The sequence below is a fragment of the Apium graveolens genome, chromosome 11, assembly GCF_009905375.1.
Source record: "Apium graveolens cultivar Ventura chromosome 11, ASM990537v1, whole genome shotgun sequence".
Taxonomy (NCBI): domain Eukaryota; kingdom Viridiplantae; phylum Streptophyta; class Magnoliopsida; order Apiales; family Apiaceae; genus Apium; species Apium graveolens.
In genome coordinates, this window is record NC_133657.1 from 127293491 (window position 1) to 127365579 (window position 72089).

General features: G+C 37.8%; 3 protein-coding genes across 5 annotated transcripts; 1 reads left to right on the forward strand and 2 right to left on the reverse strand.

Moving 5' to 3' along the window:
* Window positions 1–33546: 33546 nt before the first annotated feature.
* Window positions 33547–33993, reverse strand: LOC141695875 (uncharacterized). The gene has a single exon (XM_074500084.1). The coding sequence runs from the start codon at window positions 33991–33993 to the stop codon at window positions 33547–33549; it is 447 nt and encodes a 148-aa protein (XP_074356185.1).
* Window positions 33994–42618: 8625 nt separating this feature from the next.
* Window positions 42619–46736, forward strand: LOC141695876 (putative beta-glucosidase 6). Its single transcript, XM_074500085.1, has 11 exons — window positions 42619–42849; window positions 42996–43056; window positions 43351–43406; window positions 43486–43561; window positions 43685–43742; window positions 44862–44963; window positions 45055–45307; window positions 45399–45510; window positions 45577–46108; window positions 46202–46271; window positions 46362–46736. Exons 1-11 carry the CDS (start codon window positions 42688–42690, stop codon window positions 46389–46391), a joined length of 1512 nt encoding a protein of 503 aa, XP_074356186.1. The 5' UTR covers window positions 42619–42687; the 3' UTR covers window positions 46392–46736.
* A 60-nt stretch (window positions 46737–46796) lies between these two features.
* LOC141698187 (E3 ubiquitin-protein ligase RFI2-like) lies at window positions 46797–53178 on the reverse strand. Of its 3 annotated transcripts, XM_074502833.1 has the most exons (6): window positions 49756–49780; window positions 48951–49161; window positions 47988–48013; window positions 47808–47918; window positions 47543–47717; window positions 46797–47434 (listed from the first exon to the last, which is right to left on the reverse strand). In XM_074502833.1, the coding sequence occupies exons 1-6, from the start codon at window positions 49763–49765 to the stop codon at window positions 47047–47049; spliced, it is 921 nt and encodes a 306-aa protein (XP_074358934.1). In that variant the 5' UTR covers window positions 49766–49780; the 3' UTR covers window positions 46797–47046. The 3 variants fall into 3 exon arrangements, with proteins under 3 accessions (XP_074358934.1, XP_074358933.1, XP_074358932.1); XM_074502832.1 differs by lacking the exon at window positions 49756–49780 and adding an exon at window positions 53046–53178 and having other exon boundaries at window positions 47543–47918; XM_074502831.1 differs by having other exon boundaries at window positions 47543–47918.
* Between the last annotated feature and the right edge of the window lie 18911 nt (window positions 53179–72089).

Genomic DNA, 72089 nt, shown 5'->3' on the forward strand with positions numbered 1-72089 from the left:
GGTAATTATCGGGACGTCGAGTGAATATATATATATATATATACTTATACTTTATACGAACTTGATTATATATTATGGTGAATGTTTTGTCAAAACCCAGTAACCCTAATTTCGTAAAATGACGAGTATACGTACTTTATGAAAATGAACACCAAATCGATTTCTCGAGAACGTGAATCCTGACTGTTGTGTGTGTTATTGTATTATAATGGTACATATAAGTACGAGTCGGGATTGTTATCGTTTGGGTAGGATTGGTATTGAGGATATGTCAAGCATACCTAGACGTCTAACATAGAGTGTTTCAACCCTGTAGACTCTAGTTGGGGAACTGAAAGTTGGCATTGGACTAAGAATAACCTAGTGGACATTCGACGAGCTCGGTAGGGTTTCAACTGAAGAACCCGAGTGTTGAAGATGAATCCAAGGTGATCTAGCGGTTAGACGTTAAAGCCTGAGCGTCCGAGTCGGCTCAGAGTTGATCAGTAGTAGTTGTAAAGCTCTGCAAGGCAAGTAACCCTGACCATTATTTTATGGTTCAGTACGTATGAATAGCTAATGTTTTATTCTCGTAATGGAACAGAAACATTTTAAGTTACGTATTTCCTGTAGTTATAAATCACTGTTTTAAACCTATTTTGGGAAAAAGTAACTTCGAAAGGTACCTATCTCGAATGAAATGATTTGCGAACTAGATTTCATATGTATGCTGTTAAAATGAATGGTTTTGAAATGAGATAGGTACAAGTGATTTTGAAAATTGGATAAAACGATCAGATATGGGTCACATAGGGGCCAGAGTAGGCCTATTGAGGTGGCGTAAGAGGCTAATTTGATTGCGCATAATTTATAACCGATTAGTCCAGCAGGTCAGAGACCTAGCTAGTCTCTGAGTTCCGGAACAGGTAAATGGGATGGCAGTTAGAGCCATCTGGTGTTGATAGCCTGATCAGCTGTCTTCATATATCCGTACGTATCTCATTTGGCTTTGTGGTTCTCATAACGGAACAACTGAGTTATATAGTGGATTTGGAAATGAAAAATGGCATGCTAGAATTAAACTATGGTATTTGTACACAGCACACTACTACGTTTAATTTGTTGAAAGCATGCTAGTTTTGAATATCCAGTTTATGAATGCTTATCAAGTTTTGCAAACTAGATATAATCTCTGTTCCTATCACTGTTTTATTATAAATTGCTTTACTTGTTATTGATATAATGGTACTGTTGAGCAATTGGTTGCTCACCCATGCAGAATGTTTTTATATATGTATTGCGGATGCCTAGGAGATTCTTCCGTGATAGTCGGGCAGAGTTCCAGTTCCCTCCGTCTCAGGCTCCTCGGAGTTGGTTGTGTTGGACCAAGGATGGTCTATTGAGTTGCTGTGTTAAGTTAGCTACGTCAGAATGGTTTGTTGTAAGTCGGTTTTGAAGTAGTTGTAACATAAATCATACTTAAACCAGGCAAAGGACTTGGTAAAGGGGTCGTGGTTCTATTTTATTAAGTATTTGGATTACGTTATGTATACTATTATTGTTGTCGGTGACGTCAACTTTAACGCCCTCCAGACCCGGGGTATAAGTTGGGGGGTAACTAGCTAATCACCAAACCTGTACAATCTGATTAATAATTAATAAAGAAATGAAATTAAACCCCTTTAACACTAACCAGGATCTTTTTAGGTTGAAGTATGAAAACAAGAACCACTAACTACTTTTATTACAACCCAACATTCAAAATCTCACAAACTCTTTTTATTACAAACCATTGTTTATTCATTTTAAACTAAGTTCAACTTTTATTCAAATACACACACTATCTATCAACACTCCACCTACTCGGGCAACTCAAAGCTTTCTTCCTGGATTGGGATCAACACCTTGGGTATGAGAGGATCCCGAGGCTTGACCCGCTTCTTTACCACTCGAGTCCTGATGGGTTTCATATTCCTTCTTAACTGAAAACAATAAGGTGAATAACAACAAAAGGGGTGAGCCAAAAATTGCTCAACAAGTCCCCAAAATATAAATAGTGTTAAAGCATTTTAAATGAATCCGTCATCCCGGGTATATCTGTAAAGATATAACCCCACGAGAATAGAAAGAAGGCCATTACTGGTGAGTACAAATGAGCTAAACTGGACACATTTTCGCATCTATATTCTGCTGATCAGTCAGAATATAATGCAGATCCATATCTCAATATATAGATCGAGTCGGGTACCCAGGCACTACGGCCCACGTCAAGGCACCAGTCATCCCGGTCCTCAGGATTAAGACACACTCAATCCCAAAATATCATTATCCAGTCCATAGCTTAGCAACCGGAACAATCGGTATGCTTTGACATATTCTAATCACCAGAATATATCAATCTCAATGTATCATCAATGGAATATGAACCAAGTATCCAAAGAAACGGAGAAATCAAGAATCGAAATGAAATATGAACAAAGGAATAGCAAATGTGTATCAATGATTAAGAACAATAATCAAAAGAGTGCATATGTGATAAGTATTGGAATCAATATCACTATTCTGAAAGTAGAATAGGGGAAAAACTTGCCTTCTACGCGACTCACTGCAATTAGATCACTTTCGTCTATCACCTTAGTCTAATACCGACTCAACTTACTTGGTTGGCTTAGCTTCTGTTGGCAAAACAGACTGGTTAAGTCACGTCGTACTTCATTTGCATCTTGAATCGACTTCACACCGTTCCTAACATCTACCCATGCGCTTATGACTGACTCATATATAACTTACTAGCAATTAAGACTCAATTAACCACGTAATACACATAAGCACATAGGCACATAATCATTTTTATAGTTAAAATAATTTTTGGAACCAAAATCGACTCGCTGATCGCTCAAATGATCGTTATCTGACTAATTTCCCATTTTTCCGGAACTTTTCGGACTCGTCTCGGCACGCATTACGACTGATAATCAAACAAGTAACAAAATCAACTAATTTTTAGAAGAAATTAAGCTTTGATATTATTTTTAATGAAGAGAATTCATTTTTCTGAGTCAACAGGCTTTCATTTCACTCGAATCGGACTAATGGTTGAATTATTATCAATTAAACACTGATAATTCTAATTATTATTCACTATAAATAATTATTCCTAATTTTTAAAACTCAAAAATAATTTTTAAATAATTATTTAAGAAAAATCAGAATTTAAAATGATTTTTCCATAATTTTTGGAATTAAAATGAATTTATTATGATTTATTGAAAATTATTTGATTAATTATCAAAATAATTAATCATTTTTAAATAATTAATAAATAAATAATAAATAATAAATAATTAAGAAAATAATGTAATCTGATTTTTAGAAAATAATTCAGAATTATTTATAATATAAATCAATTAATTAAACAATTAATTAATTAATTTATAAAATAAATAAAACTGATTTTATAATTAAAATAAAAATAAAAATAAAATAAATTACAGAAACATTTGTCAGAAACCAGAATCTGTCAGAAACGGATCAAAGGCGGGTTGAAATTGGGTCAGAAACCGGGTTGCCAAGAACAATCCTGGTCGGGATGAACACACCGGAAATTTTCCAGATTCCGGTGGGTTCCCCGGACTCCGGCAACCACGATTCAGGCCAAAATCAGTACCGTTTGTACTGAATTTTACAGGATTTCAACTCAAAACAACTTCCCCAATCTGACTCGGGCCAAAACAAACCACAAACATCACGGAATCACCATCTCCGGTCAAAACCGACTTCAACTCCGGCCAAAATATGAAATCATTCATTTGTACATGAAACTTAACGTTTAATAGTGCAAATTAAAGCTATGAATACATACAATCAAAGCCCTAAACTTTCAGGAACCAAAGATTCACAGAAATCATCGAGTTGTGTTTTGAAAATTCGGTATAAACCCTAGAAATCGTACTTTGCTATCTGAGTATCGTCTGATCAATTAAATACCATGAATCGAATGTAAATCATCTAACAAAGCTATATCAATCATCAAAACATCATAATAACCCCAGAATCAAAAAGTCCTAATTCGAGCATAAACCCTAGAAATCGAAAATCAAAAACGATGCATTAAAACATGAAATTGATGCTAAAAACAGAAAGAATAGATCAAAACCTTCAATTTGGATACTCGAATCACACGATTTGATGCAGAAATCAGCTGGAAATCACGGTTTGATTCTTCGACCCGACTTGGTTCTTCCCGACCCGATTTCAGAGAATTTTGTTAATTTTGCAGATTTTAATGATTAATTATAATTAATTAAATAAAAATTAGGCTATTTATAGTAGTAAAAATAATACTCCTAATTAAAATTAAGGCCCTAATTCTACACTTTTTAAAATTAATAGGCCCCTAATTTTATAATTTTTTAGTATTAAAATTTAATTTATAAATATTTTATATACACAATATATATGCCAAAATTTCCCAAAAATTATGAATAATGCAAAAATGCAAAGAAATAATATAAATGAAAGTCCTATAATTTTATAAAAATAAAAATATGATTTTTGTGGGGTTTTTGACACCCAATGGGGCCTGGAAAAGTCATTTTTCGTAAAACGAGAAAATTTATAAAATATCTAGATGTTCAGAATAATGCGATTGTAAAAGCCATTTGATGAAAAATAAGGCCCATTATTTTATTTGAAATACTGGCATTAAAATCATTGTTTGGGTCGTAAAACGTTTGAAATGAAAACGATGAATGCATAATAAAATATTTGAAAAATACCTTAAAAATACAGAAATGACACGAAATGCACGTAACACATAACAAACAGGGTTTAACAGATAATCACACATAAATGACACATTACCACACCTTATTTATTATGATTCTGATATAATATAAACGTAAATTTCCCAGTCGTTACATCCTTCCCCCCTTAATAGGATTCTGTCCTCAGAATCTTCTATGAAAACAAATGAGGGTATTTTTCTAACATCTCGCTCTCAAGTTCCCAGGTTGATTCTTCAACCATAGGATTTCTCCACAACACTCGCACTAAATATACAGACTTATTTCTCAATACTTTTTCTCGCCGATCTAAAATTCTTACCGGCTGCTCTACAAAAGACAAATCAAGTTGGATTTTTATCGGCTCATACTCTATTACATGCCTAGAATCAGGATTATATCGCTTAAGCATTAACACGTGAAACACCTTATGAATATGTTGCATATGAGGCGGTAAAGCTAATTCATACGTAAATTTTCCCACTTTCTTCAAAATTTCAAATGGTCCGACATATCGTGGTTTCAATTTACCCTTATTGCCAAATCTGGGCAATCCTTTCCATGGTGATATTTTAAGTAGTACATTTTCTCCTTCCTGATAGTCCATATCTTTCCTGGCTTGATCTGCATATTTGCGCTGCCTGTCTTGTGCTGCATTGAGTCGTTTCCGAAATGAGTTCAATCTTTTCTTTCGTCTATTGAATTAATTCTGGACTCAAAATTTTGCGTTATCCAACTTCATCCCAATGTACTGGTGATCTGCATTTTCTCCCGTTAGGTCGTCATCTTGACTCATTACTTCTTCCTGATAGCGGCGAATCTTCTCGAGCAACTCTGGTTGGAAAGTCATAGCATAGATAGCTTCTGCAAATTCATTGGGAATACGAATCTCGATTTCCAATTTGTCAAATTCCTTGGTTAATTCTTCACATAAAGTTAACCGATTCAATCTTTCTTTCCTCCTCAGCACATCTGCTACAACATTTGCTTTCCTTGGATGATAACTGATCGTGACATCATAATCCTTTATCAATTCCAGCCATCGACGTTGTCGCATGTTCAACTCCTTTTGCGTAAAGATATACTTCAGACTTTTATGATCTGTGTAGATTTCACATTTTTCACCGTAGAGATAATGTCTCCAAAGCTTCAACGTAAATACGACCGCTGCTAATTCCAGGTCATGAGTAGGATATTTCTGTTCATGAGGTTTAAGTTGTCTCGAAGCATATACGATGACGTTACCGTGTTGCATCAATACACATCCTAGCCCGCGATACGAAGCGTTATTGTAAATGATGAAATTTCCATATTTGTCTAGTAATACAAGCACCGGTGCGGTTACTAACCGATTCTTCAGCTCTTGAAAACTTTCCCCACATTTATCATTCCATTCAAACTTTTCACTTTTTCGAGTTAACTTGGTCAGCGGCGTTGCTATTCTCGCAAAATCTTTGACAAACCTTCGATAGTATCCTGCCAATCCCAAGAAACTTCAAACTTCTGTTGGCGTCCTTGGTCTTTCCCAATGTAACACAGCCTCAATCTTTGCTGGATCAACTTGGATGCCTTCTCTACTGATGATATGCCCTAGAAATTGTACTTCCCTTAACCAGAATTCACATTTTGAAAATTTTGCGTATAGTTGCTCTTTCCTCAGAATTTCCAAAGCTATCCTCAAGTGTTCTGCATGCTCTTCTTCCGTCTTGGAATAAATCAAGATGTCATCAATGAATACAATCACGAGTTTGTCCAAGTATTTCTTGAATACTCTGTTCATTAGATCCATGAATGCTGCTGGCACATTTGTCAATCCGAATGCCATTACCAAAAACTCGTAATGTCCATATCGCGTGCGAAACGCAGTCTTGGGAATATTTTCAGCTTTAATCTTCAATTGATGATAGCCTGATCGCAAATCTATCTTAAAAAACCATGCTGCTCCCTTTAGCTGATCGAACAAATCGTCAATTCTCGGTAAAGGATACTTGTTCTTAATAGTGAGTTTATTCAATTCCCGATAGTCGATGCACAATCGCATACTGCCATCCTTCTTCTTTACGAATAACACTGGTGCACCCCATGGGGATACACTAGGTCGTATGATGCCTCATTCTAGAAGATCTTGCAGTTGCGTTGACAATTCCTTCATTTTGACTGGAGCCATTTGATATGGAGCTTTCGAAACTGGTTCTGTGTCTGGTGCTAGATCAATCGTGAACTTGATTTCTTGATCTGGCGGTAACCCTGGAAGTTCATCTGGAAAGACGTCTGGAAACTCGCATACCACTGGAATGTCTTCTATTCTAGTACTTCCTTTTTCAGTATCTAACACGTAAGTTATGTATGCCTCACATCCTTGTCGAAGCAATCGTTTAATCTGCATCACAGTGAGAAATTTCTTCCGCTATTTTTCGCCTTTGAATATTACCGTTACATTTTCCGCAGTTCACAATTTGACTTTCTTATTCGGGCAATCTATCTGAGCATTATGACAAGCTAACCAATCCATTCCCAAAATGACATCAAATTCTCCTAACTTAAAAGGAATTAAATCTACCGAAAAATAATGTCCGGCTATTTCTATATCACACGCAGGACATACTCGATCCACTGGAACTTGGTCGTCATTCGCTAATTTTATAATTAACGTCTCGCCCAACCATTCGATTTCACAATGTAACTTATCAAGAAATTCTTCAGAAATAAATGAACGAGTAGCTCCAAAATCAATTAATACTTTTGAACTTACGGAATTCACCAAAAGCGTACCTGCAATCACACTTGGACTCTGCACTGCTTCTTTCATTGTCATGTTAAAAGTCCTTGCTTTGGGTTGATTAGACGGCGGCGGAGGTAATGCCAACACTCTTGGAATATTGGCTGCCATAGCTGGTCCTTTGCAATTTCTGTTGATGTGTCCTTTCTTTCTAAACTGGAAACAAGTTATTTCCGCTGTTCTACCGGTTGGACATTCATTAGAATAATGCACTTCCTGTTTACACCGATAACACGTTACATCCCTTTTTATACATACACCAGTATGCTTTCGATTACATGTCTTGCAGTACGGCACTGGAATTCTAACCATTCTCTGCTGACTGGAGGTTTAGAAATGATTACCTGCTTTCTGTGGACCTTGTCCTATCCTTTTAAATTTCAAATTTGCCCGGGCTTGGAATCCCGGCTTTCTGCTGGAGAGATCTTGGAAACTTCCCTGTCCTTTGTCTTGCTGAGATCTTTCACTTTCCCCTTCTATAATCAGAGCTTTCTGAACTACGGTGGTATACGTTATCAATTCGAAAACTGCAACTTGGCCACGAATCCATGGTCGTAACCCTTCTTGAAATCTTTGAACTAGCTTCTCTTCAGTGTCAACCTGTTCTGGAACAAACCTAGCCAACTCAGTAAATTTGGCTTCATATTCTGCCACGGACATATTTCCCTGCTTCAGTTCTAGAAACTTAATCTGCATTTGGTTCTTCACATAGCGAGGAAAATGCTTTTGTAAAAACAACTCTTTAAACCTATCCCACGCAATAACATCTTCACCCTCTAAAGCCTTTTTAGATTCCCACCAATAATTCGCCTCTCCTTTCAACAAGTAACTAGCAAAATCAGTCTTCTGGTCCACACCTATCTTCACTAGTGCAAACGCTTTCTCTATCTCTTTTAACCAGGTGGTAGCTTTAATAGGATCAGTAGACCCTTCAAATTTCGGAGGTTTAACTGACTGAAACTGCTTAAAAGTAACAACAGGTAATACTTGTAGTAATTGAGGCTCAGGACGAGGTGGCTGTTGTAACATTTGTTGTTGTATCTGCTGTTGTTGATGCTGCATCTACTGCTGCATCATTACCATCTGTTGTTGCATCAGATGGAATATTTGGTTCATGGTCTCATTAGTCTGGTCTTCGGAATTGCTGTAAGAGGTCTCAGCCCTACTCTTTCTCTTTGGTGCCATCTTCTTCTGATAATAAAATAGGTGATATTTTTTTAACAGTTTAATAAACAATTGACAATATGTAAGGAAAACGATTTATCCTGTATTAATAACATGATTTATATAAAGAAAACAGTTACTGAATGTAAAAACTGGAAATGTAAACAGTTAAATAAAATGATTGTTCTTCCTTTTTTTTCTTTTTTTTCAACATGAATTATAATATGAAAAGCTGTAAAACAATAATATGAAAGTAAATGCTGTAAAACTGTAAAGACTGAAATTTAAATAAAAGGAATTGAAAAAGTTCATCTTATATATATGTGACACCAGCTTCAGGTGTAAATGCTTGATACAAAAAGTCTCGGGCTACTGGTAATCACTACGGCTACAAGTCACACTATCGCTACAAGTTAAACTACTACTACAAGTTAAACTACTGATACACGCATACACACTACTCACTAGGTTATACTATGATGCCTCTATATACAAATGTACTCTGGAGTTACTGTCTCAAACTATCACTGCTTCAAAACCCAGGCGGAATACGCCTAAGCTCCTCTCTAAGTGCCTGGACCAAAGTCTGTGCCAATCGGAATATCCTGTAAAACTCTGCGAAAGAAGGTGGTCCATCATGGGTCAAATCATCAAGTTCCCAAGTAGCGTTCATCAACACTGACTGTAATCGCTGTCTCATATAATAATCCGGCTGTAGGGCCGCTAACGGTCCTCTGTCCCTCTGATCAAACAGATGCATGATCACTCGACACTGTGCCTGCCAATACTCCACATCATCCCTCATAACTCTATACTCATGGTATGGTACCATATACGGCTGAGCAACCTGACCTACTGACTCTTGTGAAGGAACCCTCGGTATACCTGCACCCTGCTGTGGTAAACCTAACTGTAGATCCACATTATGCTCTCCCATCCCCTCGACTGGAATCATCTGAACTATGTCCGGCTCTGGGGCATGCACTGGTATAGGAGGTAACAATGGTGGTGGTGGTAACTCCTGCTCAATACCCGGTATAAACTGATGCTCAACTGGTAAAGGAACCATCGGCTCAAGGAACTCAAATGGATTAAACATCTCTATGGGTCATGAACTATCCCCTATACTGGTGGTACCGGCTCTTGTGGCAATGGTGGTAGAGGTGGTAGAGGAGGAAACATATACTCAGATACTGGAGGTATAACTGGTGATGCTGGCCCAGTGAATGTCCTCTCGGAAGACGTAGAATAACCAGAAAATGCCATCTGATAATGTACCAAAGAAAAGAAAAGGTCACTAACAATCCTAAGATTTTATACTTCCCTATTCTAATCTGACCTAAATCCTAACACTATTCTTCCTAATTTGACCATCCCTATTTTATGTGATCTCCCTATCCTATCTTAATCCTAATGTTCTTGTTTTCAGGGACCAAACCTACAGCTCTGATGCCAAACCTGTAACGCCCTCCAGACCCAGGGTATAAGTCTGGGGGTTACTAGATAATCACCAAACATGTACAATCTGATTAATAATTAATAAAGAAATGAAATTAAACCCCTTTATCACTAACCAGGATCTTTTTAGGTTGAAGTATGAAAACAAGAACCACTAACTACTTTTATTACAACCCAACATTCAAAATCTCACAAACTCTCTTTATTACAAACCATTGTCTAATTCATTTTAGACTAAGTTCAACTTTTATTCAAACACACACACTATCTATCAACACTCCACCTGCTCGGGCAACTCAAAGCTTTCTTCCTGGATTGGGATCAACACCTTGGGTATCAGAGGATCCCGAGGCTTGACCCGCTTCTTTACCACTCGAGTCCTGATGGGTTTCATATTCCTTCTTAACTGAAAACAATAAGGTGAATAACAACAAAAGGGGTGAGCCAAAAATTGCTCAACAAGTCCACAAAATATAAACAGTGTTAAAGCATTATAAATGAATCCGTCATCCCGGGTATATCTGCAAAGATATAACCCCACGAGAATAGAAAGAAGGCCATTACTGGCGAGTACAAATGAGCTAAACTGGACACAAGTTCGCATCTATATTCTGCTGATCAGTCAGAATATAATGCAGATCCATATCTCAATATATAGATCCAGTCGGGTACCTAGGCACTACGGCCCATGTCGAGGCACTAGTCATCCCGGTCCTCAGGATTAAGACACACTCAATCCCAAAATATCATTATCCAGTCCATCGCTTAGCAACCGGAATAATCGGTATGCTTTGACATATTCTAATCACCAGAATATATCAATCTCAATGTATCATCAATGGAATATGAACCAAGTATCCAAAGAAATGGAGAAATCAAGAATCGAAATGAAATATGAACAAAGGAATAGCAAGTGTGTATCAGTGATTAAGAACAATAATCAAAAGAGTGCAAATGTGATAAGCATTGGAATCAATATCACTATTCTGAAAGTAGAATAGGGGAAAAACTTGCCTTCTGCGCGACTCACTGCAATTAGATCACTTTCGTCTATCACCTTGGACTAATACCGACTCAACTTGCCTGGCTGGCTTAGCTTCTGTTGGCAAAACAGACTGGTTAAGTCACATCGTACTTCATTTGTATCTTGAATCGACTTCACACTGTTCCTAACATCTACCCATGCGCTTATGACTGACTCATATATTATTTACTAGCAATTAAGACTCAATTAACCACGTAATACACATAAGCACATAGGCACATAATCGTTTTTATAGTTAAAATAATTTTTGGAACCAAAATCGACTCGCTGATCGCTCAACTGATCGTTATCTTACTCATTTTCCATTTTTCTGGAATTTTTCGGACTCGTCTCGGCACGCATTACGACTGATAATCAAACAAGTAACAAAATCAACTAATTTTTAGAAGAAATTAAGCTATGATATTATTTTTAATGAAGAGAATTCATTTTTCTGAGTCAACAGGCTTTCGTTTCACTCGAATCGGACTAACGGTTGAATTATTATCAATTAAACACTGATAATTCTAATTATTATTCACTATAAATAATTATTACTAATTTTTAAAACTCAAAAATAATTTTTAAATAATTATTTAAGAAAAATCAGAATTTAAAATGATTTTTCCATTATTTTTGGAATTAAAATGAATTTATTATAATTTATTGAAAATTATTTGATTAATTATCAAAATAATTAATCATTTTTAAATAATTAATAAATAATAAATAAATAATAAATAATTAAGAAAATAATGTAATCTGATTTTTAGAAAATAATTCAGAATTATTAATAATATAAATCAATTAATTAAACAATTAATTAATTTATTTATAAAATAAATAAAACTGATTTTATAATTAAAATAAAAATAAAAATAAAATAAATTAGAGAAACATTTGTCAGAAACCAGAATCTGTCAGAAACGGATCAAAGGCGGGTTGAAATTAGGTTAGAAACCGGGTTGCCAAGAACAATCCGGGTCAGGATGAACACACCGGAAATTTTCCAGATTCCGGTGGGTTTCCCGGACTCCGGCAACCACGATTCAGGCCAAAATCAGTACCGTTTGTACTGATTTTTACAGGGTTTCAACTCAAAACAACTTCCCCAATCTGACTCAGGCCAAAACAAACCACAAACATCACGGAATCACCATCTCCGGTCAAAACCGACTTCAACTCCGTCCAAAATATGAAATCATTCATTTGTACATGAAACTTAACGTTTAATAGTGCAAATTAAAGCTATGAATACATACAATCAAAGCCCTAAACTTTCAGGAACCAAAGATTCACAGAAATCATCGAGTTGTATTTTGAAAATTCGGTATAAACCCTAGAAATCGTACTTTGCTATCTGAGTATCGTCTGATCAATTAAATACCATGAATCGACTGTAAATCATCTAACAAAGCTATATCAATCATCAAAACATCATAATTGTAATAACCCCAAATTTTGGAAATTTTTAAAACCCTTATGAATAGTGTTTTTGTTGAATGAGAAAACTTTTCATGCCACACTATGTAGGGGTTCTGTTATGGATATTCTGAGATTTTATTAGTACTCTATATGGTATATAAGTGTATGTAAAGATCGTCAGGATCCAATTCCGAACACTTTGATTTTTCCCGAAAATCTACCAGATACAGAAAGAATTGAGTATAAGGTAACAGAATAAAAAGGATTTAAATTCAAGAATTATAAGAGAGGATCATGAAAGGAATATAATGTATTGAGAAAGGTTAAAGAAACCTAAGTAATAAGATCCCGGGTATGATCCCTCAAATGATAAACGAAAATGAAAGTTAAGCGAACCGTATAACAGATCAGCGGTCATTAGGCAAGCAATTAGGAGTTAATCAAGGAGGTTAGGGATGATGATGTCATCAAATCAACAAGGTGTGGACAAGTGGAAGCATTATGACATGTGCAAGATGACATAAGCATGACAAGGGGTTTTGTTTTGTTGGTTGATTTTGGACTTTACCATGGTAAAAAGCTAAAACATTTTCCAAGGCCAAAAAGGAGAAGCAACCAAGCAAATATCATAAAACACAAAAATTAGAAGTTGACTTTCCCATTTCAAGAAGAAAGCTCTCGGCTAAAACAAACCCAGCAACTTCAAACTGCTATATCTCCTTCAATACTCACTCAAATGTTGTGTTCTATAGCTCGTTGGAAAGGTATTGAGATGTCCTACAACTCTTGTTCACAAGTCTCTTCCAAATAAGCATGGTAAGACCCTCATTTTTACAGTTCTTTAAATCGGACTTTTAGAAACTTCAAAGCCTAACTTTGTGTTCTTAATTTCTTTGGAAAGATCAAGCTTGTAGGAGGCTCCCTAAGGCTTCCTAGCAACTTAACACCTCCCAAGTAAGGTATAAATCTTCACACCCTTTAGTAATAAGTTTGAATGTTGAAGTTTGGAGATGGTTTGGATGGATGAGTAGTAATTTGAATGATAAGCATGATTCGAGCTTAATTGTTAAGTAGTTTAGTTAAATTTGGAGATGTTATAATATATGATTGGATTGAGATCTTTGAGCTTATTATGACTGAAATCAGTAGCATTTATGTGTATCTTGAGTTGTTGTTGATTGGTAGTTGGATTGATATGATTTGGAATGGTAAAAATTTGGGAAATCGCGTAAACATAGCCGTCGTAATGTCCGATTTACTTTAGACTGCTTTTGTTCATAACATTAGGACCCGAGAACTCCCTGCTAGGTTTTGACCATTGCCATTTTTAGATAGTTCATGTTACGAGATTCGTTTTGATATGTAGTTGGTTTGATTCCGATGTACGGTTTAGGAGAAACGACTGTTTTAAGTAACGGCATTTCGCGACCGAACCATTACCCCTCGCCTTACTTTGAAACCTTGGTTAAGGACCTTAAATGACTAATTGAGGTAAGAAACAATTATGTAAAGTGGATTAGGCAGTTGGTAAGGTACTCGTGAAAGAATCGCCTTAAAACCCTTAATGGTTAATTTATTAAAAATGGTGGAGCCGAGGGTACTCAAGCGACTTAAGTAAATCGTTAAGCGCGAAAGCGAACGTTAGGACTCTAAATGGTTAAAGTCTAGTTTCTTAAGCGACCGGGGTTTAATTCCGACTTATGTTGTTGTTCATAGGTTATCGGACCCACTCTAAGCTTAAGTCTATCCGGGAGCACTCAGGCAAGTTTTCTACCCGTATAACTGTTGTTGTGATGTATATGTGTATATGCATGATCTTGCGATAAATGCATATTTATTATTAGCAAATTCTTGTGATATATTGGAGCATGCTGATATGGTATATATGGATGTCTGTTTCGTAATCTTGATATATATCTGTAGATTCAATTGCTTATAAGTTGCATAATACCTATGCTAGAGATAAGAGGTATTTGCATATACCCTTAGTATAGGGACCCAAAGGTGAAAACATTTTCTAAAACCGGGAGTCGAGGATCCTGAGTAGATTTTATATATATATATATATATTTATATATATATGATTATAGTTTTCAAAACTATTAATCGAATAAGGTTTATTCGATAACCTTATTTTATTAATGAATATTATTTTGAATATTCATTCGAGGGCTTATGACCCCGTTTATTTTATTATTGAATATTATTTTGAATATTCATTCAAGGGCTTATGACTCTGTTTATTTTATTAATGAATATTACTATTTGAATATTCATTCGAGGACTTATGACTCCGATTATTTACTAATTATTATTCTTAATTTTATTAAAGAATAATGTGTCGATAATCAAACTTACTTTTGATTATTCAAATAAAGATAGTACTTTCGTATAGGTATATCTTTGGTTATTTAATATTCATTTCAAGTATAAGTTTTAAAACTTCTACTTCAATTATTTTAATAAAGATTATTCTTTATGGAATATTATTTAAATAATAATATTCAGATATTTTCTAATATATTGGGACTGATTTATTTTGTTAAATCAGCATCACTCCAAACATTCTTAAAAATGTTTTGCGAGTCTTCAAAATGATTTTTTTTTTAAAAGTTAGAGCGGATCCCAAAACTCATTTTTATATTTAAGATCCTCCTTTCGAAGGGGATTTAAATACTCGCTCAAAACCTGAGGGATCCGGCTCTGTGGTGTGTTTTATATTCGCAACAAGGTTGCTGTTTTGATAAATGAATTGATTACTTACCCAACACTCGGGAAGTAAAATTCTTGGAACAAGTTAATCCATTAACAGGCATCGCCTGGGAAATATCGGTGAGTTCTCCTTTCCAACTAGATACGACTTCTTGGTGGAGCTGTATCAACAAGTTTCTACTTGGGGAAAGGGGGAACGAGCTTTACGTTTCAGAGTCATGGATTTCATCTGAACTAGGAGTGGCGTAAGTGGTCGAGTGGCGCCGGCCCAGCCTTATTATATTGGCCCAAATGGCCTGGAAGTTCCGCTAAGGCGGTCCATTCCTTAGGAGTTCAGTGTTCGGTTGACAAGTAAATCCGACAGGTTCTCCTCTACATGTAGAAAATGGTGGGGTTGCACTACTACGACTGATCATCGTAAGTGGTCTTCCTGGCGCGGCAAACTCCCGTAATGAGTTCATCAGCCAATTGGATATTTCTGCAACACTACCCAGAGCACTTCGATAGAAAGGCTACGGTTGGGCGATTGTTGAGTGTTGGCAGGGTCAAGTTTTCAAAATGATGTTTGCATCAAATGAAGTATCTCGTAACTTCATTTTATTTTGATGATATTTTAAAGATTTAATCTATTCAAATCTGGTCTTGTAGTCTCATCTATGTGATGAACTTTTGAAACTAATTATAACTTGAACGGTGGTAGCTCAAGTAGTATTTGGAAAAGATATAAGTATATTGGAGTATCTTGTAACTTCATCTCTTAAACTTATATCTAGTAAATGATTATCTTGTGCATGTCAAAGATTTTCAGAAAAACGTTGAGACAAGGTTAGACATATGAGATACCTTGCAACGATATTTTTATACAGTTATAAACTGGAACTCTGTGTATATTATGCATGGAAGAGGACTTCCAAGATTTTGAAAAGTATATATGTATATATACTGAATATTTTGCGACTTCATCGCATTAAGATATCAAACTTGGTTCATTTCTTTTGACCAAGACTTTCATGAGTACTATGAGAAGGCTCATATATTGTTAATCATTATACATATTATTTTGGTGGGCTTGCTGCTCACCCTTGCTTTCTTCTTTCATCACACAACAACAGATATAAAAGATGAACATGACCAAGCTCCCAATTCACGAGCGGATAGGAAACGTTCCGCAGTTTCCTATAGGCATTGATGTCGCTGTAGCAGAGGTAGGAACTATCAATAGGCTAGGCTCCAACTTTTGATGTACCAGATTTATGTATATTTATGAATTGTAATAATGGCAAATAAATATAAATTTATTCAGAAACCCTTTTAAGGTGTATTGGCATATAATTGTGGAATAAAACGACTTGTGATTATTTTTTTGATATTCATCTCTGAGACTATAACTTGTGGTGTGTGTGTTTATTGTGGGGTCGCAGTACAGAGTAATCGATTATTTATTAAGATTGGGTGTTATTAAGGGAAATGGAACTCGTGACAACCCGGATCCCCAACCCCGGATTTGGAGGTGTTACAATAATAACCCCAGAATCAAAAAGTCCTAATTCGAGCATAAACCCTAGAAATCGAAAATCAAAAACGATGCATTAAAACATGAAATTGATGCTAAAAATAGAAAGAACAGATCAAAACCTTCAATTTGGATACTCGAATCACACAATTTGATGCAGAAATCAGCTGGAAATCACGGTTTGATTCTTCGACCCGACTTGGTTCTTCCCGACCCGATTTCAGAGAATTTTGTTAATTTTGCAGATTTTAATGATTAATTATAATTAATTAAATAAAAATTAGGCTATTTATAGTAGTAAAAATAATACTTCTAATTAAAATTAAGGCCCTAATTCTACACTTTTTAAAATTAATAGGCCCCTAATTTTATAATTTTTGAGTATTAAAATTTAATTTATAAATATTTTATATATACAATATATATGCCAAAATTTCCCAAAAATCGTGAATAATGTAAAAATGCAAAGAAATAATATAAATGAAAGTCCTATAATTATATAAAAATAAAAATATGATTTTTGTGGGGTTTTTGACACCCAATGGGGCCTGGAAAAGTCATTTTTCGTAAAACGAGAAAATTTATAAAATATCTAGATGTTCAGAATAATGCGATTGTAAAAGCCATTTGATGAAAAATAAAGCCCATTATTTTATTTGAAATACTGGCTTTAAAATCATTGTTTGGGTCGTGAAACGTTTGAAATGAAAATGATGAATGCATAATAAAATATCTGAAAAATACCTGAAAAATACAGAAATGACACGAAATGCACGTAACACATAACAAACAGGGTTTAACAGATAATCACACATAAATGACACATTAACACACCTTATTTATTATGATTCTGATATAATATAAACGTAAATTTCCCAGTCGTTACATCAACTCCTGACCCCGGGGTTGAGGCCGTCACACTATTGACTTCAAAAATTGTATGGCGACCAAAACAAAAACACAACTCTTTTACGTTGCCAATTTGTTTACTTAATTGCAGAAATTTGTTTCCTGTGATAGGCTGATCAACAACAGAGCTGCCCAGATCTCGCGCGTGGGAAACCTGACGTTCATTTTAAATCCGCGAGATGAACAACACATAACAAATGCAGCCTTAAATCAAAAAATGTACACCAAAATTTAATTTATATTAATAATTTAATTTACTAAAATTTAAATAATAAATTTTATTTATGTAAATTTATAAAATAAATTTATTTAAATTGAGTTCAAAAGATAAACTTATTCAAGTTTAGATAATAAATTTATTTAAATTAAATTTATAAAATAAATTTACTAAATCAAATTTATAAAATAAATTTATGTAAAATCAAATTAATAAAATAAATCTATTTAAGGATCTTGATTTGTGTATCAATCAGTAGGCTCTGATACCAATTGTTAGGTCCTGAATTATCGTAGAAGGGGGGGTTGAATACGATAATCACTAAATTAAAAATTCTTTTGAATCTCTAGCGGATATAGATTTAGTGCTCGCTTAGTGGTTTCGTGTTCTTGAGAGGAATAGTATTTTGAACGATAAAAATAAGGAACACAAGATATTCGGGGAAATATATATTCGTATATAAATCCTCGAGGGGTGTTGCTACACTCCGGTAAATAAATTAACCAGCTACAATCTAAGAACAATAAAGTTCCTAGCTTCTACAAAGATTTACAAATCAAATCTTATACAATGATCTAGCTTTTGTTTGTACTAGGATTTAATTACCAGGTAACGATTATAATGCCCCTATGAATATACAAGAATTAAATCAGGCATTATAACGTTACTCCGGTGAGAAGTTTAATGGATATACAAAAATCTTGAGCTTCTCTGTAAATCTTTGCTTCCATTTTCACTACTCTCTTGGGAGAGAAGATGAACAGAAATTAATCCAAATGAATGGCTCTCTTTCTTCTGTTGCAAAGTGTAGTCTTTTATCCAATAAAATTGTGTGGATGAGGAGAGAAAACTCTGTGGCAATCAAGGAGATACTTTTCTGTGGCGATCATGATGTACTCTTTGTTCTGTTATTTACTTTGAATAGCAACTCAGAGCACAACTACTACTTAACCAAAAAACAAACAGCAGCTCTGTGGCGACAAGTGTGGCGCCCTCCAAACCCGGGTCAGAAGTTTGGGGTCCACACACACACCTTATTTATAACATGCTTATAACAATAATAAAGATAATAATAATATGCAGTGACCCTACTTACCAACTACCACGGACCGCAACAGGTTAAAGTATGCACACAAGCCGAACACGCACTTATATTACAAACCGTTCAAATCCCAACTATCCAAACTCAGAACTAAGTATTAAATATTATTACAAACTATTACAAACTTATATTATCCCAAAAGAAGCCTACTAGCTCAGCTCGATCAACCTGAACCCCTAGCTCTCGCGTTGGACTGTCGTTACCAACCTGTTCCTTCTTAACTGGAAAAGAACATAAACAATATCGCACAAATGAGCTAACTAGCTCAGCAAGTCACAATGACAAAACTGAGAATAATGATCATCAGGTGAAAATGGTTACGATATCAAGTGAACAATGAATTATGATTTAGAATTGAACATTATACTTTCATTTTAAAAACCAAGGTTAGGCGGCTGATCAGTCACGCACTAACCCCGAGCAAAGCACACAGCATTGCTCTAACTACTGGATCCAAGGCACACATTGGCCTAATTTGACCATCATATGGTCTGACCACGAATCTGGTCCATAATTTTTATAAAAACAATCCAATTCTAGCATAATAACAGAATAAGCAATAATAAACAATAAACAGAATCATTAACAACATTTGGATGTTTCATAATGAAATGGTTTCAGAGTTCATGAGGATCAATATGGCATTTTCAAAGCTTAGTTGTTGGGTAATGAAAGAATTGGATAACAAAGGAATCAATGTTTCAAGGTTTCAAGGATTTTGCCTTTCAAAGCGTAGGATACCATGGTTTGAGTGTGAAGATAATTTGATTCAGTGTTTGGTATATAGTTTGTATGTACTTGGAGAATGATATTGTATATTTGTGGTTCGGGTTTAGGTATACAACAATCAATGGTCTAGAAAGAATCAGGTTTACGGCTCAAGATCAAAACTGGAATCAGGGTTTGGGTTTTAGTGCTTCAAAGCACTTGCAATTTAGAACAGGAATATCAATCACTACAATATCTCGAGAAAGTTCAGAACACTTGCCTGGTGTTAGCTTACTACACTGTACTCGCTTCCAATCTCAACCGTCTTACTCCTCAACTACATGTTTCCTTTTCCTACATTTTGCCTCTTCTGCTCACATATCATAAGCATCTATCAATAATCAACTCATACGATTCTATTCAATACATACTTCTATCTACCCTTCGTTTAACCCAAATCCGATTAACGGATTGAAAGTTATGCAATAAACAAGTACACATCGAATATAGAGACCGACAGTCAACCAACAAATCACATATAACACATAATACATCACATAATCAATGACATATCATTTATAAAGAAGTTTTGGGTCATAAATAGGCTTTCTGGAATTTAAAATGATTTTTAAAACATTTTTCGGAATTAAAATGGGTCGTTGGATCAATTTCGGGTTAAGAAACAGGGTTCGGTTAGCCAATTCTGGCTTCGAAACAATTTTATAATAATTATCGAGCCTTGAAAATAATTTAGAATAATATTTTAAACCCCGAAACTATTTTTCAGAATTTTTAAATCATTTTTAAATAATTAAATCTAATTAAATAATTAATTAATAATTAATTAATAATTAATTAAATCAATTAATCATTAATTTTTGAATTAATTGACCAATTAATCAATTAAAAATTAACTGAAATTAATTAACTAAATAATTCAGATTTATTTTCGAATTAAAAATAATTTTCGGAATTAAAATAATAGTTTTTAGAATTTTCAGAAATTAAAAACGAATTTTTCTAATAAAAATAAATAGAAAATATGATTTTTAAACATTTTTAAAACAGGAATCCTAAATTTGCAAAGTCTGGAAACTTCAGGGACCTAACTGTATCGTCCCCAAAAGTTCAGGTACCAAACTGCAATTTTTACAGGGGGTCGCCGGAAAACACCCTGTCTCGCCGGAGAACACGATCCAGGGGTGCTCAGGCCACCACCACTTCCAGATCACAACTACACTTCACCAGGAACACACCCATGCCAACAAATCAACCTAACAGTCCCTGAGTTGGCCGGAATTTGGCCGTGAAGTTTGCCAGTTTCCGGCGAACTTCGGAAATATTCAAAACACAACTCGCTTCTCTACAGACCTCGTTGATTCATGAAACTTATACGACTGGATTGCAAATTTCACAGAGAACACAACCCACTATATCACAACATCAATCTATTCCAGAATAAGAAACCCCCAAATTTCAATTAAGAACATTCATACGGGTTATAAACCCTAATTTTAAAATTCGAAAATCAAACTCAAATTTGAACATGTTATTGAACTCCAAATCAGACGTATAATATATCAAAATCATCAGGAAAACAAGCTCTACAACATGCAATCATCAAATCATACAAACAATCATCTGAACAAAAATTCATATTTTTACTAAAATTAATTCGAAAATAAATAAATTTATAAAAAAATAACCTTGATTTCTGCAGGTGTATGGATTATAGAATCTGGTAGAGCTCTTCAAGACCTTCAGATTGGTTACTCGAGCTTTCCAAACCGAATTCAATAACACCTCCAAAAGCTTGTTTGATTCTTAGAACAGTTTATGAAATTAGGTGTTTTCTCTGAAAATTATATAATAATCTGTTTGCAAATGATTTTGGTATGAAATAAAATACGGGTAAAGGCTATCTATATTTACGGAAAATTAGTATCCCGTTGGATCATTCCGGATATAAAACGGTACGTTTATTTATAAAAACTGATCCAAACGGTATCGATTTTCGGGATAATTATCCAAATCAGTACAATTTGTACTGCGGTCTTGGTCTCAACGCCTGGTTACACGTACTACGAAGTGATAATTGTGATAGTTTAATAAAAAGCTCCCGTTTATCGAAAATACGAGTTTTATTGATTTACCGAAACGAATATTGTATCGAAAATGTTGCGCCGGGACCCGCGCAGGACAAACCGTACGCCAGATCGAAAAAGTCAAAAAATGGAAAATGCCCGGAATATTACAATTAGGTTAGGAATGAGTTCTCGGAAGAGTTTCGGGTTCCAAAAACGTAACAACGGGTGACGTCAGTTGGTTCCCGTTTTTATAAAATAGATTTTAAATACCCGGAAAAAGATTTTATAAATTTTATATGATTCTTATAAATTTATAAATCATCATAAAAATAATTAGGAAGATATGACAATTATCTAAATTTTATTTTGGTCATATAAAAATTAAAATACTCAATTAATATTATTTTTGAATATCCAAATACAGATAACATTTAACAATTAATTCACAGAATAGATAATGAACACATATAATAATTATTTAATAACAAAATAATTACATGATATATCTCGGATATTACATCCTTCCCCCTTAAAAGGATTCTGTCCTCAGAATCTCCTAAGAAAATAAATGAAGGTACTTTTCTCTCATATCACTTTCTAACTCCCATGTTAACTCTTCAACCTTTGGGTTTCTCCACAAAACTCTTACTAACTTTACCACTTTATTTCTTAATATTTTCTCTCTCTCCTCTAGAATCTCTATCGGACTTTCTACATATGACAAATCTGCCTGAAGCTCTATTGGCTCATATTTTATTACATGCCTGGAGTCTGGATTGTACTTCTTAAGCATTGATACGAGAAAAAAATTGTAAATGTGCTCCATGTGCGGTGGTAACGCCAACTCGTAAGCTACTTTGCCAACGCGCTTTAGGATCTCAAAAGGTCCGACATATCTTGGACTTAGCTTTCCTTTCTTCCAAACCTTGTTAGTCCTTTCCACGGTGATACTTTCAGTAATATCAAGCTTCCTTCTTCAAATTCCATGTCTTTCCTTGAATGGTCTGCGTATTTCCTCTGACGATCTTGTGCGGCTATCAATCTCTTTTGGATAATTTCAGCAACTTCCTTTGTCTGCTGTACCAGTTCAGGTCCAAGTATCTTGCGTTCTCCTACTTTATCCCAGTATACTGGAGATCTGCATTTGCGTCCATAAAGGGCTTCATAGGGTGGCATACCAATACTGGCGTGATAACTGTTGTTATAAGCAAACTCTATCAGGGGTAAATGCTCGTCCCAACTTCCTTTAAAATCAATAGCACAAACGCGTAACATGTCCTCGATTGTCTGGATCGTTCTTTCACTTTGGCCGTCCATCTGGGGGTGGTAGGCCGTACTCATATTCAGTCTTGTTCCCAAACATTCTTAAAAACTCTTCCAAAATCTCGAGTTAAATCTTGGATCTCAATCAGATACGATAGACACAGGAACTCCATGACGAACTACGATTTCCTTCAGGTACATATGGACTAACTTGTCGAGCGAAAATCTTTCATTTATAGGCAGAAAATGAGATGACTTGGTAAGTCTATCCACTATAACTCAAATGGCATCATGATTAGCCCTTGTCCTTGGTAATCCAACTATAAAATCCATGGCAATATGTTCCCACTTCCACTCTGGAATCTCCAATGGCTATAACAATCCACTTGGTCTCTGATGCTCTGCTTTAACTCTCTGACATGTATAACATTTGCTAACCCATTTCGCAATTTCCCTCTTCATGTTTGACCACCAATAATTCTTCTTTAAATCTCTGTACATTTTGGTACTCCCTGGATGGATGGAATATCTTGAACTATGTGCCTCTTGTAAAATTTCATTTTTCAGCTCCGTCACTGGTGGAATCCAAATTCTAGATGAAAACCTCAGAATACCTTGATCATCCTTTTGTCTGCATAACTCTTCACCTACTAAACGATTTATATCTTGATCCATTACATCTTTCTGACCTTTCTTTATTTTCTCCAGCAACTCCGGCTGGAAAGTCATACTGTACACTTTCGCTTCTTCAGGCTTGCAAACTCTAATCTCCAATTCCAATCTCTGAAATTCCTTATATATCTCTTCAGGTACTGATAACTCATTTAACCTTTCCTTTCGACTTAACGCGTCCACTACAACTTTCGCTTTACCGGGATGATAATTAATCGAGCAATCATAATCTTTGATCAATTCTAACCATCTCCTTTGCCTCATATTAAGTTCCTTCTGGGTGAATATATACTTCAAACTTTTGTGATCCGTATAAATCTCACACTTCTCTCCATAAAGGTAATGTCTTCAGATCTTTAAAGCAAACACTATGGCTGCTAGCTCCAAATCATGAGTAGGATACTTTTGTTCGTGTGGTTTCAATTGCCTTGACGCATACGTAATCACCTTGTCGTGCTGCATTAGAACACATCCTAATCCTTTGTGGGAAGCATCACTGTAAATTACAAAATTCCCTTGATCGTCTGGAAGTGATAAAACAGGTGCCGTGATTAATCTTCGCTTCAACTCCTGAAAACTTTCTTCGCACTTGTCGTTCCATATAAACTTTTCATTCTTTCGTGTAAGCTTTGTCAATGGTGTTGCAATTCTTGAGAAATTCTGGACGAATCATCGATAATATCCTGCCAATCCCAAGAAACTTCTTACCTCGGTGGGTGTTCTCGGTCTCTCCCAATTCGTAATTGCCTCGATCTTTGCCGGGTCCACTTTGATCCCTTCATTACTAACTATGTGTCCTAAGAACTGAACTTCTGGTAGCCAAAACTCACACTTTGAGAATTTAGCATATAACTTCTCTTTCCTTAAACTCTCCAAAGTTGTTCTTAAATGTTCCGCATGATCCTCTTCCGTCTTTGAATAGATCAAAATATCGTCTATAAATACAAAAATGAACTTGTCCAAATATTCCTTGAAAATTCTGTTCATCAGGTCCGTAAATGCTGCCGGGGCATTGGTCAATCCAAAAGACATTACTAAAAATTCATAATGTCTGTACCTTGTTCGGAAAGCTATCTTTGGTATATCTTCTGGCTTGATCTTCAGTTGATGATATCTCGATCTTAAATCAATCTTGGAGAAATACTTGGCTCCCTTCAATTGGTCAAACAAATCGTCGATTCTAGGTAACGGATACTTGTTCTTAATTGTAAGCTTATTGAGCTCCCTATAGTCAATGCACAGTCTCATGCTTCCATCTTTCTTCTTGATAAATAATACCGGTGCTCCCCACGGGGACACACTGGATCTGATTACTCCTTTCTCTAACGGCTCTTGCAATTGCTTTGCTAACTCTTTCATCTCAACGAGCGCCATTCTATACGGGGCCTTGGATACTGGTTCTGTTCCAGGTGCTAAGTCGATCACAAATTCAATTTCTCTATCTGGAGGAAGTCCTGGTAATTCGTCGGGAAACACATCTGGAAATTCATTTACTACTGGAATATCTTCAAGTTTTGCTGGTTCCTGACTTCTGTCGATCACATATGCTATGAAATGCTCGCATCCTTGCCGTAACAACTTCTTAGCTTGAATCATTGTTAAGAACTTCTTTACTTGCTTCTGTCCCTTGAAAGTTATAATCCCTTCATCTGGTGTCTTCACCATTACCTTCTTATTTTGACAATCTATCTGGGCATCATGCTTAGATAACCAATCCATCCCTAATATAACGTCAAATTCTCCTAACTTAAATGGTATCAAATCTACACAAAATTTACTACCAGATATCTCAATCTCATAATCCCCACAAACTTGATTAACAGATATACGTTCTTGATTTGCTAATTCCACAGTCATTATTTCATTTAAATACTCAACTGGACAATTTAACTTACTAAAAAAATCCTGTGAAACAAACGATCGAGTTGCTCCCGAATCTATTAACACTTTGGCACATAATGAATTCACATTAAGCGTACCTGCCACGACATCCGTATCCTGGATAGCATCCTTCACAGACATGTCAAAAACTCTAGCCCTTGGAGTCTCATTCACTGTTGGGGTAGATCCCATAATCCTCAATGCATTACTGACTGGGGCTGGTGTCTTGCAATCCCTGGCCATATGTCCTGGCTTTCCACATTTGAAGCACGTAAATCCAATGGTTGGAACCTTCGCTGCTGGATTCCGGATAGACTGATCCTTATTTACTGGCTCTCTTGCTGGCTAATTTCGGCACTCCCTCGAATAGTGCCCTTTCAGGTTGCATTTGAAACATACCACATTCAACTTATTACAAACTCCTCCATGCTTCTTTCCACAAACTTGACAATCTGGAAAAGTTAGTCTCAACTGATTTGGCTGATTCACATTAACTGGACGGTTGCCTTGGCCTCTATCGCCTGCATTCTGTCTCCTGAAATTAAAATTTCTCCCTGTCTGAAACTTTCCCTTAAAATTTGGAAACTTCCCCGGTTGTAACTGACCCTCACTTCCCTCAACTTTCCTTTTCTTACTTTCCTTCTCCTTCTGTGACATCTCACTCTCTGTCTCCGCGATCATGGCCTTCTATACCACTCCTGCATAGGTCTCCAATTCAAAAATAGCTACCTTCCCTCTGATCCATGGCTTCAAGCCTTGCTAGAATCTCTTAGCTTTCTTCCTGTCAGTATCCACATACGACGGCACATACCTTGAAAATTCTTCAAACTTACTTTCATAATCTGCCACCGACATAGTTTCTTGCTTCAACTCTAAAAAACTTCAGCTCCATCTGATCCTGGACAAACTGAGGAAAATACTTTTCTAGAAACAATTCCTTAAACCTCTCCCAAGTAATAGCATTTGTACCTTTCAATGTCTTCACCATCTCCCACCAATAGGTGGCCTCATTCTTCAAATAGTAACTTGCAAACTCAACCTTCTGCTCATCTTTCACTTTTACCAAGGCAAATGCCTTCTCTATTTCCTTTAACCACACATTTGCTTCAATCGGCTCTACGGAACCCTTGAATTCTGGTGGATTTATTGCTTGAAAAGTTTTGAAAGTTACCTAGAAATTGGTCTGTCTTTGTTGTTGTTGTGCCAGGTGAACTGTTTGTTGGGCCAAGCTTTGAAGAATCTGGGCTATTGCTGGGTCTATGGGTCCTGGGTTTACATTCGGGTTTGTATCGTCTTGGTTGTTATTGTTGTTGTTGTTGGTTTCTTCATTCTGGGTGTTGGTGCGGGTATTTCTTCTGGGAGGCATTTTCTGTAAAGAATTAAACAACTTATTTAGCTTTTGAATCAAATCTTTTGCATAAAAGAAAAGTTTTATAAAACAGAAATATCTCTTTTTGAAAACAGTTGTAACTAAGTAAATTGCATGCTTCTTTACAGAATATAAACAGTTATGGAAAACATGGTACATGGTATTACAGGGTATAACTGGTGCAATAAATAAGGTAAAGTAAAATAGGTGAAATAAAGGAAATGACAGTAATGGAAAGAAAAAGGTACTGATATATATAGATCAAAAGTTTTGGGTAGTACAAGCGTAAAGACGCTTCGAAAGTAAAAGAAAAAGGGTACAACAACCTACTCACTAATCAACATAGCTAGTCTGTAAATACAACTCAAAAGGTTACTGATACACACTACACACTACTGTACATACTATACAACCATACAACACTACCCAGTATCTCTATCTCTAAATCTCTGACTCAGCTCCAAGGAAACTCTGGTCCTGCCAGCCTCTCAAGGTCCTCCATCACCTCAGTAGCCCAGCCCATCAGGGCATCAGGGCCTCTGCCAGGTAGTGTAGCTCCATGTAGCCTAGCCTCAAGAACCCTCCGTGTCACATGAATCTCCTCTCGAAGCTCCCTCACAGCACGATCAACATCTGTAGTCCTGATGATATGTTGTAGCTCTCTAATCTGAGCCAACAAGGAATCACGCTCCAATAGAAGAGCCTCATACCGGTAATAAGGAACTGGGGGCAATGTGAACTGAAATGGGGCACTCGCAACTGAATGCCCAGTGGAATCTGAATCAGCTGGTGGGGGTCCTCTAATAGGTGGCCTCATGCCTGGGGGTGGAATAGTCTGCAGTGGTATGGGCTGCAACACAGGTGGAGGTAGAATAGCCAATGCTGGTGGAATAACAGGACGTGGATCCGATGATGGCGCTCCAACTGAAGGCTCTGAGTGATTAGCTGATACGGGAATAAAAGAGTCGGCCATCGCTGCTATCTGAAATCATATCGCAATATAAGAATCTCGAAGCATGACGCGAATTATACTAATACCGGTTATACCATAACACTCAACCTCTCGACATTCTATCATTCTATTCCTTACTCATAATCCTAACCCTCTACCCATTCCCGTCAACCTAGGCTTGTGTCAGTGACTTATAACCTGTAGCTCTGATACCAAACCTGTGGCGCCCTCCAAACCCGGGTCAGAAGTTTGGGGTCCATACACACACCTTATTTATAACCTGCTTATAACAATAATAAAGATAATAATAATATGCAGTGACCCTACTTACCAACTACCACAGACCGCAACAGGTTAAAGTATGCACACAAGCTGAACACACACTTATATTACAAACCATTCAAATCCCAACTATCCAAACTCAGAACTGAGTATTAAACATTATTACAAACTACTACAAACTTATATTATCCCAAAAGAAGCCTACTAGCTCAACTCGATCAACCTGAACCCCTAGCTCTCGCGCTGGACTGGGGATCCTCGTTATCAACCTGTTCCTTCTTAACTGGAAAAGAACATAAACAATATCGCACAAATGAGCTAACTAGCTCAGCAAGTCACAATGACAAAACTGAGAATAATGATCATCAAGTGAAAATGGTTACGATATCAAGTGAACAATGAATTATGATTTAGAATTGGACATTATACTTTAATTTTAAAAACCAAGGTTAGGCTGCTGATCAGTCACGCACTAACCCCAAGCAAAGCACACAACATTGCTCTAACTACTGGATCCAAGGCACACATTGGCCTAATTTGACCATCATATGGTCTGACCACGAATCTAGTCCACAATTTTTATAAAAACAATCCAATTATAGCATAATAACATAATAAGCAATAATAAACAATAAACAAAATCATTAACAACATTGGATGTTTCATAATGAAATGGTTTCAGAGTTCATGAGGATCAATATGGCATTTTCAAAGCTTAGCTATTGGGTAATGAAAGAATTGGATAATAAAGGAATCAGTGTTTCAAGGTTTCAAGGATTTTTCCTTTCAAAACGTAGGATACCATGGTTTGAGTGTGAAGATAATTCGATTCAGTGTTTGGTATATAGTTTGTATGTACTTGCAGAATGATATTGTATATTTGTGGTTCGGGTTTAGGTATACAACAATCAATGGTCTAGAAAGAATCAGGTTTACGGCTCAAGATCAAAACTGGAATCAGGGTTTGGGTTTTAGTGCTTCAAAGCACTTGCAATTTAGAACAGGACTATCAATCACTACAATATCTCGAGAAAGTTCAGAACACTTGCCTGGTGTTAGCTTACTACACTGTACTCGCTTCCAATCTCAACCGCCTTACTCCTCAACTACCTGTTTCCCTTTCCTACGTTTTGCTTCTTCTGCTCACATATTATAAACATCTATCAATAATCAACTCATACGATTCTATTCAATACATACTTCTATCTTCCCTTCGTTTCACCCAAATCCGATTAACGGATTGAAAGTTATGTAATAAACAAGTACACGTCGAATATAGAGACCGACGGTCAACCAACAAATCACATATAACACATAATACGTCACATAATCAATGACATATCATTTATAAAGAAGTTTCGGGTCATAAATAGGCTTTCTGGTATTTAAAATGATTTTTAAAACATTTTTCGGTATTAACGGGTCGTTGGATCAATTTCGGGTTAATAAACAGGGTTCGGTTAGCCAATTCTGGCTTCGAAACAATTTTAAAATAATTATCGAGCCTTGGAAATAATTTAGAATAATATTTTAAAGCTCGAAACTATTTTTCGGAATTTTTAAATCATTTTTAAATAATTAAATCTAATTAAATAATTAATTAATAATTAATTAATAATTAATTAAATCAATTAATCAATTAATTTTCGAATTAATTGACCAATTAATCAATTAAAAATTAACTGAAATTAATTAACTAAATAATTCAGATTTATTTTTGAATTAAAAATAATTTTTGAAATTAAAATAATAGTTTTTAGAATTTTCAGAAATTAAAAACGAATTTTTCTAATAAAAATAAATAGGAAATATGATTTTTAAACATTTTTAAAACAGGAATCCTAAATTTGCAAAGTCTGGAAACTTCAGGGACCTAACTGTATCGTCCCCAAAAGTCCAGGTACCAAACTGCAATTTTTACAAGGGGTTGGAAAACACCATGTCTCACCGGAGAACACGATCCAGGGGTGCTCAGGCCACCACCACCTCCAGATCACAACTACACTTCACCAGGAACACACTCATGCCAACAAATCAACCTAACAGTCCCTGAGTTGGCCGAAATTTGGCCGTGAAGTTTGCCAGTTTTCGGCGAACTTCGGAAATATTCAGAACACAACTCGCTTCTCTACAGACCTCATTGATTCATGAAACTTATACGACTGGATTGCAAATTTCATAGAGAACACAACCCACTATATCACAACATTAATCTATTCCAGAATAAGAAACCCCAAATTTCAATTAAGAACATTCATACGGGTTATAAACCCTAATTTTAAAATTCGAAAATCAAACTCAAATTTGAACATGTTATTGAACTCCAAATCAGACGTATAATATATCAAAATCATATGAAAACAAGCTCTACAACATGCAATCATCAAATCATACAAACAATCATCCGAACAAAAATTCATATTTTTACTAAAATTAATTCAAAAATAAATAAAATTATAGAAAAATAACCTTGATTTCTGCAGGTGTATGGATTACAGAATCTGGTAGAGCTCTTCAAGACCTTCAGATTGGTTACTCGAGCTTTTCAAACCGAATTCAATAACACCTCCAAAAGCTTGTTTGATTCTTAGAACAGTTTATGAAATTAGGGTTTTTCTCTAAAAATTATATAATTATCTGTCTGCAAATGATTTTGATACGAAATAAAATACGGGTAAAGGCTATTTATATTTACAGAAAATTAGTATCTCGTTGGATCATTCCGGATATAAAACGGTACGTTTATTTATAAAAACTGATCCAAACGGTATCGATTTTCAGGATAATTATCCAAATTAGTATAATTTGTACTGCGGTCTTGGTCTCAGCGCCTGGTTACACGTACTACGAAGTGATAATAGTGATAGTTTAATAAAAAACTCCCGTTTATCGAAAATACGAGTTTTATTGATTTACCGAAACGAATATTGTATCGAAAATGTTGCGCCGGGACCCGCGCAGGACAAACCGTACGCCGGATCGAAAAAGTCGAAACATGGAAAATGCCCGGAATATTACAATTAGGTTAGGAAGGAGTTCTCGGAAGAGTTTCGGGTTCCAAAAACGTAACAACGGGTGACGTCAGTTGGTTCCCGTTTTTATAAAATAGATTTTAAATACCCCGAATTTTTTTTTATAAATTTCATATGATTCTTATAAATTTATAAATCATCATAAAAATAATTAGGAAGATATGACAATTATCTATATTTTATTTTGGTCATATAAAAATTAAAATACTCAGTTAATATTATTTTTGAATATCCAAATACAGATAACATTTAACAATTAATTCACAGAATAGATACTAAATACATATAATAATTATTTAATAGCAAAATAATTACATGATATATCCCGGATATTACAACAAGGGGGAGGGGTGAAGCGCATGTGGTGATTTAGGGTCACAAGTACATAAATGTACTTAACCAAAACTGAACTTGCACTTTTGTTTTATTTTTTTATTTATTTTCTTTTTGCCTTTTTCTTTCTTCTTCATCTTTTTTCTTTTTGTTTTTCTTTTCTTTTCTTTTTCTTTTTCTTTTTCTTTTCTCCTTTTTTTTATTTTTCTCTTTTTTTTCTTTCTATTTTTAAGTTTAAATTGTAACTAAATTAATTTATAAAATAAACTTAAATATATCTTATATAAATAAACTAATTTAGATTTCTAAAATAAACTTATTTAAAGTTTATAAGATAAATCATTTTAAGTTTATTAAATAAATTATCTTAAAATCCACTAAATAAATTTATTTAATTTACCAATTAAACTTTGAGCTTCGCCAATCCCCTGAGCTGTTTAGTTGTATACCCTGTGCACCTCTTCTCGTAGTTTAACAGATAAATGTTCAATCCAAGTACGTTCCTCAACTTAACAATCCTTCTATAAATAATACCCAGATTCCTTTCATGAGCTAGTGATGCCTAGTACAACTGGTCTGGTTCACAAATGACTAACCCCGATTCAGGTCTTCGTATTATAGACTTGATTACATTGTTAAGCTTGCAACAACTTTATCGCTTTAGATACTGACTGTCAATAAACAACTGTACTTTCACTGGAATCCTTTATGGTACTTTAGACAACGTCTTCATTAACCTCTGTCTAGACCATATCTTCAATTCTTCAGATTCCTATGCTTCGAACATTGTCTATCTTCAATCAATGCCAATATACTGAAATCTTCCGGTAGCACTTGTATACTGAATCTTTAACATTTCTGAAAGCCTGAAAGTCTTTAACCTTTGTTCTTCACTGAGGCATGATCATATTAATAAAATTCTTTCAGTGACCTGTAGACAGACTTTAGACCTTCTTCTAATCTTCTGATTCTTCATATTTGTCTTGTCTTCATTTTCCTGATTTCTTGTATAGACGTAGTATTATTAACCTGTCATGTTCTAGTGTTATTATCGTGTTGAGTTATCATGTAACTGTTCATACAGCTACGCAGTCTCACCAACAATAACATTAATCCTTAAAGAGAAACATGTTTGCAGATAGCAATTTTCAGGAGCTTTTGAAAATCACAAGGAAAATCTTAAGTTACCACAATTTGGCTCTATTCTGTTTTAATCAAACTAATGGCTTCACATTTCAGTAGATGATTTGTAAGTATGCAGGTTTCAAAATTTGGTTTTTTTCCTCTTTGACGGGAGTGTTGAATTGAGGTGTTCAACGGGAAATGGACAAAGTTATTCACTCTATTTCTATGATTTTGATTTTGTTTATCGCTGGGTAGTAGTTTCCAAACATAACTTTGTTACTACCTTGACTTTGTTTTGGCTTGCAAACCTGGTGTCCTTTCTTTGTAAAACTGTTTTCCATTCATGTTTTATTCCTTTACTTTCGGCAACTTGGTTTTTCTAATATCAATTTATGTTTGCATTATCTAACCTCTTTTTTTTTAATTATGTCGTAGATTCGTGTATTTCCTTATTGTTTTGATTAGCTAAGAACGAAATATTTTTTTAAGTTTGTACTCAACTGGTCTTGGATGTATCGTGGTTTTGAAGTGCATGACTATTTGACGTGTAATTTGAAGTAAGTAATTGATGTATCGTGGTTTTTTTATGAATCTGTTAAAGATAAAGTAGATAGATAATGGAACTTGTTGCTTCCTAAAATAACTTAAAAGCTTTCATTGTCATAAATTAAGCATCCCTCGATGGGGATCTCATAACGACCCTTATTGCGTCGAGGGTTATTTTTTGGTATTTCAGTTGTTGCCTCAAGGTTTCAAACATTACAAATAAAAGCAGATTACTGATAGAATTTCTTGAGATGCATGCCATTCCAGGCATTTTTGATTAGCTGACCATTGAGATATGTGAGCTCATAAGTCCCCGCGCTGACAACCTTCGAAACCCGATACGAGCCTTCCCACGTCAGCTTGAACTTGCCTGATACAACAGGCTGTGATGCAGCAGAGTCTCGAAGGACGAGGTCACTAACCCTGAAGCTCTTGGTTTTGACTTTTTTGTTGAAGTATTTTGTAGTCTTCTCTTGCTGTGCGATCATGCGGAGTCGAGACTCCTCTCTTGTTTCTTCGAGCAAGTCATTGTGAAACCATAAGCCCTCAAGTGTGAGAGAAGGGTCGAATACTTTGACTCGTGGGGAAATTAGTCTTACCTCGACGGGTAGGACGACATCGACGCCATATGTGAGGCGGAATGGAGTTTCATATGTTGCACTTCGGGGTGTCGTCATGTAGGACAATAGCATATTCGGGAGTTCATCAACCCAGCAATGGTGGATTTCTTCAATTCTTTTCTTTAGGCCTTGTAGGATGGTTCTATTCGTTACTTCTGTGAGTCCATTAGCTTGTAGGTATGCACCTCAGGCTTTGATGTGTTGGATCTTTAGTTCTTCTAGAGCTTTCTCAAACTACGCTCCCACAAATTGTGTGCCATTATCGGAAACTAAAATCCTTGGGATCCCAAAGAGAAACACAACATACTCCATGAAAAACTCAATCATTTATTTCTCTCTGATCTTGGAAAGGGGTTTTGCCTCAACCCATTTGGTCGCGTAATCCACTGCTACTATGATATATTGGCACTGGTTTTTTGACTTTGGAAAGGGCCCTAAAATATCTACCCCCCACTGGAAAAAGGGACATGGGGCGAGTATCGAGTTGAGCTCAGTCGTGGGTCGATGGAGATGGCTTACGTTCCCATGTAATTGACATGCTTGGAATTTTCTAACATATTCCTCGCAATCTTTACAGATTATAGGCCAGTATAGTCCCTGTCTAATGATTTTAAGAGCCAGGTTCTTTCCTCCAAGGTGCTCACCGCAGATGCCATTGTGTACCTCAACCATCGCTTGATGGGCTTCCTTCGAGGTCAAACAACGGAGCAGTGGTTCAGATAATGAGCGTCAATACAACGATGAGTCAATAGCACAGTAGTTTCTTGCCTTTAACATGAGTGAACGGGCCTCGCTCTTTCCCTCGGGAAGTTTGTTATCGAGGATATAGTCAAGAAATGGTTTTTTCCAGTCGAGGTTATTCTGAATCTGATTAATAGATAGATCATCGATGGCAGGGGCCTTTCGGACGTCTACATATATTGGATCGAGTTTAGCAAGTAAATTGCAGGATGCCAACTTGGCAAGAGAGTCTTCCCACTGGTTTTCCTCCCTATAAACATTCGAGAGTCTCCATGAAGGGAATTTTATGAGTAAATCTTGTGTCCGTGCAAGGTATTGAGCCATTCTCTCATTATGTGCCTTGAACTCTCCGCTTATTTGTTTAGAGACCAGTTGAGAATCTCCAAATATGTCAATAATCTCATCCTCGAGGTCCGCTGCCAGCTTTAAGCCTGCGATAAGTGCCTCATATTCGGCTACGTTGTTTGTAGCTGGGAATTCGAATTTGAGGGCTTGTTGGATCTTGAATCTTTCTGGGATGATTAGGATTATTTTTGCTCCTCCTGAGTCGGCGGTCGAAGATCCGTCGACAAACAACAACCATGGTCTTAATTGATCTTCTTCAGGTTTGTGCGCTTTGGCTTTGAATTGACATTCAGCAATAAAATCTGAGAGAACCTGAGCTTTGATCGCAGTTCAAGGTTTATACTCAATGTAAAATTGGCTTAGCTCGATGGTCCAAGCAGCGAGTTTTCCTATCATGTCAGGTTTGTGTAGGATTCTCTTCAGAGGTTGATTTGTGAGCACATGAATTTCCCTTGCTTGGAAGTAGTGTCGCAATTTTCGGCTGGCGATTACAAGGGCATAGACTAGCTTCTCGACCTGTGGATATCTTGTCTCTGCATCTCGAAGTTAGTGACTAATGTAGTACACCGAGACTTCTTTTCCTTCGTCAATCCGAACTAGGACTGCCGCGACGGTGTCATCAGAGGCTGAGAGGTATACCCGCAACGGCTCTCCTGATAAAGGCCGAGTGAGGATGGGTGGGTTTGTTAAGAATTTTTTTAACTCAGAGAAATTCTTTTCACAGTCATCGTTCCATTCAAAATGCGAGTATTTGGAAGCTTTCTTCATTGCTGAGAAAAAATGATGCATCTTTTTTACGATTGAGGAATAAATCTTCGGAGTCCAGCGATACATCCAGTTAGTTTTTGTAAATCCTTAATGGATCTTGGTTTCTCCATTTCCAAGATTGCTTTTGTCTTAGACGAATCTGCTTCGATGCCTCTTTGGGTAACCAAGAATCCAAGGAATTTACCCGCGGTAAGACCGAACGAGCACTTGGCAGGGTTTAGCCGCATGTTGTTGTTTCTCGCATTCTTGAATATTTCACAAAGGTCGGACACGTAGTTAGAGGACACATATATCAACATATTTCTTCCAATCTGTGAGGCGAATATCTTATCCATCATCTGTTGAAATGTGGCCCCCGTATTAATTAAACCAAAAGGCATCACTCAATATCCAAAGACCCCTCTATTGGATTTTAATCGCAGCGGGGGCATGGCAAAACACTTTTACACATATAAAATCCAAATAAAAGCATATAAATCGTGAATAAAAATTCGAGGGATCAAATCTAACCTTTTAAAATAATTCAGAGACAACGATCAGAGATCCTTAGCAGTTGCTCCTCAAGTGTGAAGCACTCCACCGGTATCCACCAAGAAAACGATGTTAAGAAGGAGGAAGGAGGTGGAGAGAATTGGGTTTTCCAAACTTTTGGGTTTTCGGGTTTGATGTGGGTTAGAATAAAATAGGGTCTATAATAGTGTATTTATAGGCAAAATTTTCAGCTGAAATTTTCCCATAAATAATATTATTATTATCCCATTTATTATTCTCATTAATAATTAAAACACCTTTTAATTATTAATCCTTTTTCTAAACACTTTAGAAATAATTCTCTCTCTTGATTTAATTTCCAAAAATTAAATCCTTAATTAATAATATTAAGAACTTTTCTTAATTAATTTATAATCAATTAAATCTCATTTAATCAATTATTAAATTTGCCAATTAATTATTTATTTCATAAATAAATAATTATTAGCCATTATTAATTAATTCCTCCACCATTAAATCATTCTCTTTTTATGGTGTGACCCTGTAGGTTAAATATTAAGCCGGTAGTAGAAATAAATAATAATAAAACTATTTTATCATTATTTATATAAATTCTCTAATTTATTAAATATGATTAATTAATTAATCACATTTATTCTACATCGTGAGGGATACTTCTCAGCATATCGCGACTATCCGGATAATATGAATTCACTGCTTAGAATACCAAGAACCTATTCAGTGAATAGTTACCGTACAATAAACTCCTTCTACCCTATAATGTCCCGATTAAATACAAGGCATGGATCTCGTGTCAAGCCTATCTAATTCAATCATTTGCTTACCATTTACTATGCGTAGTTCTATGCAAATTAGAAACTCCTTTCTAATTTCATTCACTCTGGCCGGAGATTCCTGAACTAGCATAAGTGGATCAGCCTTGAACATTCGCTTCCTTCACTGGAAGGGGTAGATTCTTTATTGATCATACACTATCTTCGTGTACAAATTTCTATACCCAGAAGAGCCCTAATAATTGTCCCTGGAGACTAAGAACTAAACCAAAGCATAGTTCAGTGTACACAAGATGACTATGATGACCTCAAGTCTAAGGATACTTGTACAACTATCACTCTGCGAACAACCGCTGACACGTGAGTGAACTCCATCAGTTATTCAGCTGTGCGAGTCATGTTCAGTGAACTTATTCTATAATAAGCACCTACATACTAGCTATAGTGTCACCACACAAATGTATATGAGAACAGACATCCTTCATAATGAAGCAAGCATAGTATGTACCGATCTTTACGGATTATTAATTACCAGTTAGTAATCCTATGACCAGGAACTATTTAAGTTTAGAGTTATCATCTTTTTAGGTCTCACTATTATGATCTCATCATAATCCATAAAAAGCTTTACTCTAAACTATGGTATATCTTATTTAAACACTTAAATAGATAAAGCCCGTAATAAAAACAAAACAAGTCTTTATTAATATCAATGAAATCAAAACAGATTACATAAAAGTTATTCCTAAATCCTAATACATGATTGGACTTAGGACATATTCCTTTCACCCTCGATGCGTGATGAATGCAGTTTGATGCCAATCTTGGGAGTTCATCTTAATCTGATTGTACCTTGAAAAGGCATCCATAAAAGAGAGGAGTTCATTTCCTGTTATCGCATCAATGAGCTGGACGATGTTCGATAGGGAATAAAAGTCTTTGGGGAAAGCCCTATTCACATCCGAGTAATCAATGCACATTCTCCACTTTTCGTTACTTTTCTTGACCAGGACTACATTCGAGATCCATGTGGGGAATTGTACCAGTTCAATGAAACCGGCCTCGACTAGCCTGTCAATCTCTTGGTCGATGGAGGCTCTTTTTCAGCGGAGAATGTTTGGTGTCTCTACCTTACCAGCCTAATGCTCTTGCTGATGTGTAGTGAATGTCGAGCGACGACCCCCGGGATCCCAGGAATGTCCTTGGGGTCCCAGGCGAAAATGTTAAAGAACTCTCGGATAAGGTTCGTGATATCTTTCTTTAATAGTTCAGGGAGGTTTTTGCCAATTCTTGTAGTTTTATCAGGATTTCCTTCAAATACTTCCACCTCTTCGATTTTTCGATAGGAGAGCAAAAGTTGCTGGTGGGTGGGTCAACTAGCTCTCTGGGATCGATATCAAGTACTTGGTTAACTTCTAGTTCTTCGTCTGCCTTTTTCCTTGGAGAGATTGTGGTTAAATAGCATTTTCTTGTTGTTGTCTAGTCACCGGTCATTTCTCCTACGCCAAAGTCTGTGGGGAACTTCATTTTCAAATGAGAGATGGAGGTTATTGCTCGTAGGGAGGTGATCATTGTTCGTCCTAATATGGCGTTGAAGCTAGAGGATGCACTGATCACATAAAATTTGACCATCTTCCAAATTTGACACGGGGGAGAACCAAAAAGTACTGGCATGTTGATAATTCCTACCATGTGGACTTCATTCCCCATAAAACCATACAACGGGGTTCGAGAATTCTCAAGCCTTCAATCTCCGACGTCCATTCGAGAGAAGGCATGATGATATAAGACGTCGATGGAGCTGCCATTATCAACCAGCATTTTCTTAACTGTGTTGTTTGCCACTCGTGTGGTAATGGCAAGGGCGTCCTGATGGCCTTCGATGAGACCGGATCGTTATCAGAGAAAGAAATGATCGGGGAGGGATTCGCTAAAGGGCGTCTAACTGTCGAGGGATTGACATTAAAAACTTCTCGGGCATAAACCTTGCGAGAGTTGTGAGAGAGCCCTCCGACGGCTATATCTCCAAAGATGACATCGATTACACGGTCTTGCTCATCCCGATGGTGGGGCCTAGGCGTATCATCTTGTTGCACGTAGTGGATAAGTTGCCCTCGGAGAATTTTTTCTTCAATGAGGTTACTCAGTTGGAAGCATTGTTCTGTTGTATGGTCGGTGTCTTCATGATAATCCCAGTATTTTAAGCTTGGGGCCTGCCAGGTTTCATGGGTCTCAAGGACGGTAATCTGGCTCTGTTTTTAGTACCACTAAAATTATCGTTTTCTCGGTGTTGAGTTTAATAAATTCTTTCTTGGGTCGACTACTGGGCTGCCAATCTCTTTCTCTCATAACCCTCAGAAGGTGGTCAAGTGTATGCGTTGGTGGTGACCGACAACGTTCTTGGCGCCTTTCACATGCGGGTGATCGCGGACTGTAACTACGGCGCCGTTCATATTTGGAAGAACGTCGGGGAGACTGAATGCAACTTACTGCTTCTTGGAGCATCATGCGATGTTTCATAATCTGAAATGCTGTTTGTAGGGTTTTTGGCCTTTTTTCAAAAATTTCTTCCAGAAGTAGCCCGTGTCGAGATTTATCGATAACCGCTGTCAGGAAGTTGATGGCCATCTACTCTATTAGATCTGGGATCTCTGCTATCTACTCTCTGAATTGAGTTAAGAAGTTTCGGTGGCTTTCACCTGAACGTTGGTGCATTGTCATTAAGGATGTTGTGACTTTTATTCCTTTATAATTACTGGAGAATTGAGCTTGGAATTTTCTTTTTAGCATTGTTCATGAGTCGATGGACCGAGGTGGTAGATTGTTGTACCATTGAAGAGCTGTGCCTTGGAAGCATGTGGAGAAAAATTGACATCGAGCAATCTCTGAGTGACCAAAGAAGGCCATGCAGCCGTCAAAAGTGTTAAGAAATGCTAACGGGTCAGACAATCCGTCAAAATGATCGAGGGAAGGTGTTTCAATGTCCTGTCGATGCGTGCTATTTCGAGAACCAGAGATAAAGGACTCTCACTAACAGTTTCGAATCCCGACCGATTGCGCATTATGGTACGTATCTGTGCTATTTTTTCTTGCAGTTTAAAAAATTCCTCATGGGAGATAGATTCTGTGGACTCAGTTTGCTGAGAGACGTCGGCAGACGATACTGTGCGTTGTCGACGCTCGCGCGGTTGTGAGTATGTCGACTCTACTGATGGTTCATACTCGTATTCGGCGTCATCATCTTGCCCTTGATTTTTTATCAACGCTTGTTGGAGCTCTCGGCGAAGGCGATGAATTTCACGCTGTCGTTCGAGCTTGGATTGGAGCATTCTAGTCTCACATTCTAGAAGTTCGAGCTCTTTGTCGGAGTAAGGTAGATCCTCCGGGTCTTCATTATTTTGAGTTTTTAACCTCTTAACCTTCTCGAGATGAAGTCGCATGTCGCTTGAAAGCACATTTTTGCCCTTGGATGTCTGGATCCTTAATTGTTGATCTGATTTGAACTTTCTCTTCTTGTCTCGTTGATCTGCATTTGTTAAGTTTAGCGGCTGTTCATGAGAAGCTCCCTCCGGTGGGGGGAAATAAATATTTTGGCTTCAGAGTCGATTGTTTGAGTGGTTCTTGTTCACCTTGGTTTTTAAGATCGGCGACGCCGTCTGTTCCTTCACCTGAGTTGGTCCGGCTGTTGCCAGATCAATTTCTTCCACGATCATATTTTGGTTGGAGAGTAAACCCCTCCTTCTAGTGCCAAATGATAAGCCTCAAGTATTATTAATATATAAGACTAATCTTTAAGGAGGTATTTTCTTTACTTAATTAGCCAAGCCCTTAAAATGATGTTGTTGTCTTATATCTATAGGGAGTCCCAAATGGGCTCTCTTTTATAAATGGGCCTTCTTGGGCTTATATCAAAGTCAATAATTATTCTAATTACAACTCTTTGGGTCGTCTTCCTTTGGTCCAAGGTCCAACAATATATATATATATAATTAATGATTGCATGTATAAATAATATTAAATTTCATTACAGTATTCATAATCTTGAATAGCCAAAAAATACCCGGTCCAATTCGAATCCCGACGGATTTGAATTTGAATATTCCAAAAATATTTAAATTTAAATTTTATAATAACCGATTCAAACCCGAACCGTTTTATCCTAATTTTGGTGCATTGGTTTTTAAGTCATAATTGAGCGCTTTTTCGATGCTTCTTTTCTGATAAAAGTTGATCATGGCCAGTCTCCAACAAACACATGATTACTACTTACGTTTAGTACATTTTTTAGCACGAGTTTAATGCACCGCTTGGCGAATATAACTCCATTTTTGTTTTGATAAACACAAGAAAATGCACATTTCTGTTACAAAGAAAATTGTGAGAAATTGAGTTTTAGATTGTTTACAAGTGACTCCACTTCTCCGCTTAAACGAAGTTTTTAAAAAAAGTTAGTGATAGGATAATAATTTTACTTGGACTCCAACTTGGGTCACCTAATTTAGTCAGTTCATATAAATCTTTATTTGGACCCGGGCCTGTTTACCTAGTCCAGCTCCGGACCATCCCACGTCCACCGATCAAAGGAATTTCACTACCCATATCCCAAAAGGTCCAAGAAGGGTATAATACGTGAAGCGAAAGTCACAACTGATGATCTCACATGACAAATGATAGCTGTGAATGGATGGGGAGAAACATCTCTTGTACTATCCGAACCCGGAGACGTGTAGCGCATTCACGAGCCCTAGGTGCCCTTGTGCTCACATGAATGAGTGACACTGATCGAAAGATACTAACCGCTAAACCCTATCTGTGGGCAATAAATAGAACAAGGAAAGAAGGTTCAGGGATTACTTATTCTCTCCCACATCACTCTCATACACTCGTATATATATAGTCACCTTACATTTATATCTTCATCATCCAAAATTGAGTTTTTACTCTCACACTATAGGCGCCACGAGGTCAAAATCCGGCTCCGGTGTTGTTTTGCAGACACCCACCGGCTGCTACACCGCAAGAAGGGTCCAAAAACAGCGTCGAAAGGCCCATATCATAGATTGGAGTTATCAATTATAATGAATATTAAACTTGCTTCACACTTGCATTGTTTTCGGTTTTTAGTTTGATGTTCATAATTTTTCCAACGAGTTTTTTTTTTAAAAAAATCTGGTGTTTATTAAATTGAGCGGATGCGGTTGAATTTAAAATCATATATTCAAGAATATATGATCGAATTTAAGTTTAGGACTTGTCTTTAAAATTTATCAGGTTGGCTGATTGACTGAGGTATCTATATTCTCCTTTCCCTCCAAGCCTGTAACACAGCAGTTAAGTTAGTCCTTTTCTGCCTTGTATGATTGACAATATGCACAAGTTTAACTTTTCCCGGGCTTTGGCTAGAAAGAATTAATACGGCCTATAATATATTGGTGTGTTTGTCCTGCTCAGCCTAGCCTTAGATTATACCAACAATTATCGCCTAAACTTATCGAAAAAACTCCTTCTAGTCATACATTAAACAACTTCTCCTCCACATTTAAGCATACCTGTAGGGAGTGTTAAATAACTTAAGGGAACAGAATCATTAACTGCTTATTAGGCAGCAAAAATGTTCATGAGTAATCATAGTCTCTCGCGTGGTCAGCTTGTTATTTATCTTCTTCAGTTAACTACTTTATGGGGATTTAGAGTCTATGGCACCAGTATCAGTTATACTAGAGATGATTTTCCTACTGATTTTGTGTTTGGTTCTGGAACTTCAGCCTATCAGGTGTACTGTTAGTATTCATTCTTTAATGGACTTTTCTGTGTTGAATTATAATTTATTAAGGATATTTCTGATTATTTTTCCGTCAATACAAGGTATTAGCTTGTAATCTAAATGTGTATCTACATACATGGTTGTGCAAATTTAAGGTTGAAGGAGCACCATTCGAAGATGGAAAAACTCCTAGCATCTGGGACACCTTCACTCATAGTGGTGAGTGGGTATATGGATCAACAACTCTATATCTCCTTTGTTTACTTGTTTTGTTATTATTAAAAATAACATACAACAGAAATTTCATGTATGTTCATTTGCAAATGTCTTTAAATAAATATATTCCTGTCGGGAAGATAAGAGTAGTCAAATTACATATTAACATATGAGGAGTCGTTGGGCTGAGAACAATGTTACAAAAGTATAAGTAATGTTATAGAATAATTGTTCACACACAAAAATATGTTTTTCATAGAGTGCGACCTTATCACATGCCAACAATATCATCAGGTTATGTGAATGGGGAAACCGGAGACATAGCTTGTGATGGATACCACAAGTACAAGGTACATTACAATATAGCATTAGTTGAAGAAGCATGCCCAGATTCTTGTAAACCAAGTGATCAACCTTTGATCCTTTCAGGAAGATGTCGAACTCATGGCTGCCACTGGCTTGGAGGCCTACAGATTCTCCATATCCTGGGCAAGACTAATTCCTAGTATGTAGATGTATCTGTCATCTATTCCTAGTATGTAAATGTATCTGTCATCTAGTTCTGTAATGTTATTAGATAGACATAGAGGAGTAACTAACTAACAAGTAGTTTTTGTTTCATTTACGGATGGGAGAGGCCCTATCCATCCAAAGGGCTTACAGTTCTACAATAATTTAATTAAGACTTAATTGCACTTTGAAACCCCACCTTTCATTTAAAATCAAAACAGTATACCTACTTTGCAAAATACCGTTTGTAATCCTTAAATTTCAATATCAACTACAACATGCATCACTTGCGGTTATAAAATTGAAATTAAGATGTTAATATTAATAACTAAAATTTCAAATTAATTAAATTATTTATTTTAATACATTTTTACATGAAAAAAATTATAACTATTTTCTATCAGTAATACTCTAAATTAATCATAATGCTAAATACTTAAAATATATTTATTAAGCAAAATATATGTTTATATATATAATCATAAAGTTTCTAAATATATCTAAATTTTAAAATTTTAAAAATTATACTGAGTAATAAAATAATTGACATTAATATTATTTTTATAATTTGAAATTCTAAATTTTAGTTTAATTTAAAATTATTATTTAAATATTTTGCTGAATTTCAATTTTACCCTCCATAATATAAATATTTTTAACAAAATGGTTAAAGAGATGCATATTGTATTTGATGTCTAAAGTTAGGGGTTGCAAACTGTATTTTTGAAAGTAAATATATAGTTTTGTTATTCAATGAAAGGTAGGGGTTGCAAAGTGCAATTAACTCTTTAATTAATGAACTTAGGGGTCGTTTGGTTCGAAAAGTGGTATGAGGTTGGAATAAAGAATCAGGTTAAGATGATATGGGGTTGAGGTATCATTTATGATATCATGTGTTTGGTTGAGTGCTGGGATGAATATTTTAGATTTAAAATATTTTTTAAGTTATTAATTTTATTTAATTTAAATATTATTTTAATTATCATTTTAATAAATTTTAGTTCATTAATTTTTTTTTTGTATTAAATATTTGCATTTGATTGCTTAAATAAAGTTGAAATACTATAAATAAAATTGATTCCCCATACCCCTTCCTCTTACCCACCTCTCCCCTTGGGTATCAAAAACTCATACCTTGGGGGTATGAGGAATGGGTTTGGAGAAAAAAAATTCAGAACCAAACACCAGGTATGGGGTTGGAATGAACAAAACCCATACCTGATACCGGAATGACTCGAATCAACTTCATTATAGATTTTTCTTATTTAAAAAGAGGGCGTACATTTAACATTTTTTCTGTTGATTGCAGGGATACAGCCACATGTTACATTATTCCATGGTGATCTACCACAATCACTTGAAGAAGAATATGGAGGATGGCTTGACAAGAAAATATTGTACACTTCTGTAGATATGGTTTCTAATCGCCTTGAATGATCCAAAGTTTGCTATGAATGCGAAGTAGCTTCCATTAATTTGTGAACGCAGGAAGGATTTTGTTGCGTATGCTGATACATGTTTCAGAGAATTTGGGGACAGAGTTAGGCACTGGACTACCATTAATGAGATAAATATGTTGCCGATGTTAGGCTATGATGCAGGGATGATGCCTCCAAGGCGTTGTTCTTCATTCCATGGAATGAATTGTACACAAGGTACCTTGGATGAACCGTACAAGGTTGCTCATAATACTTTGTTAGCACATGCATTAGCTGCAAGACTGTACAAGCGAAAGTACAAGGTATTAAGACCATCAAGAATTCTTAAGATATGTTGTTTAGCTGTAGATACTTGAATGTACATATAATCACTGAAACTAACATCTGAGGCAGGCAGTACAACATGGTTTTGTCGGACTTAATGTGTTGGTATTTTGGTTTAGTCCTTGGACAAACACAACAGAAGACTTACTAGCAACTCAACGAGCCAATGAATATTATGTCGGTTGGTAAGTGCCAAACTTACCACAGTTGTAATTTTTTTGTGATTACTTCCAGTCACAAAAATTAGAATACTTACAAATGCATGACACCTCTCGGGGTCAACCCGGATATTATTCACCAGGCTATAATGCTAAAGTTTCCCCAAGTCATGACCATTATTTGAGGTTTTCTGCGTGTGATAGCCATATAAGTTGCATCTCCTTCATTTTTTTTCTAAATTTCAGGTTTGTGAATCCTTTAATGAATGGCGACTCTCCAGATGTGATCAAGAAAAATGCAGGTAAGAAGATTCCATCCTTCACCAAAACAGAATCTCTATGGCTGAAGGGTTCTTTGGATTTCGTGGGAGTGAACCATTATGCATCAGGATATATTAAGGATCAAACCATCAACCTTAATGTAGACAGCAGGGATGTGATGGCTGATATGGCAGTACAACTAATATGTACGTTAGTTTTTACACTGATACAATTTCATACACTAGCTGCAATTTGCTTACTGCGAAAACTTCTTGCTCAGAGCTTAAACCAACGATTCTCACTAAGCTTTCCTAACTACTTGCTGGTTCAGGGGGAGGAGATGGTACCGAACAATATCAGGTTTAAGGCTGATTAGGCAATGTCTTTATGTTTTTTCTCTTCTGCGCTGGTTTTGAATAATATGACAGAAACGTTTTGTACATATAATCCTAGGGGCTCACACACGTCCTGGAGTATTTCAAAGATGTCTATCGCAATCTTCCTGTTTACATCCATGAAAACGGTATCAATCTTTCTTCATCAATTTGCTCTTCTATCCTTGACCACATTTGAATCCTAGTACAATAAGAAAAGAAATATCTTTTGTCATTAGATATGTTGCAGTTTCTGCAAAGTATGCTGAACAAGGAAAAAAGATTACTGCGCAGAGGTATGCATCTTCCAAATAAATATCTGGAAGATACTCAATTGAAAACTGTGGAACGCACACATCCCAGTTTTGAAGAATAAAACACATTGCTCAGCTGTGTATAACCTCATATCCTTTGTTACGCAAGTCTCGAATGCGAAATTCATGCCTTTGTTACGTAGTTTGATATGGTATCGTGAACCAATGGTTTACAACCCTGGCATGTATCTAAATTCTAGAATTCTCACCTCTAGCTAATGTAAAAATGCTAGATTCCTATCTATGAGTGGTGAATATCTACATTTGTATGGAAACAATCCACTCTCATTTATTTGTATAAACAAACACCACACACATACAGGATTCACAATTTGCATATTAATTTCATGCAAAAAAAAAAAGAAGAATTTCAGCTGGGATTTCTGGAATTTAGCTAGGAATTCTACCAAAAGTTTGCAAGAGTTATGCAAGCCACATGATCAACAAAACAGTGTTTCAGTTCTGGGACCAAGTGATGTATCAAGGATGTACTGTTTGAGCATGTGCAAACATGCTTGCTTATTTTAATAAAATCTTGACAGTTTGAAATTTTCGAGCACTATATTTGGCTAATAAATCCTTACAAGTTACATCCAAGAAACTAAACCTTCTATGGCCATTCCGGCCAAAAGTTACCAGACCTTTGGCTGGGATCTGCACCTCCATACCACTGTCGCTCTGGATCCCAACCCGATTCCCTATCAAATGGCATAACAGGGAAGCGAGACAAACGGTTCCTGTTTTCCAAATGTAGGTTTTGACTGCCCGGATAAGGAAAAATATTGGAAATCTCTTGAGGAGGAGCTGGTGTTGAAACAGGCATGCCTATAGGACCACTAAACCTGCTGGCACCAGGCATGATGGTCGGTAGGAGACTTGTAGGATTGCCTTGTGGAGGATGGCCGACATGTGAAACCTGGATCCTTTCATGGGGATAAGTGATACTTCCAGGATGATTCAGTGAAGAGACAATTAAACTTCCACCTCCTGGAAAAGAACTGTAATTAAAGAGGAAAAGGAAAAAAGAAACAAGGTTAGCATATTAGTTAATCCTCCGAAACATTAAAAGAGTAAAAAGGGGTATTAAAGGGTTCGAAGGGGCTTACCTATCACCGTAGCGGAAGGGAAGTGCAGAAGGTCCAGATCTTAATATAGCATCACTATCAACCCTTGTATTTCTCATTGTTGAAGGGTCTAAAACATGTTCAACACCATTGAGAAGGTTCCTATTAGCAGAAAGTGAAGGTAAATGACGACCCCCACTTTGATACTGAACATTCGCTGCGAGAAAGGGATTGAGATTATAAAGCTCATTTTGTCCAGATTGGCCATATATGTGATGATTGAAGATGAGATCATCCAAATTCTCACTTGCAAGAGATATAGCATTGGGAATAGGTGGAACATGAACATGGGGATGGGCCATCGGTGATGCAGCCATATGTTCAGCAAATAGGGCATGGCTTCCCACTAACTCGCGATCTGAATGACAAATCTAATTTAATATCTAAGTGTATGAAATTTTAAAGTTATCGAGTGAAATTTACTTACTCGGCGTTGGAGACGATTCCACTGGCCTGTAAGATTTTTAAAGCAACTAAACGTCAAAAAGAAGTTTATAAAATTTTGAACATAAAAAAATATATCAGCACAAGAAACAAATACAGATACTAAAAGTGACCGAAAAATAAATCCAATACAAAAAGTTGAAAAACCTAGAACTTTGAGTTCACCCCAACTCCTCAACATGACATGAGTTGGATATGATAATCATATGCAAAATAAATTACACAAACAGATGCCAAAAGGGGCCAGTGTCGAAGTTCAGGAAAATTGGTACAAAACTTAAGCTGATAAAAAAACCTTGATGTCCAATCTAATATAGCCTTTAAACCTCAATTCCTCACACACACACACACACACTATATATATACACATTTGATGTGTGCGTGTGCGCGTGCGGGCGCGCGCGTGCGTGTGCGTGTGCATGCGTGTGTGTATATATATATCAGAAAGAAAAACAGACCTCCAGACATCATCCACAACCAAAACGCCATAAAACGTAACCAAATAAACTATCCCATCATCTCCCCAATAAATTTAAAATCTTAAACTTGCATATTGCTCAAAAGAAATTTAATGCAAACTTAGATATTTCAGATAATAACTGTTTTTTTAGCAGAGAAGTAATCAGAGGTAACTCTTAATTTTATAAGAAACTTAAGATATAATTTTTAATTAAATTATATCATAACTTTAAAAGCAAATTTTTTAATAGAATTACTAATATCATATTAAACCTGAAGGAGCTATTAGCAGTCATATACAGATTGTGTGAAGAACTATAAAGTCCATAAGTTGTACGGCAGCCTATAGCTTTATTTTACTGCATTGTATCCACATTACACGTTTTATAATACATCTACAATTAAGTTCAACGTGATTAACCGGTCGCATAAGTTAACCATCTTTATTGTATCACAATAAATATCCAAAGGATGAAATTGTGCTTACTCAAACGATGAATCTCCTGTCATGCCACTAAAGGTGCTTAAATCATCATCGAAAAGATAATCATATAAATCTTCCCACTCCCAGTCATTAATACTGAAGTCAGGAAATGAAGAAGTAGAGGCATTTGCATATAGCCAAGTTCCATCCTCAACATCCCCGCAATTTGGGCACAACATCGCTCCCTCCATATTGAATGCTGAACCAATGCAATCTATATAGTGGCAAAAAAAATCATTAGAACATAGTCATACATACACAATTAAGTAAAGTAATATACCACTGCAAATATTAATGGTCTCACAATGCACAAGCATGAAACACATTCCTAAAGCGGAGATACTCATAAATTGAGTCATTCTTACTAGCAGATCACCACCAACTCAACAAAATAACTTAATTAATGCCCACTTATATATAACATTTAAGAGAACTGTAAACTTCTTGTTAGCAAACCCCTTTAAGATCTGAATTAGAATCTATAGCAACATCAATAAGGAATTCTTCCTAGCAATAAAACCATATGGATATAGGCAAAGACAGTAAATTCACAAACTTAATTACTTATATATTGGCACCAGGACATCAGCTAACTAAACACGAGCAGAAAGCTTCTGTCAACAAGCACCATCAGATAGGATTCCACAAAAGTACAAAGACAAGACGGCTTAACCTAAAGGGTATTTATAATAATACCAATTTACAATTTTATGGCAGAATCTTGCATCCTTATAAACTTGTAATCTTTTAGTTGATGAAGCAACACATAAACGAATACTTTTACTTATTTTGAGAGACCTATTTGAACCTTCTGACATGGGAGATCTCTAAAAACCAACTCACAACTTGACAGCTGAATCTCACATCTTTATAAACTTGCAATCATTTAACTGATGAAGCAGAACAAGAAAATGCTTTTACTCAAGTTCAAAAGACATATTTCAACGTTCTGAGATGGCCGGTCTCTGATGGAAAATTACTTCAACTGAAACTTACAACGAAATAATGACTGAAGCTAGATGGACCCCACTTATAAACATAATCTTAAAGAATAAGTAATTGATTCAAGATCAAACTAGCTAAATCAATTGAAATTTATGATGTTTCTCAGAAACAAGACAGTAAAAACATTTCGTAAACGCATCAGCTTATATTCCAAAAATAAAAAATACAAAAAAATTTAAGCAAATGAAATTTGCCCAAATAAAAAACTTAATATATATATATATGTATGTATGTATATTTATATATTTATATATATTAATTGTTCTCAAAATGAGTAATAAATTTACCTTGTAACCTCATCAACGTGCTTCACAAAACAACTAAATTCTAATTTCTAGTAAGACATAAATTAAGACATAAATCAAACCCATAAATACCTAACAAAATAACATCCGTTTAAAGGTTCGATATTAAACCACATCGACAATTTACGATAAAAAAACTCAACACTAGTAGTACATGTACACTCCCAACACACAAATTACACACACACAACACCAAAAACACCTCTTTTTAATTTTTCATTTATATTACAATCACAATTGAAATTACTAAACACTGTAACAGTACAAACAATCGAACAAACCACACATTCCATGAACCTTACTAAACAATCATTCTCAATATTATAGAAGTACAATAAAAAATACCAAGGTGAAATTTGTGGCCACATTTGAGCTTGGCCACAGATCTTTCCTCATGGTCAGAAATCGACTCGAGGCATATTGAACACAGAAGCAACATATTCGCAGCTATTACACTATCCATGGCAACAAAATTCACAGAATATAGAAATGTGTCTGTATTAATTCAAAAAGAGGGCAAGCATAGAAAGAGATGAATTTTGTTATATTAATATCTATCAAGAGAGATATATATCGTCTAATATCTTCTCTGGATTTCGTAATATGATTATAGTGTATGTTTTACGTTAATTGACGGTCACGATCAGGCTAATTGTTACTATATCTACAACAATATAAAGGTAGGTATCTTATATTATCGAAATATGTGAAGAAATTGAATGGGGCCTTGTGTTTTAAATAAGAAAGAACAAGATTATTTCAGATACACCAGGGACATTACTAAAAAACATAAAAAAATACTTGACTAAAACATTAAAAAAGAGTTACATTTGTTCTCTTTGAAAAGTATAAAAATAACTGAAAAGCAATAATATTTCAAACATAAAATGTGGAAAGTAACATAAACTAATAAATAAATAAATTAATTAGTTTTATGTTGGCAACATGCCTCTAGCAAACAAAATAAAAGTAGTCGAAAGCTTCAGTCAACAGGCAACATCTGAAAAGTAATACATGTACATTCCCAACACACAAATAACACACACACACACAACACGAGAAACATCCTTTTTTAAATTTACATCTAAATTACAATCACGATTGAAATAACTGACACCTTAACAACACGAACAATTAAACAAGCCACACATTCCATAAACCTTAGTGAACAATCAATTTCAATATTATAAATATCAGTCAAAATACCAAGATGAAATTTATGGCCACATTTGAGCTTAGCCATAGATCTTTCGTCGTGATCAGAGATCCACTCGAGGCATATTAAACATACAAGCAACAGATTTTCAGCTATTATATTATCCATTGCAACAAAATTCAAAGAAGATAGAAATGTGTTTGTGTGTAATAATTCAGAGGGCAAGTACAGAAGGAGATGAAAATATTTTAATATCTATAAGGAAAAATATATCTTGTACAATATCTTTTCTGGATTTCGTAATATGATTATAGTGTATAGTTTACTGGTAATTGTTTTATCAAGGTTAATTGATGGTCAAAGTCAGACTGATTGTTTCTATATTTACAAGAATATAACGGTAGGTATCTTATATTCTCAAAATATGTGAAGAAAATGGAGTGGGGTTTGGTGTTTTTTAAATAAGATACAAAAAGATTATTTCAGATACACTAGGGATTTTATTAACAAGTATGCAAAGATACTCGACTTTAAAATAAAAAGGAGTAGTTTTTGTTCTTTTTAAAAAGTATAGGAGTAATTGAAAAGTAATAACATTTTATATAAAAATTGTGATAAGTAACATAAAAAGATAAATTGATAAATTAATTACATTTATATTCGCAGCATGCCGCTAGCATACTAAATAAGAGTAAAAAGCTTCTGTCAACAGATGATAAAATGCCACGAAAGTGTTAAAACATGATGGTATTTAACATCAAATGATTCCATAATGAAATCAACTTAAAGTTTGATTCCTGAATCTTGCATCTCTATAAACTTGTAATGGTTTAGCTGATGAAGCAGAACATGAACATGAGTTTATACATTATCATTAACTCCTTTAAGTAAGATTGGATCTACCCGAGAGGATCTATAGACAACCTTCTGAGATGGCCGATCACTAACAAATTAACCAAGCATAATAACTATAGAAATTCATTTGTAGATAAGAAGAGTAACACGGTTACCTTCCTCATCCCAATTAAACAAAGATTATTAATTTGGCAAATGGCAACTTAAGATTTCCACCATGTATAAACTTGATGTTAAAGCCATAGGTATTTGATCCAATATCAACCTCACTAAACAAATAGAACAATATACACGACGAGACGATAGGTGAACTAAACCGGATCGGTACATATGACATGTAAAATTTATTCCCTAAACGCATCAGCATTCCTACACCATTTAAAACAATTAGACCCCAGAATTCAATCCGTAGAAGATACAACAACATTCTCAAACAAAGCAAATACAATTTAATTTGTTTCCTCACCAGGATTCTCCTTCACATAAATAAACTAAAACCCTAGAACTTCATCAAACGACTTAATGCTAGTAACCCATATTTCATATATAACTAACAACAAATCATCATTTCAAGATTCCATAAAACCGACATCTATGATAAAACAAATTATAAAAGCACCCAAGACAATAAAAAAATATGCATTTCAAGCTTCCATATAAAAACCATATTCAAACTAACTTAAACACTATAGAAGCATAAATAAATTACCCTAATTAAACAAGCATCTCAAAAACTAACAACAGCAAAATACAATATTAAAAAGGTTAAACAATTACCCAGATGAAAGTGATGGCCATAGTTGAGGTTAGCAACAGATATTCTTTATAAATACACAGAGACAATAAACTCTCAGCTTTTATATCATCCATAGAAACATAATTCAAACGCCATGTATATGTGTGTATAGCCCAAAAGAAATAGTATATGCTTCCATTTTTGGGTTAAATCGCCTAAATTCTAAATCTCAAATAAAAAATTTTAATTATTTTTTCATAATTTTAATTTTTTTTCAATATATATAGTAAAATATAGAGAATTTACCAAAAATACTAATTTTTATAAGTTTTTTACGATTTTACTATCTTTTGATTTTTTTTTGCAAAAATATGGAATAAACCAAAATCAATCAGATATGCGACTAGTTGAATAAAGTTTTTTTGGATGATTTGAGGTTACATGAACAAACTCATCAAAGGTTACATGCACTTGATTCTAGTTGCCAAAAAACTGTATTTTTGTAAATTTTTTTGAAAAATAGTATTTTTGCAAATAAAAAAGCATTTTTGTAAATTTTTAAAAAAAATGACGGTATTTTTGCAGAAATATTTTTAAACTTGGATATTTTTCAAAAAAACCCTAAAATATATTAGGTATGTTTCACTTTTTATGTTTTGGAAAATTACTAAAAATGCAAATTTTCTATGTTTTTTTTCTTGCGATTTTAATATTTTTTAAAAATATTTGTAAAAATACGGTGCAACCGAAATCAACAGGATATGTAATTAGTTGCATCGAGTTTTTTTGGTTGCAAAAATATTGTGGAACCAAAATCAATTAGCAATATCTAGTTTTTCTTTATTGCATTTGAGATTGCATAGAGTTGCAAAAATTCATTGAGGTTGAATTTAGTTGAATTAAATTGCATAAAATCGAATTTCTGTACAAAAATGTGGAAAATTGTATTTTTTGCAAAAAGAAGAGTATTTTTGCAATTTTTATAAAACCTGTTTAATCAATAAGCAAATGCGAGCAATGAAATATAGCATCTACGACCCCAAACTATACCAAGATCTTTTTAGATTACAGTTCTAGTAACAAAAATTCCAAACTTCCATAAATAATTTCACTTTCTTTTTAAACCTCTTTTCAACAATTCCAAATCTCAAAACTAGACCCACTAGTATAACTTCGAAAAGAAGTATATTAGGCCGAATTATACGATAACACAACTAATATATATACAAACAACTTTACATAATAGAACTTGCTCTAGTTTTTCTTTATTGCATTTGAGATTGCATAAAGTTGCAAAAATTCATTGAGGTTGAATTTAGTTGAATTAAATTGCATAAAATCAAATTTTTGCAAAAAAATGTGGAAAATTGTATTTTTTGCAAAAAGAAGAGTATTTTTGCAAATTTTTATAAAAATTGTTTAATCAATAAGCAAATGCGAGCAATGAAATATAGCATCTACGACCCCAAACTATACCAAGATCTTTTTAGATTACAGTTTTAGTAACAAAAATTCCAAATTTTCATAAATAATTTCACTTTCTTTTTAAACCTCTTTTCAACAATTCCAAATCTCAAAACTAGACCCACTAGTATAACTTCGAAAAGAAGTATATTAGGCCGAATTATACGATAACACAACTAATATATATACAAACAACTTTACATAATAGAACTTACTCTAGTTCCGCAAACTCAAGAACAACCATCATCAGAAAAACTTCATTCTCTTCTCTTTCAAACAACGCGGATAAACAACACAAGTTATTTCTCACTAGAAGGTTAAATTTAAAATAGGCAATTCTGATCGAAAGAAATTGCTCAGCGAGTTCAGTGTAATATATTATGGTCTTTGGATATAAAACCGACATTTGCAATGGAGCAGAACATAATAACAATAATTGCTAAATTAGAAAATTTTGTTAAGGAAACCAATAATTGTTTCCTCAACTGTATTCAAAACCTTTTTGATATATTTGAGCAAAATGCTTCAGTAATAATTTGAACCCTATTATGGATCAGAAATTGTAAAACAGTGTTTACATAAATATCGATAAACAACAATATGAAACAGTGATTATGGACTGAAACATAAACTTTATTCAAAACTGCACTCTTGCATGTGTTACAAGCCCGATATGCATTACTGTTCAATTTTACTCTTATCCCAACATTTGGTCATGATTGTTGTTATAGGGAGAATTTCGTATAACAATGTTGTGGAGGTTAATGGGTGGAACAAAGATCAAGGACGGTGTTTGAGGGCGGAGGAAGGTTGTTTGGTGGTGGCTGAGCTTGTATGTGGACTCCTTAAGAAAGAATAGGGTTTGTTATTCTCCGTCAAGTGTCGACTCATGTCTCATACAAGTGCCTACGTACCCTATTTATAGGGATCAAGCCTCACGTAGTTCTTGGGGAACAAGTCACGTAGGCTAGGGTTAGGACTCTTCAGCCCGTGTAGCCAAGCCCACGATAAAGTCAGGCCTTCAGCCAATTAGTCACGTAAATCTCGATCGGCTCCACACGCTTCCTACAATCTCGCGGCATCTCCGCAATCCTTCCCGTGATTGTAGGAACAACCCGTGTCGATCCCGAAATCTACGAGCAACTCAGTCATCTATGAGTCACTTTCCATGTTGCACACAAAGTCTTTCGATGCGGCCCGGCCTGGTCACCTCGGCCCGCACCGCCTTCAAACAATAAATATAATCTTACCTCTGTTTCTATAAGATGTGGGCTCATGAGCTCAGCCCGCGTATGGGCAGCTAAGCCCACCTCGCATGAAGGCACCTGAGCCCACCTCGCGTGGGCACAACCGAGCTCGGCTCGCATATGAGAGCCCAAATGACAAATATGAGCTCACCTTACATGTGTGAGCCCAGCTCGCATGTCCTCACTTGAGCCCAGCTCGCATGTTTGAGCCCAGCTCTCATATCATGAGCCCAGCTCTCATGTCATGAGCCCAGCTCGCATGTAAACTCAGCTCGCATGTTACGAGCCCAGCCCGCATGTGAACCCAGCTCGCATGTTGCGAGCCCAGCCCGCATGTGCTGGCCCAAGTCATATAAATCCATGGTTCTAGCCCACACACAAGAGTCCAGCTATTTAATGCACCCACAGGGACCTGTTTAGGGCCCATGGCCGAAAGCGGGCATAACAACTACCCCCCAAAATTCCTGGTCGCATCTTGAGGCCAGGTATTTTCTAATCCTTTTATGGCCTCGCAAGTGTGAGCCCACCAGGCCGCACCAAACCGCCTCGCGTGTCTCGCCTCGCATGCCTTTCATCTTTGCATTCATTTTGACAGCCGTTGGACAGCTGGCGTGGGGATTCGTGTCATCTTATGAGATGACGACACGTGTCGCCTCCTCCTTTCTCTCTCCTATCTCCTATAAATATGTGGGATTTCAATTCATTTCTCACATTTCCAAAAACACTTCCTGAATTGCTGCTCAATTTGCTCAAGGATCTACCACGGCGAAGATTATCATTTCAACAAGAACCGTCTACCGGCGGCGATATTCTCCGGGACCAGATTCATCAGGATCTTCATACACCTCTCCCACAGGTACTCTTCGATTCGAGCCCATTCTTTATTCATGCTTTATTCACGCACACCATGCGAGCACACACCACATGTTCGATACGAGTTCACACACAACCACAACGCGCGATGCGAGCCCTTTCGCTCGTTTAGATACTTAGGTGCGATCCCGTGTGAGATGTGAGGACACTTAGGTGCGACCCCATACTTTTTTTTTTTTTTTTTTAGGGCCACACACTAATTTTCACCATCTTTTACAGATGTCGAGTGCGTCTTCAGCCCGCTCCTATGGATCATCTCGCTCTTCCTCGAGTCCGGCTCGCACCTCTGCTAGCCCGGCTTGCTCTTCAGCTACTCCATCTCCATTAAACCAATACCCTCCTGAGCAGCGAGGCTCCAAGGACTTTCAACGCGAGCTGACCTCTCTTTCTGGTCGTCTTAGCCAACCTATCTCTCCCGGCTCAGCTATCACCCCTCAAGGGGCTCTGAACATCGCCAGAGTTGAGAACTCGATGCGAGCAGCTGGATCCGGCTCGCTTGATATTCACCTCGACCCGAACCCTGAGGATTTTACCAGGGAGAAGAACATATATAATTGGAGAAATAGGCCCGTGGACCTCTCTCATATTCCAGCCTCCCTTGGGGTAGAAGAGCTGCTAAACCGCGAGCCTGCTCCCTTGGATAAAGACCGAGCCGAGGAGATTTTAAGAGAAATGGCTGAAGAGAGGGCAGCCCGTCTGAGGCAAGCAGCAGCTAACCACCTCGACCCCATTCACCTTGACTCAGAATCAACTGACAGCGATCTGGGGAGTGCATACTATGACACCAGGAAGAAAGGAAAAGAGCCTGTAGCTGCTGAATATCCCATCCTGGGACTCGAGGGTGAAGAGGATGGCTCGCATTGGTCCTATGACTCTCCTCAGAGCGAGGAGGTGGCAGATGTTACAAGTCAGTACAAGATTTGTAACTATAATTATGCCCCCGCAGCCTCTCCCGAGCCTTATGTGCCTCCTGCCCAGCCTGAGCTCGAGGGTGAGATTGTTTTCAGAAGGCAGATCATTCCTGATGGGGAGGAGAGCTCAACTGCAAACGAGGAGGTTAAGGTGCTCGCTTGCCGCGACCTGCCTACCTCGCTGACTCAGAAACATCTGGCCGAGCACATTGAGCAGTTTCAGCTCGAGGGCCATATTGTCTTGCCCCTACCTCATATGAGATGCTATAGATTCAATCACTCGGAGAATGGAGGCAGGGTGCCTCGCATGGTCTTGTCCACCTTCCTATTAAGGCTGGGAATCTCATCTCCTCTTCATCCCTTCATCAAAGATGTTTGCGAGTACTTCCAGCTCGCACCCCTTCAGATCAATCCAAACGGATACCGGGCCGCCCTCGCATTGTACATCATGTACCACAAATGCGGGTACCCTTCTCTAACCGCGAGGCAGCTGGGTTACTTCCTCCATTTGAAGCATTCTCCTAACGACTTTGGGTATTTCTACTTCTCTGTCTGGCCGTGCTTCAACAAGAAGAACCTCATCCACAACGGGCCGAGCAACTCAGGGAAGTGGAAGAGCCCTTACTTCTATATCCACGAGGTGCCTCGAGTCCAGACTCATTTTTATTATAATCCATGTAAGTTTTCTCCTGCCCGCTCTCGTCTTTTCTACCATAGCTCTTTCCTTTTAACAAGAATTTCTTTTATCTCCAGCCACCCCGCCTCGCACTGTCCTTGTGGGACAGGAAAAGATAAACGCGGACAGTCTTCTAAACCTTCCTAAGGCGGACCGGGACATCCGAAAACTCATAACGACCACCAATCTGGTCGCATGTGGGTTTTTGAAGGAAGGAGTGAGGCTGACTCCTCAGAAGAAATCTAGGAAGAGATCCAGAAAGGGTAAGAATATCGGGCCCGCACGTCCGGGCCTGGCTGCTCGCATGCGCGAGCTTGTGTGCTCGCGTTTATTTTCCTGCATGCATCTCGTTTCACATCGCACTTTAATTCTCCGTATTTTTCACCTGCTCGCATTACTTCTTTCCTTTGCATCTTGCTGTGACTAATCTATTGCTTTGTTGTTTTCTTTTTCAGAAATGGCCATCTCTCCTATCCCCTTCATGGAAGAGGCTGAGCAGGCTGCGGCCTCGGGCCCAGCTCAGCCCGCAGCTGCGAGCACAAGGGCTCGCTCTCAGGCCAATCCTCCGGCCCGCATGACTACTCTCTCCGAGCACCTCAAGGATTCAGGGCCCTCTCCTCGACTAAAGAGGCACAGAGGTAAAGAAGGAAAAACCGGCGAGCCTGAGCCAAAGAAAGCCGCTCCCTCTGATGCTCCTCTTCCCTCTTCTTCTTCTGCCAATGCGGTTGCGACCACATTCGGCCGGCTCGCCCAAGGTCACATCAGCGAGCAGGATTTAAAGGATTGGTCTTCTTCTGCTCTCGAGGTTAACCAGGATGCACTCTCCCGAGCCGCGGCCGAAGTATACTATCGTCAGTTATCTAAGGCTCGAGAGATGCGAGCCCTCAGCCAGACCAACACAAAGCTTGAGGCTAAGGTCAAGTCCCTTCAGAGTAAGGTCGCTGAGCACGGGCAAGAGAAAGTTACGCTAGTGAACAACTATAATCAGAAGATAGTTAACCTGAACGCTGCTCACGACAAGGCCCTAAGGGAGCAGAAGGAGGCTCATGACCTGGCTGCTGAGGCATGTAAGAAGGAGAAGGATGCCCTCGAGGAGAGGGTGCTCGAGCTGGAGGGATCAGTCTCTGCCCTGACCGAGGGCCATGAGGCCGCCCTCGCTGATGCTAGGAACCTGGGGGCCAGGAATTTCATGAAAGTCTTTATGAAGAAGGTTCCTGACTTCGATTGGGCGGCTCTGGGTGCGAGCACAGCGAGGCATGCTGACAAGTTGAAGCTGGAGATGGAGAGGGATGCCCAAATTGCTGAGGAGGCTCGGCTCGCGGCCGAGAAGGCCCAGGTCGCTGGTGAAAATCGTGAGGGAGCAGAGGCTGATAACCCTTAATGTAATTTTGATTAGAACTAGACTTTTGACTGGGTAAGCGGGCACCCCTCTCGCCTCGCGTTTGTATTTGAAATATTCTGCCTCGGGGCATAACTTATTTAACTTTTGTTTGTATAAAATGTCTAAGTTTTTTGTGCCCGCGTATGTCTTTACAGTGCTAGCTAGTTTTTTTTTATCTTTAAATCAAACAACCATTGAAAGAGAATGCCAAGTGGAACAAGCCCGCATCGACTCGCAGGTATTGTAGGCGTGCTCGCACTAGGAGCTCGCATGTGTCTTCTCCTCGCATCATGCAATTTTGAGTATGTTTGATGGAGGGCTGGGCTCCCTGGGTCGCATTTATGGTTTTGAGGGCCAGGGTATGAGCTCGCATCGTGGGCCTATATCTCTATCCACATCTTTTATCTACTATGTGTTCGTATTTGTCTAAGCGGGCCGTGGCCCGGCTCGTTTCATGTTCTTGGCATCAAGCGGGTCGGGGCCCAGCTTGATTTAACATGTTAATAAAACAACTGTTCTGTCCTCGCATGGGTTCCCAAGGATGGGGTCCCCTGCTGGGTATTTAATCTATTAACAGAAGTTAAAATATTAAGTGCACAAATAGAGATCAATCGTTTATTCATAGATAATGGGAAGTGAAAGGAATACATGCTTGTGGTCTCAAGGAGGCACCTATATGGCACTACCCCCCGAGACTTAGGAATATTTGAAGATAATACTAAGTCTGAAAAGAATAATATTACTGATAATACTTGCGAAGGTGTTCCGCGTTCCAGGCTCTTGGGATCAACTTGTCTTGCATATCATTGAGGTGGTAGGTTCCCTCCCAGAGCACCGATTTTATCTTGTAAGGGCCTTCCCAATTTGCTCCCAAGACTCCGTGACTCACCACCTTGGTATTTGGCATGACCCGGCGCAGAACTAAATCTCCCACCTTGAAAGATCGGGCTCGAACCTTACTGTTGTAATGCCTAGCTGTCCTCTGCTGATATGCCGCAATCCTGATCTGAGCCTCTTCTCGAGTTTCTTCGATCATATCCAAATAGAGCCGATGATTGACCTCGTTTGCCTCTGAGTCATAGTTGTCCCTTCGAAAAGATCCTGCTCCCACTTCAACGGGCACCATAGCTTCACACCCATACACCAGAGAGAAAGGGGTCTCTCCAGTTGTGGTTCGGGGTGTAGTGTTATAAGACCATAGGACCTGGGCGAGTTCTTCTGGCCATGCTCCTTTCTTCTCTTCAAGCTTTGCCTTTAAGGTATGCTTAATGATTTTATTAACAGCCTCTGTCTGCCCGTTACTCTGGGGGTGGCAGACTGCGCTAAAGCTCTTCTGAATCCCCAGCTGCTCACAAAACTCTCGCATCTCCTTGCTATCAAATTGTTTCCCATTGTCAGATATCAGCTTGTAAGGGATGCCATAGCGACATACAATAGCCCTGTATACAAACTCCCGGAGCTTTCTCGCTGTGATAGTGGCTAGGGGCTCGGCCTCTGCCCACTTAGTGAAATAGTCTACCGCAACTACCGCATACTTGACGCCTCCCCTGGCCTTCGGGAGTTCCCCAATCAGATCAATTCCCCACATGGAGAAGGGCCAGGGGCTCATGAGGGATGTGAGAGAGGCCACGGGGTTGTTGTAATAATGGGCATATCGCTGACACTTATCACAAGCTCGGGAGAATTCAAAGGCGTCTTTTTTCAGCGTTGGCCAGTAGTAGCCTTGACGGAGGATTTTCTGAGCTAGAGAGCTACCCCCCGAGTGATTGCCACAAATACCCTCGTGTACTTCCCTTAGGATGTAGTTGCATTCCTCCCCATGTATGCATTTCAAAAGAGGAACACTGAACCCCCTTCTGTATAGAATCTCGTCGTATATCACATAGCGGGCTGCTTTGTATTTTATTATCCTTGCCTCGTTCTTTTCATCCGGAAGCGAACCTTCTCTTATGTATGCTAGAATAGATGTCATCCACGTGGGGCCGAGCTCATTATTGAGGCTGCCCACCTCGTGCTCGGGCACACTAGGTTGCCTCTGTATATCAAGGGGCACGGTCCCTAGCAAAGTGCTCTCGCGGCGTGAACCGAGCTTAGCTAGCTCGTCCGCGCCTTCATTCTGCCCACGCGGGATTAGTTCCAGCCTCACCTCGTTGAATCTTGCGATTATCCTCTGTGCGCACTTCAGGTAAAGCTCTGTTCTCGGCCCCTTAGCTTGATACCCCCCATTTACCTGATAGACCACAATCATGGAGTCACTAAACACATTTAAATTCTCGACCTTCATTTCCAAAGCTAGCTTGAGACCGTTGATCAGGGCCTCATACTCGGCATCATTGTTGGTTGCATGAAAGGCCAGATGGGTCGCATGTCTGATTTTGTGAGCCTCTGGGCTGATTAGCTCGATTCCAGCTCCTGCTCCATCACCGTTAGAGGCACCATCCACATATAGGCTCCACCATGGGGCACTATTCTGTCTCTCCAGTCCAACTTCTTCTGTGCTAGGTATAACAACAAGGGCTCCCGGCTCCACTTCTTGATGTGGGGGAAATTCTAGCACAAAATCGGCCAGGGCTTGGCCTTTGATCGCAGTCCTTGGCTTATAATCCACCTCGAATTGGCCGAGCTCAACCGTCCACTTCAACATTCGACCAGAAGATTCTGGTCTATGCATCACTTGTCTGAGGGGGTAGGAGGTTCGCACTTCTATCTTATGTGCCTGAAAATAGGGCCTGAGTTTTCGGGAGGCCAGAATCAGAGCATACGCTAGCTTTTCGAGGCTTGTGTATCGAGTCTCGGCATCGGCTAGCCTTTTACTCACATAATATACCGGGAGCTGGACACCATCCTCCTCTCGGACTACTACTGCACTTATTGCAAAGTCAGAGACGGCCAAGTATAGGATCAAAGTTTCTCCTGCTTTTGGGTTGGTCAACATGGGAGGGCTACTAAGATGCTTCTTTATGTTCTGAAAGGCTTCCTCACATTCTTCGGTCCACTTAAAGTTCCTCCCCACTCCTTTGATTGCTTTGAAGAACTCTTGGCATTTATCGGAGGATTTTGAGACGAAGCGGTTTAAGGCAGCCACTCGTCCTGTTAAGCTTTGAACATCCTTCACCCGTCGAGGGGATCTCATCTCGAGTAGTGCTTGTATCTTGGCTGGGTTGGCCTCAATGCCTCTATGGTTGACAATAAATCCCAAAAACTTCCCCGATTCAACCCCAAACACGCATTTCTGGGGGTTGAGTTTCATTCTGTACTCCCTTAGGATCTGGAACATTTCTGCCAGGTGGCGGACATGATCCCTCGCTTCTTTCGATTTCACCAGCATGTCGTCTACATAGGCCTCCATAGTCTTCCCCAATTGATGTTTGAACATCTTATTCACCAGCCTCTGATAGGTTGCCCCCGCATTAAGGAGCCCGAAGGGCATCCCGATGTAACAGTAAAGGCCCCGATTAGTAATAAAGGAGGTGTGCTCCTGATCTGGCCCATACATGGGGATTTGGTTATATCCCGAATAAGCATCCATAAAACTAAGAAGCGCGTGCCCAGCCGTGGAATCAACCATCTGGTCGATTCGGGGTAGAGGAAAGCTGTCCTTCGGGCAAGCTTTGTTCAGGTCGGTGAAGTCTACACATGTCCTCCACTTGCCATTGGGCTTCTTGACAAGCACAGGGTTGGCCAGCCACACGGGGTAGAAGGCTTCTCTCACAAGTCCTGCCTCCATTAATCTATCCACTTCTTCTCTGAGGGCCTCTGCCCTCTCTCCACTAATCGGCCGTCTCTTTTGCCTAACCCCCTTCTTTTTCGGGTCCAAGTTGAGCCGGTGGCATATGTCATTTGGGTTTATCCCTATCATATCGGAGTGTGACCATGCAAAGACATCCAAATTCTCCCTTAGGAAGCGGGCTAGATCCTCTCTCAAGTCAGGACTTAGGTTAGAGCCTATTCTGAGTACCTTGGAGGGATCATTTGGGTCTACCAAGATCGGGATTGTGTCCTCTGCGGCCCCGGCCCTCTCGACCATTGAGGGCATTCTTGGGTCTAGATCTGCTCGAGCCTCGCTAGTTTTTTCCATTTCCGTGATTGCCAAACCTTCCGCATCCTTGAGCTCGGTTTGGTGAGCTTGGGTCGGGTTTATCAAGCGTTCAGAGGTCGCAGTTACAGTTCGAGTGATTCCGTCGGATGGGTCCATAGTGATTGTTGTTTCTTTGCGTGCCCACTTCCCTCTCCTAAGTGTTGCAGTGATTTGTTCTGGGCTCTCTTCTTCATCACTTGCTTCCTCTACAATCCCCTCTTGTATCAACATGATGGGCTGAGATGCTTCCATTAGTAAGGCCCCTGGGCGTGGTTCCACATGAATTCCCATGTGCTCGAAGTAGTTCTCGGGCAGCTCCTCAATTGAAATCAAATTACAAGTCTCGTGGCCCTCAGGACGTATTCTTTTCCTGCCCTCTGCCTCTTCCATGGGGATGTCGCACTCACCTGCTTCAGCTACCTCCCTTGAGGCATTTCTTGACTCGGCCGCTTTGAGTGCCTGGTTGTAGCAGACCCTGGATTCGTATTGACAGCTCTTCAAGATGCCTACCCCCGTGGGGGTTGGGAATTTTATCGTCATATGATGGATCGAGGTCACCATCCTCATTGCCCTCATAAGGGGTCTGCCCACTATAACATTGTAGGCACAAGGCTGGTCTACGACTGTAAACATAGCGATCTGGGTGGCCACATGAGGCTCCTCTCCTATGGTCACCGGGAGCCGAATTGTCCCTTTCACTCCGATCGAGTCTCCCGTGAACCCGTACAGGTGCCCACCTGTTGAGGTTAATTCTCTATCCAATAATCCCAGTTTTTTGTAGGCATCATAAGTCAAAACATCAGCCGAACTCCCGGTGTCCACCATTGCTCGGTGAACATTCACCGTCCCAATCTTCATTTTTATGACTAGGGCATCGGTATGAGGGTAATGCACCCATTTTGCATCATTCTCTTTAAATACGATATCATCGACCTCCCTTTCAAAGAGCTCCGGGGGCCTTTGGCTTAGATGATTGACGTTGGTGAGCGGCTTGTCCTTTGCTTCCCGGGCATATCTGTCCATCGCCTTCCGGCTGTCTCCACCAATGTGAGACCCGCCTAGAATAATATGAATACTACCAGCCCGAGGGACCCTTTCTTTGTCTTCTGGGGGTGGAGGAGGGACGGTATGATAATCCGTCCTGTGTCTTCGAACCTCCTTGACAACCCACTCCGTAAGCTTCCCTTGTCTAATCAAAGTCTCGATCTCATCCTTTAGTTGTCTAAAATCAGCTGTATTGTGTCCGGTGGCCTCATGGTATGCACAATACTTTGAAGTGTCTCTTTTATTGTAGTCTGTGAGAGGAGTTGCCTTCCTGAATACCCCCTTCCCCACATATGTAGCATATATGTGGTCGATAGAGGCTACCAGAGGAGTGTGTGTCTGCCATTTGCTTGTATAAGGCCTCCCCGAATCTTTTGTGGTCTCTTTGCCACGGGCAGACTTTTTCGGGCTCGAACTACGCCGATATGTCTTCCTCCTTTCGTCAGGGCTTGAGGATCGGTCCCTCTTGTCTCGATAGCTTTCGCTGATTTTCAGCTCTCTCATCGATTTCTCTACCCTCTTGAAGGGTTCGGCTTGCTCATAGAACTCGGCCAAGGTCCTCGGCTCACTCGCTTGGAGGCTCTTCCAAAATTTCGATCCTTCTTTCAGCCCTGCTATCAAGAAATTTTTGATGGTCTCCTCACTGGCTCCTCTCACCTTGGGGACCTCGGCGTTGAACCGACGAAAGTATTCTGCCAAGGGCTCCCCCTCCCTTTGCTTGATGTTGGCTAACGTGGCCACAGGAGGCGAATAGTGGAGGGTCGACTGAAATTGTCTGACGAACAAGTCCTCCAATTGCCTCCACGTTCTTATGCTAGCCGGTCCCAACTTGGAGAACCATTGTTGGGCACTACCTCTGAGTGACGCCGCGAAGAGTCTGCAACGGGTCATCTCCGGCACCTGATAGACTTCCATCTCAGTATTAAATTGAATAAGGTACTCCGCCGGGTCGGCTTCACCGTTGAATAGAAGGTCGGGGTTGTGCCTAAACACCCGAGGTAGGGGGGATGATCGGATAGCAGCCGTAAACGGAGAGGGGGCAGCCGAAGCAGGGGGCCCTCTCTTCTCTTGCTCCATCTCATCTAAGATCCTTCTCAGGTCCCTTACTCTAACAACTTCTCCTTCTCTGTCACCTCCCGCATTACTCGAATGATGTGAGCCCTGAGGTCGTTCGCGGCGTTCCCCTCCTCCAGCTCGGTCCCGCGACTCCTCTTCACGATTGTATCTGCGTCTATGTCGCTCCTCCCTTCTGGGTGAGGTGTGTTGACGTCTTTCCGGAGGGGTCGTTGCCCGTTCCCTTTTCGAGCCTCTTTTATCCACGGGCTCTTTCTCTTCTCTCTCCTTCTTACTATTCTCCAATTTGAGCCTGAGGTCATGTTCGCTTAGTTTTCTACCCACTCGGTCTAGCACGCTAGTTGACCTTGCCTCAGATGAAGCTGGCTTCGGCCCCGATCTCGTAGAGATCTGGCTGCCCCGCTCCTCATGGCCTCGGGGTATATCTTCCTTTTCGCGTGATGTTTCTTTCTTCTGTTTGGTCTCGGTTGCCACGTCATCAAAATCGTGGATCAGCTTCTTCTGAGGGCCTTTGCCCTTCCAGCTACGCTGTGAGACCTTGAGGCGGCGTGCCTTACGCTTGGCGTTCCGGACCGAGCTTCTTTCTACCTTTGACATTCGGGCGTTGATCTGATTCATCTGATCGGCCAGCCCTTCGAGATACGTCATCACAGCCTGCCCGTCCACGGTTGCAATTGGTGGAGGTGGCGTCTGATTCTCTGGGGGCGTGTGTTCGAAAGTAGGGTCCTTCTTGCCTCCGCTCCCTGGTGTCGTTGCTTGCTTGCTTTCTTTGGTCATCTTTCTCCCTAAGATGAACGTACCCCTCCTTCTAGCGCCAAATGTTATAGGGAGAATTTCGTATAACAATGTTGTGGAGGTTAATGGGCGGAACAAAGATCAAGGACGGTGTTTGAGGGCGGAGGAAGGTTGTTTGGTGGTGGCTGAGCTTGTATGTGGACTCCTTAAGAAAGAATAGGGTTTGTTATTCTCCGTCAAGTGTCGACTCATGTCTCATACAAGTGCCTACGTACCCTATTTATAGGGATCAAGCCTCACGTAGTTCTTGGGGAACAAGTCACGTAGGCTAGGGTTAGGACTCTTCAGCCCGTGTAGCCAAGCCCACGATAAAGTCAGGCCTTCAGCCAATTAGTCACGTAAATCTCGATCGGCTCCACACGCTTCCTACAATCTCGCGGCATCTCCGCAATCCTTCCCGTGATTGTAGGAACAACCCGTGTCGATCCCGAAATCTACGAGCAACTCAGTCATCTATGAGTCACTTTCCATGTTGCACACAAAGTCTTTCGATGCGGCCCGGCCTGGTCACCTCGGCCCGCACCGCCTTCAAACAATAAATATAATCTTACCTCTGTTTCTATAAGATGTGGGCTCATGAGCTCAGCCCGCGTATGGGCAGCTAAGCCCACCTCGCATGAAGGCACCTGAGCCCACCTCGCGTGGGCACAACCGAGCTCGGCTCGCATATGAGAGCCCAAATGACAAATATGAGCTCACCTTACATGTGTGAGCCCAGCTCGCATGTCCTCACTTGAGCCCAGCTCGCATGTTTGAGCCCAGCTCTCATATCATGAGCCCAGCTCTCATGTCATGAGCCCAGCTCGCATGTAAACTCAGCTCGCATGTTACGAGCCCAGCCCGCATGTGAACCCAGCTCGCATGTTGCGAGCCCAGCCCGCATGTGCTGGCCCAAGTCATATAAATCCATGGTTCTAGCCCACACACAAGAGTCCAGCTATTTAATGCACCCACAGGGACCTGTTTAGGGCCCATGGCCGAAAGCGGGCATAATAATTGTCTTGAACAATCGTATCTATAATTAAAAGATATCAATTTAATCATTTACATGATAATTGTCCGACGAACTGCGCATCAATACTCTACCGTTTACCCATACGATAGCCCACATATAATCACAACAATTAAACAATAGAATCTGATAATAGATACACACATAATTCAAACAAAACGTAAACATATAATTCACGCAACACGTAACTCGGTTCGTCAAAAGATTTGATTCAGTATGTTTAAAACTGAAATCGAATCGAAATACAATTTTTCGATAAATACGCGACTCAGAATTGTTTGCAAAATAAGCGAGCTTTCGAAACAAAAGAATGTATGGCTTGAAAGTATTTTTAATAGAAGCGAAATATTTTTGTGAGTCTAGACGCGTTTGTTTAGTATTAAACGGACAAACGATCTATTTCAAAGCAATTAAATATAAATAATTCAATAATTAATCATATTAATTGATTATTTCAAATATTTAAATTGAAGGTTAAAAGAAATAAGCAATTACTAAATTATTTAATTAAGATAATAATTTAAAATTGAAATAAATATTTTATCACAAAAAAATTCGAAATAATATCTTTGTAAAATGGACTTTTCCCGGGGTCAGAGACTATTAAAATCAATCTCAACATAATACCATCCAACTATACTATAATATAAGTTATTAACTTTAAAACACACAATATTTTATATTTGCACATATGAACTCGCCCGAAACGAATTACACAACCACTGGGACCAAAATTTGGGCCAACAGTGACTTCTTCAACAACTTTTGAAAATTATAAAATTAATATATATATATATATGTTATTCCCAGTGGACTAACAATGAGATTTACAGAAGGGGGGGTTGAATGTAAATCTCAAAACTTTTTCAAGTTTTGAGCAATTTGTAAGACTAAGTGTTTGAGTGATCAAATGTGTGTAAATTGCTTGGAGCTGATGCAGACAGATATATATTTAAACACAAATGAAATGAACACAAAGAACCTAAAAACTTTTCTGGTGGATTTGTTGTTCCACCAGAGATGTGTTATTTCAGAAAATCTGTGATTCAAAATTAAATCACAGCTGCTTCCTAGTATAAACTAGATGATTTTCTCTCTTGATATTTCTAAACAACTCAGGGAAAATTCATATCTAATTACTAGCTACTACTTGGTTTATATAACATCAAGTTTACAAGTGAAGACAAAGATAAAGTACAATAAGACAATAGTTCTCCACTTGTTTCTATTCCATTTTTATCCAGTGTAATATGGAATTATCGGTTGACTTTCCATTTTGAACCAGACTAAAAACGGCTGCTTTTTCTGCTGTTCCTGAAATAGGCTACCACATCTCTGTCAATCCATGTGCCTCTGTCAGCTTTGTTAACTGTCACTATCAACTGCTATGAGACTGAGCATCCGTTGAAGCTTTCATTCGTTGATGGCTTTATCCGTTGATGCTCTAGCAGTGCATCCGTTGAAGCTTTCATCCGTTGATGGCTTTATCCGTTGATGCTCTAGCAGTTGAAGCTTTATCCGTTGAAGCGTTAGAGACATCCGTTGAAGCTTAGTTTCTTATCCGTTGAAGGTCTTCAATATCAGTTGATACTTCTTCACTTATACAAAATTACAAGGCCTGAAATATTTACAATTAGCCCTCCTACTTGTACATCCATTAGTAGTCAACATGACTGATTATCTCCTAACAACATCTAATAATTACAGCTTGAAATCAGAGAGTGAGATGTGCTACAATACCAAACTTATTGCTAAGTAAGGCTACTCCTTCAACGGATAGCCAAGATGGTCTTATCCGTTGAGGCTACAAACACTAGATTTCTACTTAAGTGTTTTGCTGAACTTATCATCAAACTAATACACATATTCCTAACAATATACACTAACGTGCCATAATATACCCAAGTTTAAAAACGTAATCTCAAAATTCGTAAAACAAATTCTGGTCACCTTAAGAGGTTATTTGATGTCCGAAAAATATTTTCAAAAAAATTAAAAATCAATGGAAATAGACATACACACGCTGAAATACCATGAAGAGTAATTAACATCACCAAACTACTTTTCTATGCCTTGAAAATAAATGAAAACGAAAATATTTTCAGAAAATTTTCTTTTCAAAATCTTGTAATATATATACCTATGTGTAGATGTTGTGCAAGACATGCCTGTACAATAACAAGACTAAGTCAAATTGACAATCCTAAGTAAGTTGTATTGTAATCTTAGTTTGCATTTTATATTGTAACATTTAAAGTCTGTAAAAATGTTAAATAGCAGACTGGAGTCTTTTTCTGTAAACAGTATCAAGCCTAAGAATTCTATCTGGAAGAAGATCAAGAAGATCATGCCTTAGAAGTAGAGCTGCAAATGAACAGAGCCGTTCGTGAACAAAACTCGGGATCGGCTCGTTTAAGTGAACTCGGCTCAGCTCGTTTAATTGAACTCGGCTCAGCTCGATTTCTTAAGCGAGCCGATCGCGAACAAAAAAACAAGCTCGGATAATTTAACGAGTCGAGCCGAGTTTTTGGTATGTTCGGATCGGACTCGGCTCGTTTAGCTTGGACTCGACTCGAACTCGGTAACTCGGCTCGGCTCGGATAAATTTTTTATATATATAACATATAATAAATATTTACTAATCACTTGTATAAAGATTTTAAATTTTTTAATTAAAATTTAATACCAATTTTAAAGTAAAATGATTAAATTAATAAAAATTTAATACATATTTTAACAATAAATAATTTAATTAATTTCATACATATCACTAGAGTTTGATTACTTTAACAAACAATTTCTAATTAAACTTAAGCCTAAATTTCACCTCACGCTTTTATTAGAGGAGTTTATGATAAAATCAATCAAAATTACGATTTCGAAACTTATCGAGATGTCAAGTTCTCTATATACCAAACTGGAGATCTCGAGGTAAAACTCAAAGTACAAAATTCAGACCAGTTCAATATCCAAGATTAACAATCAACAAACAATCCAATCAGTTGGATTGACAAGTCTACAAAAGGCAGCTTGAGGCGTGCAAGATCAAGGGTGAAGATTAACTGACAAAGGAAGATCAAAGTTAACACAGTATGTAAAGATATGCTAAGCCAAAAATGGAAGATATGTTTTTCCTAAAATGGAATGATTAGTGACAGTTTACTAAAGTGAATAGCATCTCTTATTACACACTGTGCAAACCAGTAGTTAACTATCATATAAAGTTAACACTGGTCCTTTGTTAGAAGTAAGAATTTAAGTCAGAAAAATCTTGCATTCTCTCAAGCAAGAAGCTAAGCTCTTTAACAATAAAGAGCCTAGAAATTTTGTAGAAAAACATTCTTAATTTTAATATAAAATTAAGTGAGTTTTGAAAGATTTGTGTTCACTGTTATTGCTTGTTTAATTTCAGTATTAACACATCTCACTGCAAGATTTAATTTACTTTATTCACAACCATAAAAACTTCAAGAAAAGCATAAAAACACAAAAATACATTCACCCCCCTTTGTGTGTAATTCATTATCCAACAAGTGGTATTAGAGCAAAATCTGAAAAAAAAAGGTTGTTGTTTATCAGGATGGCCAATCCACTATACATTCAGATTCTCAAAAATGGGCCCTTCACTCCTATGGTTAGAGTTGAGGAATCTACAGATGGAGACATGGTCATCCCAGCTCATTATGCTCCTAAAGATCCTTCAGAGTACACTGAGCCTGAGAAAGAAAAACTTTCCCTGGATAGTGGCTTGTAGTTGATCCTAATAGAGTCACTTGACAATATAATGTACACCAACATTGTCAACCGTGACACTGCTAAGAAGATCTGGGAAAGGATAGAGATATTGTGTGAAGGAACTAAGGAAGTTAGGTCGAATCAAAGAAGGATATTGATTTCACAGTATGAGGGTTTCATGCTTAAGCCAAAAGAAAGTATCACTAATATGTTTTAAAGGTTTAACAAGCTGATAAATGACTTGCAGCTGCATGACAAATACTATGAAGCTGAAGAAGTGAACTTGAAGTTTTTGCTCACACTCCCTGATCATTTGGAACAGAAAATTTCAACAATCAGAGAAGGGAGAGACTTGAGTAGAATAACTCTGGAAGTTCTGTATGGAATTGTTAGGTCACACTTTCACTGTAGAGGGGGTGAATACAGTGTTTATTACAATCAAATCAAACTTCAAGAACTTATGTAACAGAAAACAAACTTTATTGAAACAATAAACTCTGTTACAATCTGGAACTGTTATCTCTCAGTGATAAACAAAATATCACGAGAGCTGCTAGGGTTACAGTAAATAATATTCTCGATAATGATAACACTTATAGTGTAAACCCTATGTCTGTGTTTATATACTACACAGTTACAAGATAATCGCTAATTGATATGGAATATAATTCTGCTTCCTAAAATATATCAATCAGATATCTTCTATTCCAAGTATTCCATTCTTCACGGAATTCCTTCTTCATGCATATCTCTTCTTATGTTTATCTTGATCTTCTTAACTTTAATCAGCTACTG

What these genes read in the sequence shown, in the direction of transcription:
- LOC141695875 (XM_074500084.1), bottom strand. Translation starts at nt 33,993, where the DNA reads ATGACGACACCCCGAAGTGCAACATATGAAACTCCATTCCGCCTCACA.
- LOC141698187 (XM_074502831.1), bottom strand. An exon ending in ACAGGAGATTCATCGTTTGA is followed by an intron (nt 48,014 to 48,950) that starts GTAAGCACAATT and finishes AAAATCTTACAG; the next exon opens with GCCAGTGGAATCGTCTCCAA. An exon ending in CCCTTCCGCTACGGTGATAG is followed by an intron (nt 47,435 to 47,542) that starts GTAAGCCCCTTC and finishes CTTTAATTACAG; the next exon opens with TTCTTTTCCAGGAGGTGGAA.
- LOC141695876 (XM_074500085.1), top strand. Translation starts at nt 42,688, where the DNA reads ATGTTCATGAGTAATCATAGTCTCTCGCGTGGTCAGCTTGTTATTTAT. An exon ending in CTGGAACTTCAGCCTATCAG is followed by an intron (nt 42,850 to 42,995) that starts GTGTACTGTTAG and finishes TGCAAATTTAAG; the next exon opens with GTTGAAGGAGCACCATTCGA. An exon ending in TGTTTACATCCATGAAAACG is followed by an intron (nt 46,272 to 46,361) that starts GTATCAATCTTT and finishes TTTTGTCATTAG; the next exon opens with ATATGTTGCAGTTTCTGCAA.